At 48.9% G+C, this 69,950-nt stretch overlaps 3 protein-coding genes and 2 non-coding genes across 5 annotated transcripts in view; 1 reads left to right on the forward strand and 4 right to left on the reverse strand.

Moving 5' to 3' along the window:
- Positions 1 to 872: 872 nt before the first annotated feature.
- Positions 873 to 1,003, reverse strand: LOC129642611 (small nucleolar RNA SNORA18). Its single transcript, XR_008709863.1, has one exon. It is a non-coding gene; the product is annotated as a small nucleolar RNA SNORA18 (small nucleolar RNA).
- Positions 1,004 to 15,939: 14,936 nt separating this feature from the next.
- SLC5A5 (solute carrier family 5 member 5) lies at positions 15,940 to 35,992 on the reverse strand. The gene is made up of 15 exons (XM_055541550.1): positions 28,869 to 35,992; positions 27,934 to 27,999; positions 27,534 to 27,585; positions 27,286 to 27,353; positions 26,241 to 26,395; positions 25,708 to 25,848; positions 25,504 to 25,633; positions 24,646 to 24,734; positions 23,846 to 23,958; positions 23,701 to 23,771; positions 23,206 to 23,292; positions 22,931 to 23,124; positions 20,237 to 20,361; positions 19,360 to 19,475; positions 15,940 to 18,264 (listed from the first exon to the last, which is right to left on the reverse strand). The coding sequence occupies exons 1-15, from the start codon at positions 29,223 to 29,225 to the stop codon at positions 18,100 to 18,102; spliced, it is 1,929 nt and encodes a 642-aa protein (XP_055397525.1). The 5' UTR covers positions 29,226 to 35,992; the 3' UTR covers positions 15,940 to 18,099.
- A 137-nt stretch (positions 35,993 to 36,129) lies between these two features.
- On the reverse strand, positions 36,130 to 39,648 carry RPL18A (ribosomal protein L18a). Its single transcript, XM_055541538.1, has 5 exons — positions 39,491 to 39,648; positions 37,971 to 38,150; positions 37,287 to 37,416; positions 36,507 to 36,616; positions 36,130 to 36,285 (listed from the first exon to the last, which is right to left on the reverse strand). The coding sequence occupies exons 1-5, from the start codon at positions 39,506 to 39,508 to the stop codon at positions 36,193 to 36,195; spliced, it is 531 nt and encodes a 176-aa protein (XP_055397513.1). The 5' UTR covers positions 39,509 to 39,648; the 3' UTR covers positions 36,130 to 36,192.
- On the reverse strand, positions 36,736 to 36,869 carry LOC129642589 (small nucleolar RNA SNORA68). Its single transcript, XR_008709841.1, has one exon. It is a non-coding gene; the product is annotated as a small nucleolar RNA SNORA68 (small nucleolar RNA).
- A 26,662-nt stretch (positions 39,649 to 66,310) lies between the features above and the next one.
- JAK3 (Janus kinase 3) overlaps positions 66,311 to 69,950 on the forward strand; it is a 13,202-nt gene continuing 9,562 nt past the window's right edge. The window contains 7 exon segments of the mRNA XM_055591019.1: positions 66,311 to 66,581; positions 67,046 to 67,169; positions 67,494 to 67,605; positions 67,862 to 68,007; positions 68,408 to 68,702; positions 69,303 to 69,425; positions 69,531 to 69,688. Coding sequence (XP_055446994.1) covers positions 66,398 to 66,581; positions 67,046 to 67,169; positions 67,494 to 67,605; positions 67,862 to 68,007; positions 68,408 to 68,702; positions 69,303 to 69,425; positions 69,531 to 69,688 — 1,142 coding nt within the window. The 5' untranslated portion in view covers positions 66,311 to 66,397.

Here is a 69,950-nt window from a genome sequence, read left to right on the forward strand (position 1 = left end):
AAGCTCACAGTGAGAGCTGTGCCTTTGGGAAGTTTAAATCCTTTATAAAGGGGCTGTTTTCTCTATCTGTGTCTTCCCTCAGGCCATCACCTTGTTTGTCCCTGCTGGTTAATTTGTCTCAGGACCCTCCCCTGGAGTGCGCATGTGCACCCTCGCCAAGATGGATCTTGAAATGAAGGCTTCTGGGAAGAGCAAGACTCATTACGGCCTGGAATTACCCTCTGACTTGTGACTCCAAGGAGCCTTTCTGCACAGGTGCAGCGTCTCCCTTATCAGGCAGGGTTTTTTCCTTTGTCCATGCCATGATTATTCCCTTAAGCTAAGAGACGAAGACTGGCTATTACCCTGTTTTTGTTGGCTGTAAATTCTTCAACTGGAGCCCACCCATATCTCATCTCAGGGAATGCCAAGGGGAAGATTGTAGATGGCCAACCTGGAGCCCATCTATGTCCTACCTGAACACAAGATGAAGATGTCTTTTATGCCTCAAATCCCTTTGGGCATCCTGAAATCGCCTTTAGGTAACACAGGTATGTATTCCTTCACCTAAAGAAGCAAGGACAAAAGGAATATCAAACTTGTCTAGAATTCTCCAAATTTTAATTAATTTCAAACTGTTAGGAGAGCTTTTTCATTTACCAAATTTAGGATTAGTTTAAAAAGTGACAAATCAAAAAGAAAGCCATATTCCTCCATTCATTGTATTCAAGTAAAATATGCTAAGATAAAGATCTTTCAATGTATGGTCATTGTATACTTCTCAGGTTAAAAGAAGCACAGCCACTTGGAAGCACAAAGATTACTTTTATTTTTTTATTTTTTTTTCTAAGATTAAAAAAAAATTGTTAGGTTTTTCATAGTTTAATTGGCAGCTATGTCTTGTAGTTTTTTCCCACAGATCTAACAGGTAGTTCTATGAGTAAAGGAAACTACATAGTTACTCTATGAGGCGTTTCCAACGACGTAGGTTTATAGAAAAAGCTCCATCGGGATAGACCTCAATCAAAGATTACTTTTAAAAAAGCAGTTTCAAAAGTTTTTGTTTTGGAGCCTGGTGGGCTACAGACGGCAAAAGAATCGACCACGACTCAGCAACTAAACAACAAACACACATTCCTGACAGAAACTCTTAGGAAACTAGAAATAGGTGAGAAAATTCTCAGCCTAAACAAAGCAAAACAAAAAGCCTAGACCCTAGAGCTGAATTATAAAAGGTTTTAGGCAATAAAATGTCCCCAACAGTAGTGTGAACAGTGAACACACAAGAGGAGTAATTTTTAATACTCACTCAATAGAACAACTTTCTGGTTACGTTCATAAATGAAAGGAAATAATAATGTCCAGAAAATAAATATAGTATAAAATCTATTGATCATTGTGTATCTAATTATGACTGTAAAAGTATAAAGGAATTTTTAAGAAACAACATCTGCAAAAGATACAGTTTAAGCAGCCCCAATTAACCTAACTTTTCTTTGTTCCATAGTCTCAAAATAACTGATGATTAATGAATTTCACTTTAAAACATACTTTTCAAATTCAGCAAGATATTTTATGTTCAAATATAAGAAGATTTTGTACTTTTCAAGCTAAAAAAGTTTGTACCTTGCAGTGAATACTTTGTTTCACTGATTTAGACATAAATAAAAACACATTGTGTGTCTTTACCAGATTTTTAAAAAAGTATTTGTTTCTTGCAGTATAGATCCACAAATTCTTTTGTTTTGTTTTTTGTTGTTGTTCAATGAAAGGGCTGGAGAGAACAGTGGGGTTCTTGACTCGGTCACATGGGAGTCGTCCCTCACCGTTGTTTATTTTCAATCGTTCATTGGATTCTGTAGCCCTGTGCAAGAGCCAGAGCAGCAACAGCAGAATTTGTGGGAGCTTCAGCGACTGGGTTCTGGGGTCTCTGCTCAACTTATTGGACCCCATACCTGCCGACTGCACTTCACACAGAAAGCAGCATGTCTCAGCTCTTGAGACATATTGACATATTCCTGCTTTCTCCTTCACGTGTGGCTCTCCATCACCATGACACTATAAACCCGGACCTCCTTCTCTCCTCCCCAGAGGAGGATTCACAATTGCCTCCCTGTATTAAAGACTTATCCCTGGGGGTCCAGTGGTTAAGAATCCACCTGCAAATGCAGGAGCCTTGGTTTCGATCTCTGGTCCAGGAAGATCCCACATGCTATGGAGCAACTAAGCCCAAGTGTCATAACTACTGAGCCTTGCCCGGCTCCACAAGAGAAGCCAGCCACTGCTCTGAGAAACCCGAGCAACCGCAATGAAGAGTGGCCCTCGCTCGCTGCAAGTAGACAAAGCCCTCACATAGCAACGAAGACCCCGTACAGGCAAAAATAAATAAATCTTAAAAAAAAAATATCTCGACTGAGGGACAATCTTATAAAGCTGTGCTGTCCATTAGAAATAAATGGACTTTGATGGTGGTTCAGTAGCAAAGATTCTGCGCTCCCAATGAAGGGGAATCAGTTCAATCCCTGGTCGGGGAACTAGGTCCCACATGCAGCAACTAAGAGGCATGCCACAAGATGCCATGTGCCACAGCTAAGACCCGGCATAGCCAACTACATTTAAAAAGAAAGAAAGAAATGTAAGGTAGGCCACTAATATGGCTTAAAACTTCCTAGGGGCTTCCCAGGTGGCTCAGTGGTAAAGAATCTGCCTGTGAAGCAGGAGATGTGGATTCAGTCCCTGGGTTGGGAAGATCCCCTGGAGAAGGAAATGGCAACCCGATCCAGTATTCTTGCCTGAGAAATCCCATGGACAGAGGAGCCTGATGGGCTACAATCCATGGGGTCACAAAGAGTTGGACACCACCGAGTGACTAAGCAGCAGCAGCAGGCAGGCACCACAAAAAGTAAAAAGGAACAGGTGGAATTCATTTCCTGATAGATTTCACTTAGCCTAAAATAGCCAGGATATTATGACTTCAACAACTAATGGAATTCTAAAAGAAAACACAGCAAAGATCTCAGAAATCTTCCAAATTCCAAGGTTTAAACTTGCCAGTAGCCTTTGTCAGGCATGAAAAATCAAACCCCTCAAGGACCTGAAAGTTATCTCATTGTGAGTAAACAGTAGACTGCCATGCATTTGATGGTTCCACTCCCAGGCCTGAAGTCTACCCTGTCGCAGGCTAATGTGACTAAATACTGCAGGAAGCTCAGAGGACATTCACACAGTATCACAGACACACGCAAGCTGCTCTTCCATAGTGACCATGCAAGTGGTCCAAGCATCACCTGAGACCTCAAGAGATAGTGTTCTGAAAAAGTCATTAGAGGAAATCTGCCCTTGAGCCTCGATGGAAATAGTTTCATCAGACTCTGTAAATAACAAGCACAAAAGTAAGACTCTGGTGCAGACGGGAGGATCTGTGTTTTCCAGTTAAAAAGCCTATGCCATCTTATCCTGACCAGTGGGTGTCCATTCCATTGGGAAACCTTAAATTGAGGATTCTTGAAATTTTCTTGGACTCCAAAATCACTGCAGGTGATGACTGCAGCCATGAAATTAGAAGATGCTTGCTCCTTGGAAGAAAAGCTATGACAAACCTAGACAGCATATTAAAAAGCTGAGACATCACTTTGCCTACAAAGGTCCGTTTAATCGAAGCTATGGTTTTTCCAGTCGTCATGTATGATGTGAGAGTTGGACCATTAAGAAAGCTGAGCGCTAAAGAATTGGTGCTTTTGAACTGTGGTGTTGAAGAAAACTCTTGAGAGTCCCTTGGACTGCAAAGAGATCAAATCAGTCAATCCTAAAGGAAATGAGTCCTGAATATTTATTGGCAGGACTGGTGCTGAAGCTGAAACTCCAATACTTTGGCCACCTGATGCGAAGAACTGACTCATTGGAAAAGACTCTGATGCTGGGAAAGATTGAGGACAGGAGGAGAAGGGTCAACTGAGGATAAGATGGTTGGATGGCATCACCGACCTGATGGGCATGAGTCTGAGCAAGCTCCAGGAGTTGGTGATGGACAGGAAAGCCTAGCATGCTGCAGTCCATAGGGTCACAAAGAGTTGGAAACAACTGAGCGACTGAAGTCGTGTAACCAACTCTGTAACCATTGGATCAAGCTGATGACTGCGGCTTTGGACAGCTTCCACCCAAAAAGACAAGATTAATTTTCTGATTTCACGGCTTGTTTTTAGTCTTTACCCCATTCATCTTGCCTTTTATCATATTTTGACACCCTGTATTAAATGGCTGAAAGTTTTCTCAGTATGCTCTTCCTCATCATCCTGCACTACAGATCTCCACGGTTTTCTTCTGCCACGTAAGTAAGAAAACAACTCTCTCGTGTGTGTTTCACAGACCACAGCTACTCTTCTGGATAACAGCTGGGATTGTTGCACCTTCATTCCCCACCTGATTCTGCTGACAAAAATGTAATAACTATTCCTTTGAACAATTCAGAAGGTAGATGTTGAGGGTTGCATTGTTTCTCCCCAAAGAATCTGTTCAGATCCTCACCCCTGGCACCTGGAGATGTGACCTTATTTGGAAATAGGCTCTTTGCAGATAGAATCATATTGCATGGAGGTCATAGTTGATTTAGGATGGGCCCTAACGCAGTGATGGTGTCCTTATGAGAAGAGGAAAGTATGGTCACAGACGCACAGAAGGAGACGGCCTTGTGAGGATGGAGGCAGAGATTGGAGCGATGCTGTTGGAAGCCAAGGAACTGCAAGGACTGCAAGCAGCCAGCTCAAAAGCTAGGAGAGAGGCCCAGAACAGTTTTCTCTCTCAGTCCCCAGAAGGATCCAGCCTGCTGACACTTTGATTTCAAACTGAGAAAGTCAGAATGTTGGGTTGGCCAGAAGGTTTTCTGGGGCTTTCCCATAGCATCTTAAGGAAAAAACCCAAATGAACCTCTTGCCCAACCCAATAAATAGCTGTAGGTTTAAGCCACCCAACTTGTGGACCTCTGTTACAGCATTCTGAGGAAATGAATCAAGTAGATTTCTTCCTTTAGGCCCCTCCTACTAGGTACACTTTCCTCACCTACTTAATACCAAGTGTCATTTGGTTAAAAATTAGAACTTGATCTAAGATCAACAAAAGGCTTCTGCTGAGGTCATTTACCACTGTATCAGCAAACCCAGCCCATCAAGAACGGAGCCAAATATTTGGGTTATCTTCCCTACGATAATCAGTGCCTTCCTCTTGGAGACGCCTCGGCCAGCCAGTTCAGAAAAGCTTTCTGATTAAGAGACAGGTGTGTGACATGTCTGCTGTGGGAAACAGTACTTGTGTTCCCATTCAAGCCCCTCCTTTTCTGGATTACTGTTTCTTTCTTTTAAGAAATAATTCCTTATTCGTGGCTGTGCTAGGGTCTTCATGGCTGTGCAGGCTTTCCCTAGTTGCGGCGAGCACGGGCTGCTCTCCCGTTGGGTGCCTGGGCTTCTCATTGCGGTGGCTGCTCCTGCTGTGGAGCACGGGCTGCAGGGCACGCGGGCTTCAGTAGTTGTGGCCCCCGGGCTCCAGAGCGCAGACTCACTAGTTATGTAGTTGCACCGCGGCAAGTGGGATCTTCCCGGACCAGGGACCAGACCTATGTCTCTGGTATCGGCAGGCGGATTCTTTACCACTGAGCCAGCAGAGAAACCCTCTCTGTATTACTGCTTCTTCAGAGGTCCAGCTTCTGCTCTGGAGGCCCCACATATACCCGTTTCAATTTAATTCCCCTGTCTTGACTTCCTCGTTGTAGCCGCCCCCGGGGAGTCTATGCTTTTGGCAAACACGTCTGCTGCACAAGATAATACTGCAGGTCAAGCAGAACAGTCTGACCAGAGGAAAGAAAAAAGCGGCTTAGATCTCTAGCACAGACCCCTAGCTGAGGTGGGACATGTTTTCTTTGCCTGGATTTGGTCAGCTAGGCTCCTGGCTTTGGGGCCCATGAGGGCAAGTTCTCAAGATGGCTCCCATCGATCCCCCACCACTCAGTATTTTCCACCATGTGCATAAATCCCTCCGTTTGGAGCGGGCTGGACTTATTGCTTTTTGTGGCTGTTTGTTTAGTTTTTCCCTGCTGCACCGTGCAGCTTGCAGGGTCTTAGTTCCCTGACCAAGTGTCAAACCTGAGCCGCCTGCAGGGGAAGCCCAGAGTCCTAATCACTAGACCACCGGGAATTCCCTTGACTTGCTTTTTTTTCCTTTTAATATTTTCATTCATTTATTTATTTGCTGCATCGGGTCTTAGTCGTGTCGTGTGAGATCTTTGGTTGTGGCGCAAGGACCCTCTAGTTATGGTAAGCTGGTTCCAGAGTGTGCAGGCTCAAGGGCCCAACCGCTTCTCCACACTGGGATCTTAGTTCCCCAACCAGGGACTGAACCTGTGTTCCCTGCACTGCAAGGTGGACCCTCAACCACTGGACCACCAAGGAAGTCCCTTGACTTGCTTTTAATAGATATCACACAACAAAAGTGATGAGATACCACCTCTAAGATTGGGTTTCTAAGACTATGAATACCTACACCCCAAATTCCTAGCCTCCTTTGCAGTAAAGGAGGCCATCTATGCTGTGGGGGTCTCGAGGAAAGCTTTTCTTATCCTGATACAAGGGAGATGCAGCTGGCATCTTCCCCATTCTTTTCGTCTTGAATGTAGATGTGATACCTGGACATGCAGCAGTCATTCTGCAATCAGAAGGCAACAAGCCTGGAGATAAAGAGGACCCACAAAAGATGGCCGAGCCAAAAAAGAAAAAGTCTGTGGTATTGTGGGGCAGGCGAAAAGACACCTGTATCTGCCTAGTTCTGGATTCTGGTGTTTTTGTTATGTAAAAAAACACATCCATGTGTTTAAGCGGGAAAAAAAAAAGGACGATGACTTCCGTCTTGGGTGTCCTGTCTTGGAACACTTACCCTGGTGGAAGCCAACTGCTTCCACAGGCAGCCTTGTGGAGTGAGTGAGCATGGAAGTAGATCTCTGACCCCAGTGGAGCCTTGAGCTGACCCCAGCCCGGGTTGCAGCCTCACAAGAGATCTTAAGCCCCAAATACCCTGCGTGAAACTAAGTAAAGGAAATTTCATTTAAAATGGACTCAGGAAGCCAGAGCGGGGGCTCTCATGCACTACCGCTTGATGTCAATTACCGATCCCAACAGGAAGAGACCTACCTTGCATTCCCAGCAGGAAATTGTCTCTACTACCCCAACAGGAGGAAGAAAGTTTTCTTCTTGCGCAGTCACAGCCCAGACCATGAGAATGGTCACAACTCAGCCAACCAGAAACCATCACTCCCCTGAACTCTTGCTGTCTTCCAATGGACTTTCCTTCAAACCCACCCCTCCCAAAGTCCCCCGTTTCTCTAAAAATAACATTCCTGTCCTTTGCTGGACTTGCCTTTAGTTTTTGTTATGGTAAGCTTGTCCAGAATTGCAGTTCTCTGCTATTCCTGAATAAACCCATTTTGTTGCTAAAATAACTGGTTATTTTATGTTTAAGGTCAGTGCCAGATAAGCCACTCCCAGATTCCTGACTCACAGAAACTGTGAAATAAGTGTTATTTTCAGCTGCTAAGTTTTGGGGTCATTTGTTACACACCAGTAGATAGCTAATATAGGACTTGCATGCATGAATGCTCAGCTGCTTCAATTGTGTCCAGCTCTTTGAGACCTCATAAACTGCAGCCCACCAGGCTCCTCTGTCCATAGGATTCTCCAAACAAGAATACTGGAGTGGGTTGCCATTCACTTCTCCAGGGAATCTTCCCGACCCAGGGATCTAACCCACATCTCTTATGTCTCCCGCATTGGCAGGCAGGTTCTTTACCACTACCTCCACCTAGGAAGCCCTTTAGCTCCTTGAAGTCAAATATAAAAACAAGCCTGGTTTTGAACTCTGGCTGAGAAGCTCACAGGTCGCCATGGTGTGTGTCTTCCTGGTCATAAGGAGACAATAACCCAACTCACACGGCGTCATCCAACCAGAGCTCATGGCAGGACCATGAGAGGGTGTCACAGACAACTGGTACTGCCTGCTGTGGTTCAGAGCAAAAGGTTTTTACCTCTAAAACCCCCAAATTCTAGGAATCTGACACTTGAAAACTCTAGATTCTTTTCTTAACTTGGGGTAAAAATATATATAACATGGGCTTCCCAGGTGGCGCTGGTGGTAAAGAACCCCCCTGCCAATGCAGGAGACGTGGGTTCCATCCCTGGGTGGGGAAGATCCCCTGGGGGAGGGCATGGCAACCCACTCCAGTATTCTTGCCTGGAGAATCCCATGGACAGAGGAGCCTGGCGGGCTACAGACCATAGAATATTAAAGAGCTGGATGTGACTGAAGCAACTTAGCACGCATGCATGCATACATAACATGGAATTTATCACTTTAACCATTTTTCAGTGTATAGTTCAGTGACACATTAAGTACATTCATATCATTGTGCAAAACTATCACCACCATCCATCCATAGATATTTTTAATCATCCCAGACTAAAACTCTGTCCCCATTAAACATGGACTCCCTATTTCTTCCCTCATAGCCCCTGGCACCCTCATTCTACTTTCTGTCTCTATGAAATTACTTTATTTTTCTTTATTGAGGTGAAATTCACACGACATCAAGTTCACCAATTACAATGTAAAACTCAGTGGCACTTCATACATTCATGATGTTACGTGACCCCCACCCCTATCTGATTCCAGCATATTTTCATCAGCCTGAAGAGACCCAGGCTCTAATAGCAGTCTTTCCCCTCTTTTGCAGTCCCTGGCAACCCCCAACCTGCTCTCTGTCTCTATGGATTTGCCTGTTCTGGACATTCCGTATGAATGGGAGGCGAGAATTCTACCATTGAAACCCCAATGCCTTGCAAATGGATGAGCCACACACCCTGTGACTCTCTGTGGTTGGCTTCTTTCACAGAGCATGATGCGTAAAGGTTCATCCACTTCTTGTGTCTCTTACTACTTCATCCTTTTTTATGGTAAGCGCTGGAGTTGCTGAGTCCGTAGCTCCAAGCGATGCATGTTCACTCACCGCAGGAGTCCTGGCCCCAAGTCTCAGGCCTGGAGAGAAGCCTATGGGGCCAGTCACATGCAGTCTTGGGCAGCCCTGGCCGGGTGCTTCACTCCTCCTCCAGTCCAGCTGTGGGATCCAACCCTGGCTAAAGGGCATGCAAGGCCTCTCCAGGCATCTGGTCTTGAAAACAAATGTTTGAACAAGCGCTGAGTTCAGCAAATATGCTGCACCTCTGTGTGGATGTCAGTGACCGAACGGGCTGGGGTGGGGATCAGGCGTTAACCCGTGACCAGCCCCCTCGAGGACACAAAGCCACTGTTTGCTTTCTGGGGTTGACCCTTCTCCCCAGTAGATGCGATCTGTGGGCTCCCCGCTGTCCTTGCACAGCCCGGGTGTGTTTTCACTCGGCCCCGATAGCAGTCAACCTGGTGCCTCTTTCCCTACATCAAACATGGGCGTCTACCAGCAGCCATGGGCTGGGGTCCCCTCAGACCCTGTGGTCTCCCTGGCAATGCCTCCAGTAAAGGGCAGTGCTTTCACACAATCTTTGGAACTCGCACCCACATTTGTGGACTGGAAAGCTGTAGCTTCCAGGAAATGGGAGCTGCCCAGTCACTTTAGCTGGTAAACACCAAAGTCAAGATTTGAACATAGAGTCCTCCTTGTCTCTCTAGGAGCAGAGATGAAGAGGGGAAGAAGGAGGGAGAGCAGGGGGTCAGATGGATTTCGTCACCAGATGGATTTTGTTCCAAGGCAATAGGGAGCTATGGGGGGTGTGTGACCTGGGGAGAGAGGTGGGTGTTAGACTCTTCTGGGGTGGGGGACGCAGGGCAGATGACAGAGCCCTTGAAGGAGAGACAGAGGCACTGGCTGGTTCAGAGTCTGAATGACAGGAAGCAGGGTACCAGTGGATGCTGGGAGTAGGTGAGAGAGAGGTTCGTATTTCTCATTGTGTTCTGTTTTTTGATTTCATCAAGCATGGGAACTGTGTGTGTGTGTGTTGGGGGGGGGGGTGCTTCAGATTGTCATAACAAGACTTCCAGAACAACTTGGCTTTTTATCCTTAATATGATGTGATAAAAAGTAACCAAAAAATTCAAATTTTTTTAAAATCAAAAGATGAATAAGATTTATAATTACTTCCCAGGAAATATTTCTATGCTTTACTTGTGAAGGAAAATAGTAAATTTCATGGTAGTATGAATAACGTGGTCCAGTACTCGGGTTTATTTTAAAGGGAAAGAAAACCTTTCCCTCTTTAAATCTTTTCTCCATCATGTAGGGGTTCTGTGTGGCTGGGGCTACTGTCGGTCAGACTTGTTCTTTGAGTGATTCCGTGTCAGGTCAGGACTTGGAGAAAGTAACGTCTGCGACTCAGAGAGGGGCAGCAGACTGCACAGGCAGATGTCTTCACGACTGTGCCCTGGCGGGTAGTGGGGTGTGAGGTGAGCCGTCTCCTGAGGAGCTGCTGGCTGGGGGTGGCATCCCGGGTCCCACTCGCAGCCCGAGAGCTGGCCCAGGGGAGGACGGGTTTAAGGGTGGATCCCACATCCTTTCACTTTTATGCCCCAGGTGCACCTGGAACCAGCTGAACCTGAAGGTGCAGTGGGCCCGGGGAAAGGCAGGTGGGACCATGCCAGTGGAGACTTACCCACTTCCTGTCCCAGGTCCTGTCTTCTGCGAAGGCTGGCTTCTTGACAGCTCTCCCACTGAACCAAAACAAGAATTTGGGACCTCTGTCTTGGCCTCAGTGGCAGATGCCAAGATCAGCAGGGAAGACTGAGACACACCTTCAGCCCTCTGGGGTGTGTGTGTGTGTGTGTGTGTGTGTGTGTAGGGGACGCAGGGTGCTGTGTGACCTGCCCCTTCCCCCATTTAGGAGAATGAGTCAATAAGACTGGGGGATGGGGTATAGACAGTGAGGAAGAGCAGAAATCTAGGATGCTTCCTAGGGTTGCAGAGTGCATCAGGATCCCTGGGAGGAGGGGTAGTTCTCCAAGGGAGGCTAGGGAGCTGCTGGCTTGAAGTCACCCGGTTGAACTCATGCAGATGTTCTTAGCATGTACCCTGTACCTCCGCCCCTATACCCTGTGGGAATCAGCTCAACTGCAAGCAATGGAGATGCCAGGAAGGGGTCAGGAGCCTGGGTGCATGTAAAAATGCTAAATAAAATATTAGCAAATTGAGTTCAGCTGCTCTTTAAAGGACAACATACCAGGAGTGTGCAGGGTTTTGCTCCAAGGAAGTAAGGAAAGTTCAGCCTCAGGAAGCTTCGTGTGGAGAGATGAAAAGAGAAAAATACCAAATGATCATCTAACCGTGCTGGAAAAACACTGGATAACATTCAGCAACCCCTTCCCATCTTTTAAAAATTTTTTAGTAAATGGGGAATAGGAAGAAATTAGTCTGATCCAAGGTCATTACTAGAAAGAAAACACCTGCATTGTGTTGGGTGGTGAAACAGAAGAGGTAACATATTCTCAAATGAGGCATGGCTGTAGTCATGGCTAATACTTAACACTGATGCAGAGGTGCTGGTCAATGAAAAGAAAGATAAGAAAAAAAACTGAAACCAGATGACACAATCATCTATAGAAAATCAAAAAGAATAAGCAAACGAAAATGGATAGAACCTAATGAAGGTGCTGACAGCAAGTCCAACGTATTAATGGACGGAACGCAGAGGGTTTTTTAGGGCAGTAAAGCTATTCTGTGGGATACTGTGATGAGCGAGACATGACATGATGCATTTATCAAATGCATGAAATAAATGCACAGCATAGAGCGAACCTTAATGTAAACTGTGGACTTCAGAGTTAGTAATAATACATCAATATTCACTCAGCGATTGTAATGTTGGCACAATCATTGTTTTAATGAAAGTTCAATATGGGGGAAACTGTTGGTGGGGGAAGAGGGACATATGGAAGCTCTCTGAACTTTCTGCTCAAATTTTCCCTAAACCTAAAACTTCTCTAAAATATAGTTTATTGATTTATAAAATTTATAAAATGAATCAGTAAAACAATTACAAAAAATGTGCTTACTACTGAGTCACTGTCAAATAAACATAAAATACTTTAAAATTTTATTTATTTATTTGGCTGCATCAGGTCTCAGCTGCTTCTCTCTAGTTGTGGAGCACAGACTTAGTTGCCCTGTGGCATGTGGGAGCTTGATTCCCCTACCAGGGATCAAACCCATGTCTCTCACATTGGAAGGTGGATTCTTAATCACTGGACCACCAGAGAAGTCCCAAACATCAATATTTCTAACATAACTGCTTTGCCCATAGTGTATGCTCAAACATGAAGCGTTTCAAAATATTTTTCTGATTATAAAAATGAATCGCTTTTGGAACTTCCCTGGTGGTACAGTAGATAAGAATCCTCCTGTCAATGCAGGGGACTCAGGTTCGATCCCTGGTCAGGAAGGTTCCACATGTCATGGGCAACTAAAGTCCAGGAGCTGCAACCACTGAAGCATGTGTGCCTAGAGCCCATGCTCTGCAATAAAAGAAGCCACCACAGTGCGAAGTCTGTGCACTACAAGAAAGAGTAGCCCCTGCTCACTGATGAGAAAAAGAAAAAGCCCTCAGGAAGCAAAGCAGAGTACATCATGAGAAATGCTGGGCTGGAAGAAGCACAAGCTGGATTCAAGATTGCTGGGAGAAATAGCAATAACCTCAGATGTGCAGATGACACCACCCTTATGGCAGAAAGTGAAGAGGAACTAAAGAGCCTCTTGATGAAAGTGAAAGAGGAGAGTGGAAAAGTTGGCTTAAAGCTCAACATTCAGAAAACTAAGATCATGGCATCTAGTCCCATCACTTCATAGCAAATAGATGGGGAAACAGAGGAAACAGTGATAGACTTTATTTTTTGGGGCTCCAAAATCACCGCACATGGTGACTGCAGCCATGAAATTAAAAGACGCTTACTCCTTGGAAGGAAAGTTATGACCAACATAGATAGCATATTAAAAAGCAGAGATATTACTTTGACAACAAAGGTCCATCTAGTCAAGGCTATGGTTTTTCCAGTGGTCATGTATGGATGTGAGAGTTGGACTGTGAAGAAAGCTGAGTGCCGAAGATGCTTTTGAACTGTGGTATTGGACTCTTGAGAGTCCCTTGGACTGCAAGGAGATCCAACCAGTCCATCCTAAAGGAGATCAGTCCTGGGTGTTCATTGGAAGGACTGATGTTGAAGCTGAAACTCCAATACTTTGGCCACCTCATGCAAAGAGTTGACTCATTGGAAAAGACCCTGATGCTGGGAGGGATTGGGGACAGGAGGAGAAGGGGACAACAGAGGATGAAATGGCTGGATAGCATCACTGACTCAATGCACATGAGTTTGAGTGAACTCCAGGAGTTGGTGATGGACAGAAAGGCCTGGCGTGCTGCGATTCATGGGGTAGCAAAGAGTCGGACATGACTGAGTAACTGAACTGAGCAAAGAAGACCAAGAGCAACCAAAAAAATAATAATCACTTTAAAAATCAAATATATGATATGGAAAAGGAAATCCTTACATTGCAGGACATAAATCAACACCCCCAAATCAGAAAAAGGAGGTTTTTTAAAAGTTGCATTACTTCCTTTTTTCTTATTGAGGTATGGTTGGTTTATAGTATTATATTGGTTTCAGCTGTACAACACGGTGATTCAAACTTTTTATTGATTATACTCCATTTAGAGTTGCTATAAAATATTGGTTATATGCCTGTGGTATATCCTTGTAGCTTATTTATTTTATACATATTAGTTTGTACCTCTTACTACTCCACTCCTATCTTATCCTTCCCGCCTTCCCTCTCCCCACTGGTAATCACTAGTGTGTTTTCTATATACATGAGTCTCTTTCTGTTTTTTATATTCATTCACTTGCTTTATTTTTTAGATTCCACATATCTAAAGGCCTATTTTTCTTATTAATTTTCTACATGGATGACATGTCAGGTGATGTAAGTGGGGTGTTAAAATTCCTTACTATTATTGTGTTACTGGCAATTTCTCCTTTTATGTCTGTTAATATTTGATAGGAATGTAAACAGTATTTAAAATAGGGATGAAAACTGTATTTAAAAAATTAAACAGAACTACAAAATGATCCAGTTTTCTGGTGGTGGTGGTGGTTTAGTTGCTAAGTCATGTGTGACTCTTCTGACCCCATGGACTGCAGCCCAACAGGCTCCTCCGTCCATGGGATTTCCCAGGCAAGAGTATCAGAATGGGCTGCCGTTTCCTTCTCCAGGGGATCTTCCCAACCCGAGGATTGAACTAGGGTTTCCTGCATTGCAAGCAGATTCTTTACCAATGAGCCACCAGGGAAGCCCTAGTTCTCTACTTCTGGGTAAAAAACCCAAAAGAAATGAAAGCAAATATTGACAAGATATTTTGCTATTAACGTCACAGCAGTATTATCCACAATAGCTAAAAGATGGAAACAAGCCAGATGTCTACTGATGGATGAATGGATGAATAAAATATGGTATATGGTGTGTATATATAAAGGAAATGTATATATCTATACCATTGAATATTAATCAGCCTTTAAATGGAAGGAAATTCTGATGCTTGCTACAGAATGAATGAACCTTGAAGACATTATTATAAATAAAATAAGCCAGACACAAAAGGCCAAATAACATATGATTCCACTTAAATGAACTCCTAGAATAGTCAAACTCATAGACAGAGAAAATATACTGGTGGCTACCAGGTGCTGGACAGAGAGGAGAATGGGGAATTGGTATCCATGGCCAGAGAGTTTCACTTTCAGATCAGTAAAGGGTTCTAGAGATGGATGGTGGTGATCGTACATGATGTGAAGGTACTTAATGCCACTGAACTATACCCTTAAAAGTGGTTAAAATCACGACTTTTATGTAAACTTTGCCACAAAGAGAAAAAGGGGGAGAAAAAGATAATTTTTGGTCAAGCAAAGCTACAATTCTTAGCTTTCAAAGGCAATCTTAAGCAACTGAAGAGGCAAGACACAAGTTGGAAGAAAATATAACCAGTGAAGAACTTGTATTCAGAATATAAAAATGATTTTTGCAGCAATAAGAAAATAAAAAATCGAACTGAAAGTTGGGCAAAAGAAAAAAAAAATTGGGCAAAAGTTTGAACAACACTTGGCCAAAACTACATGGATGAGTAACAAGCATGTGAAAAGATGTTCAACATCTCCGGTTATCAGGGAATATGAATCAACACCGCCGTGAGATACTACCTCACAGCCACTGGAAAGGGAAACATTAAAAGGGTGGACCAGAGTAAGTTCTGTCAAGTATTTTGAGCAGTTGAAACTCATACATTTGTTTGTGACGTAAATGAATCAGCAACTTTGGAAAACAGTTTGACAGTTTAAAAAATGGATTACTTTGTTGGCTGTGCTGGGTCTTTGTTGCTGCGCTTGGGCTTCCTCTAGTTGTGGCGAGCAGCGGCTACTCTTTGTTGCTTCCCATTGCAGTGGCTTCTCTTGTCGCAGAGCTCCGGCTCTAGGATGGCCGGCTTCACTAGCTGTGGGGCATGGGCTTAGTCACCCCATGGCATGTGGAATCTTCCCAGGCCAGGGATCGAACTCGTGTCTCCTGCATTGGCAGCTGATTCTTTACCACTGAGCCACCAAGGAAGTCCCAACAGTTTCTTAAATAAACATACACCTACCATTGGACCCCCAGAGAAGGCAATGGCACCCCACTCCAGTACTCTTGCCTGGAACATCCCATGGACGGAGGAGCCTGGTGGGCTGCAGTCCATGGGGTCGCTAAGAGTCGGACACGACTGAGCGACTTCACTTTCACTTTTTACTTTTATGCATTGGAGAAGGAAATGGCAACCCACTCCAGTGTTCTTGCCTGAAGAATCCCAGGGATGGGGGAGCCTGGTGGGCTGCCATCTCTGGGGTCACACAGAGTCAGATATGACTGAAGCGACTTAGCAGCAGCAGCAGCAACCACTGGACCCAGCCATTTCATTCTTAGGAATTGACCCAAGAGAAATTCAAGTGTATGTTAGAGAACTTGTACACTAATGTTCTTAGCAGCAACTTTATTTGCAATAGCTAAAAGCTGGAAATAATATGAATGTGAGTGAATGAATGAACAAACTGTGGTCCATCCATACAGTGGAGTATTATTCGGCAATATTAAGGGATGAACTACCCAGGAAAACATGGCTGGATGTCTAAAACAGCAGCCAGATCAGCTTGTTCTGCCTGCATTAGGCAGCCTTAGCCCCAACCACTGCCCCTCCCCAAATCTAGGCTCTGCTTTGAGGAAGGACCATCAGTGAGCCCAAAGTCTGTCCCACTTTATTCAGTCATGGATTCAAAATTTGTGATGGTCACTTTTAAGTCCAAATCTAAAGGTATCCATAAAACAGCCTGCAGAGAGTTTCAGGCTGCTGAGAGATCAGGAGGGATGTATTCATTTCCTGAGGCTGCCACAACTTAAAACAATAGAAACTATTCTTTTTTTAAGCAGTACTGGAAGCCTGAAGTGTGAAATCACGATGTTGGCAGGGCCATGCTTCTTCTGAAGGCTCTAAGAGAGAATCCCTCCTGTACCCCTCTCCCAGCTTCCGGTGGCTCCAGGAATCCTTGGCATCCTTTGGCTTATAGGTACATTAATCTCTGCCTCTGTGTCCTCATGATTTTCTCCCTGTGTGTCTGTGTCTTTTCTCCTCTTCTAATAAGGACACAGTCATTGGATTTAGGGCCCATCCCAATCCAGTATGACCTTATCTTAATTCGATTAAGGATACCTGCCAAGACCCTATTTTTAATGGAGTTCACATTCTGAGTTTCCAGGTAGACATGAATTTTGAGGGTACCATACTGAACCTGGTACAGGGGCCCCAACTTCTAAGTGAGTAGAGCATAGTTCCCTGGAGGCCATGGGAACCATGTCAGCTGCATGGATAGAGGTGTGTACAGACAGCTCTCAGAAACCCTAGCAGCTGATGCGTGGATGGAGTGAAAAGGGCTGATGCATGGATGGGGTGAGGAGGGGAGGCTTCAGGAGTGAGTGAGGAGGGGAGAGGGAGCTATGTGTCTGGAAGGACAGTATAAGGCACCCTGGTACAGGAGTGATCACCTCGCTCTGATGCTTTTAAATACTCAGGATTATTCTTCGCAGGCTCGAGGCAAGAGATACAGAGATTTGCACTCAGATCTGACTGTGGAGATTTAAGGTAACAGCCAGAATGATTTTTCAGAGAGGACAGAACATCAAGAGTCCATTTACTTGATGTGTGTGGATGAAGACTCCAACCAAGGGCCAGACAGTCAGACGCGTCTCTGGTATGTGAGCTCACCTGGCCCATCTTACTCTGTACACCAGTGACATGTCATTGATGGAGCCTCAGTATCATGCAGCACCCAGGCCTGTCCCTTCCCTGACTGGACTTGCTGAGCCTCGGTTTCTTCCTCTGTAAAGTTGGTCCATGGTCCTTAATGGATGAGATGGGTAAAAGTGTCCAGGCACAGCAGGAAGGCTGACAACCTTATTTCTCCTTTCTCCTGTCTTTCTGCTCCCAAGATCAGAGGCCAAAGGGAGGAAAACAAGGAGGAGATGAAGGAGGGAGAGTTGACCTCCAGCTCTCAATGAGTCTGTTTTGTTCTGTGACCTTGGCCAAGTCAGTGGCCCTTTGCGGGCCTCAATTGCCCTATCTGTGAAGTGAGTTACAGGAATTTGGGCCTGAGGACCTCCAAAATCATTGTTAAGGTTCAGATATCTCCCAGGAAGACCTGGGGTCTTTCTCAGACTCCAATGTTGGGCCTGGGGGTTTCCTATGTTGTCCAGAGGGGACTCCAACCTCTTTCTCTTATAGGTAGAGAAAACTCTGGCTGTTTGGGGAGAATGGGCAGGGGTATAGCATCTAAGACTTGGGGCTGGTTGGAAGCAGGAGGCAGGATCAGATGATCTTCTGGAAGCAGGGCTTCACCTCTTCCCATAGGGCGGGGTTGTGCAGCCCCAAGTTTATTTGCATATGATGTGACCTAACCAATCAGAGCCCAAGGCCATTGGCCCATGGTCTGGGATGGGCCCCCTGAGGTCCCATCCCAGGTGGTCAGTCCCCAACTAGTTCAGAGGTCTGTCTCCTTCAAGTCAAGACCTTTGTCGTGTTCACTGCCTGGTGGCCTGGAACCAGCTCCATTCACCTCCTTCTGACCCAGGTAAAGCAGATGGTCCTCATCGGTGGGCAGAAAGTCAGAAGGCCTCTTGGTTCCAGCGGGCAACTCCTCAGCACCCTGGGGGAAGGAGAGAAGAAAGTCCCTGTCAGAGCCTCCACTTCTGCCGTGTCAGCTCAGATATTCTCCAGATGGGGACAGAAGCTCTGGGAGGACAGAGCCTGGGAAGAGTGGCACAATATCACCTTGGCAAGTCCTGTCCCTTCTGCCTCCAAAACCTCCACCCACTTCTCTCCCCCATGGCTGTGTCACCTATGGTCCAGCCCGTCCATGCGTCCATGGATGCCTGTACCTCTCCTTTCTCTGACTCCACCTATTCTTCAAGAAAACAAATTATTTCCCCACAGCAGCTGGAGGAAGCTTTAAAACACTTCAAATCCCAAATCCCTGCCCTCACCATTGAGTCTGCTCTGACCTCAGGACCTTTGCACCTGCTGTGCCCTCCTCCTTCACTCAGATTTCCCAGTAGTTGTCTCCTTCTCATTCTGGACATTAATAATGTCACCTCATCCAAGAGGCCACCCCCATCACCATATCCTGTTTTATTTTCTTCCTAATACTCACCACCTGCTTAGACCCTATTCCTTTCTTGCTTTAGCTTCCTTCTGCCCCTGCCAGAGCATGTCTGGGTACACAGCTAGTGCTTAATGAATAAAGGAATGAAATGGGGAATCCAAAGCAGGAGCAGACCTGGGTCAGACCCCCCAGGGACAGTGTTTCCTAAACTCAGGGCATTCCCATAGCAACCACACAGCTCTGGTCAATGTTGGTCTACCCCCTATCATGTTTCTTATGTAAGATTTTTTCTAAGTTGACTCACTTTTGAATTAAGCAATTTTATTTTCAGGAGAGACTTTATGTCAATAACTGAAAGGCAAGCCAGCTTCACTTGTCATAGACTGGAGGCATTTGTAAAAACAGATACAATGAAAATGAAGAGTATGAAAGTCTGCTCAGTCCTTGTTAAAGTGAGTAATAGAAAGCGTTGAAGACGTACTAGCTCCCAGCTGCACCTTTCCACTGGCGGTAAGAAGTTGAGAAAGACGAAGACGGTGACTCACCATGTCACTTCCCTGAGTTAACGTCACAAACAGAGCACCTGAAGCCACTTCACTGCCCCTCCCCCTGCTCTGGGATCCCAGCCCTGAGACTGACCTTCATCAAACCATCATCCAGGGTGGCCACCTCTTCCTTGGGGGCCACTGATGCTGTCTGCCGCATGAGGTCCCACCAGAGCAGACCGGGACCCAGGGCACTGCGCTTGGTGGGGCCTGAGGGGGCAGAGAGAAAATGGAGTTATTTAGGGAGGGTGGCAGGGAAACTGGAGACCAAGCCCTGGGGAGGAAAAGGGGGATCTCTGATGGCTTCCAAACCCAGATCCGACAGTGACCCACTGGGAACACTGGCAAGTCTCTGCCCCTCTCTGGGCCTCACTTTCTCATCTACACAGTGAGAGGTTGTAATAGACAAGAGTGGGTGGCCAGGAGGGTCCGGCACATGGCTCCATTTGCTGCTGTGTCCCCAGTGTCTAGAATATTGCCGAACTTGGAGAAGGACCCAGTAGAGCCCTGGTGAATGGAAAGTCTGAGACTCAGGAAGAGAGAATAGGTATTCTTATCACTATTGATTTCTTTTAATCTCTTTCCACTTCTTGACAGGATTCAGAGTTTCCAGAAGGGCACGGAGTTGCCAAGACTTCGGGGAAAAGATATTTCAGCACCAAGGACAGCGTCTTGTGGACCCACCCACCCCCCTCCCCCACCATCCCACATCCTCCAGCAAAGACATTATCTTTGGAGCTGAAGAGAGAATAGAGAGGTGGAAAGGGGATGCCTCAGTTTCTGCCTTTGCAAAATAGGACAAATCCCACAAGGTGGAGGGTGTCATGAAGGCGATGCAGCAAAAGGGTGCAGATGCGGCTAGTATACAGTGGCCGCTTGACTGACAGAACGGTCCTCCTCCCCCTCCCTGCGGGTCCTAGAGGCAGAAGGTGGACAGGGTGACCTCTAAGGATGCCATATGCCCTCCTTACCCGTCAGGCAGCTGACAAGGGCTCCACATAGCACAGTGCACAGTGTGCCCAAGGCACCGTAATAGAGATAGGAAATGGCATAGAAGTTGTCAGCTAAGGTTTGCTGATCAGGGTCCATTTCCAAGCTAAGAGAGAGAGAGAGATGAGCATGAATCTAAAATCCATTTCATTTGCTTCCTCCTGTCTACACTCTCACAACCCAGCCCAGTCCTTCATGATTGCTTGTCTGGATGTATGCCAATTCTCCTTCCTTCTTGCTATCCCACCAACACCTTCAGGCAATGTCTACACACAAGCAGAGGAACATTACTAAAACATAACTCAGGGCTTCCTAGGTGGCTCAGTAAAGAATCTGCCTGCCAGTGCAGGAGGTGCAAGAGACGTGGGTTTCATCCCTAGGTCAGGATCCCCTGGAGGAGAAAATGGCAACCCATTCCAGTATTCCTGCCTGGAAAATTCCATGGCACACTACAGTCCACTACAGTTGCAAAGAGTTGGACATGACTGAGCACATACAAATAAAATGTAACTCAGGTTGCCTCCTGCTTCTGCTTATCACCCTCAGAATCAAACCAAATTAAGCTCTAAGAAGAAAACAGGTATGAATCTTTATGACCATGGGTTTGGCAATACTTTCTTAGATATGAAACCAAAAGCTCAAGCAACCAAAGAAAACGGAGGTAATTCCCTGATGGTCTAGTGGTTAGGATTCCATGCTTTAACTACTGAGGGCTTGTGTCTAACCCCTAGTCAGGGAACTAAGATCTCACAAGCAGCACAACACGGCCAAACAAAACAAACACAGAGGGACTTCTCAGGTGGCTCAGTGGTAAAGAACCCGCCTGCCAATGCAGGAGGCGCAGGTTTGATCCCTGGGTCAGGAAGATCCCCTGGAGCAGGAAATGGAAACCGACTCCAGTAAAAAAAAAAAAAAAAAAAGGATAAATTGGACTTTATCCAAATGGAAAACTTTTGTGTATCAAAGGATACTGTCAACAGAATGAAAAGATAACCCAGAGAATGGGAGAAGACATTTGCAAATCATACATCTGATAAAGATCTAATATCAAGAATAAAGATATAAAGAACATATAAATTAGAACTCAATATGAAAAGACAAATAACCCAATTTAAAAATGAGCAAGGGATTTGAGAAGACATTTGTCCGAAGAAGATATAAGTATGGCCAATAAGCACATGAAAAGACTGTCAACATCATTAGTCATTGCTGCGGCTGCTAAGTCACTTCAGTCGTGTCCGACTCTGTGCGACCCCATAGACAGCAGCCCACTAGGTTCCTCTGTCCCTGGGATTCTCCAGGCAAGAACACTGTAGTGGGTTGCCATTTCCTTCTCCAATGCATGAAAGTGAAATCGCTCAATCATGCCCGACTCTTAGCGACCCCCATGGACTGCAGCCCACCAGGCTCCTCCATCCATGGGATTTTCCAGGCAAGAGTACTGGAGTGGGTCACCGTTGGGAAATGCAAATCAAAACTACAATGAGTATTATTTCATACCCAGTAGGATGGTTAGAATTCAGAAAAAAAGAAGGGGATAATAATAAGTATTGGCAGGATGTGGAGAAGTTGGAATCTTTATATATTTCTGGTAGGGATGTAAAATGATGCAGTGGCTATGCAAAATAATCTGGTGGTTTCTTAAATGCTAAATATAGAATTACCATATGACCCAGCAATTCTACTCCTAGGTATATACCAAGAAAAAAGAAAATATATGTCCACACCAGCATCTGTACACAAACATTCATAACAGCACTAGTCACACTCACCAAAAAGTAGAAACTACCCAAATGTCCATCGACTGATGAAGGATAAACCAAACTGGTCCATCCCTACAGTGAAATACTCTGAGGTCATAAAAGAATGAAGCAGTGGGACACACTCCAGTGTGGACAACCCTTAAAAACATCATTCTGAGTGAAGGAAGCTGGGCACAACCGGCCATATGGTGCACAATTCCATTTATACCAAACGTGCTCAGCAGGCAAGGCCATAGCGACAAAAAGTAGATTAGTGGTTGCCTGGGACTAGAAGTGAAAGTCGCTCAGTCCTTTCCCACCATTTGTGACCCCATGGATTTTACAGTCCATAGAATTCTCCAGGCCAGAATACTGGACTAGGTATCCATTCGCTTCTCCAGGGGATCTTCCCGACCCAGGGACTGAACCCATGTCTTCCGCATTGCAGGTGGATTCTTTACCGTCTGAGCCTCCAGGGAAGTCAGGTGCTAGAGGGAGGTGGAAATGGGCAGTGACTGCTAAATTGTACAGGGTTTGGGGCTTTTGTCTTTTTTGTTTTTGAGGTAATGGAAATGTTCTTGAGATAGTGGTGATGATTGGATAACCTGGTGAATATACCAGAAACCGCTGTTAAATGGCTACTTTGGTCTGTAAATGATATCACAGTTTAAAAAGAATCCAATTTCTCTGGTTGAACCTCATCTCCTATCCTTTCTTCTGCCATTAAATCCACTCTAACCTCACCATAGTTGGAAAGCATACACTGAACCCTGACCTCAGAGACTTCGCACTTTCTCTTCCTTCTGCGGGGAATGCCCTACTCCCCGATTCCCAAGCCCCGCCCCGCACCTTCTCCTTCCCAATAGGGACTCCTCTTCAGGATCCCTCCGCAACCACACTCTCTCTGGCCACGCTTCCCCGCTCAGAGTTTACCTGGAGACCCTGCTGGAGGCGTTGGCAGTGAGAAGAGGGTCCAGGAGACCAGAGGCGTTGGCTGAGGGCACAGCACAGCCGGACGCTGACGATGGAAGGACCCCCATGGACTGCGCGCTAGGCGGGTAGAGAGTGGCGCCCACGGCCACCCACAGCGACAGCGCCAAGCCCACTGCCAGCCCGGACAGGACGCCCTGGTGAGGGACCCAGTGTCAGCGGGGGTCGACGTTGACCCACTGGCACTCCTTGTCCCTCACCCGCCTATTAATACTCACCGGTGTGTTGCAGGTGGGGACGAACATCCCCAGGATGAAGGCTCCGAGGAGAGGGCCGCTGATGACTCCCATGACGGTGAAGGAGCCCTGGGAGAGTGGGTGGGAGGGCGACTGAAGGCAGAGTCGCCCCACCTTTCCTAGCCTCAGTTTACCCGCTGGGAAAGGAAGACCTGGGGAACTCTACTGGCGGTCTTGAGACTCCTCTATGCCTCCGTTTCTCTAAAGGGGAAGGGATCCCCTATTCTTATCTCTCTCCCAAAGATGCAGATTCGCTCTCTTGACAAATCTGGTTCCATGACCATGCCAGGAGAAGGCCCTTCTTGCTCCCAGGTCACTACTCCCATCTCCCAGCATCCCTGTTTCAGGCCAGGCGGTGGCCATCCTGCTGGTGGCGTGTCAGAACTCAGTTCTGCCATCGACATGTATAATCTTCTCTGAGTCTCAAAGAGATGATGCCTCACCTCTTGGGAAGATTGGAGGGGGTGGGGTACTTACCTGGAGGACACCGCCCCCCAGCAGGGACGACAGAGCCGCCACGGTGAGACAAGCTGAGCCGTAGATGAGCGCTGTAGCGGATGCGGATGGCTCTGTCAGTGGGGAGAGGCTGCCCCGGCCCCCCACCCAGGTCCCCCCAACTCACAGAGCCCCTTGGAGATGATGACCAGTCTCCGAGGGGCCAGGCTCGGCAGCCGAGGTTTGATGAGATCTTCCACAGTGACGGCAGCCATGGCATTGATGCTGGTGGACGCAGTGCTGGAAGAGGGGAGTACAAAGGAGGGGGTGTCCTCAGGGACTGGCCGCCTCTTGCCCCCAGGGCTTACCTGCTGGAGGAGGCCCCCAGCTACCCACACCAACTGGCCTGCCAGGACCCAGCCCAGCCCAAGGGCAGAGGCCTGGGCAACAGAATCCTTCAAGAGCAGAGGAGAGGTCCGCCTCCCCACTCTCCCTGCAGACCTGAGATACCCTCACGGGAGCAAGGACACCCATGACCGAGGACATGAATGACACGTCTCATTACAAAGCAGTGATGGGGTGCAGAGAAGAGCCACATAGACTGTGGTCACAGCAGGAGCAGCGATGTGACCAGAAGTCAGGGGAGATCTGAAACTGCCAGAGCGTGAGGCCTAAGGGCAGGAGTGGGGGACCTCTCCGTCACAGCTGTGCCCCAGTATTCAGAACAGCAGTACCTGCCCCGTAGGTGCTCAACAAACATTTGTTTGAGGGAGGGAGGACAGAAAGAAGGAAAGGAAAGGAATTGAGTGTAACCCTGCTGCGCAATAGGGGTAAAGATCCCGGATCTGGGCTCCTTGTGCCCAGGGTATGCCTTCTACTGGACCCCACTTACTGGGGACTGAGCAGTAAACTCTGGACGTGCTCAGAACATTACAACGAGGCCCCAGGGGCTCAGATGTGGCCAAGTGAGAGGGCAGGGTCACTCACCTGAGGGTGCCGCTGTAGGCACAGGCCAGAAAGAGCCCAGGGACTCCAGGCAGGTCCTCAAAGATGTCCAGCACCAGCAGGGGCATGTACTGAAGGGAGTCAGGGGTCAACCTCCAGGACAGCAATGCCCCAAGGGTGAGGGCATCTATCTGTCCTCACACTGCACATTCCCAACACCCAGTGCAGACCAGACTCACAGTGGGCACTCAGCGCATGTTTGTTGACTGACTCTGCGATCCTGAGTCATTCCCACTTTACTGATGAAGCCAGTGAGGCCAAAGGGGGTCACTCCTTGCTTGAGGTTACACAGGCAGTCTGGGATCCAACCCCATGGACTCTGAACCCCATGGTCAGAGCTCCTCCCAGAGTGAGCACGTCTGGGTCCTGGCCTTGGTGCTACCCCGACTTGCCTGTGGACCTCAGGCAATTGCTTTACTTCTGATCTCCTGCCTCAGTTTCCTCATCTGTAAATCAAGGGCCATGGCAGTCTTGGCCTCATCACATGTTGAAAGATTTTGATGGGAAACTAACTGCTCATGACGGGGCGTGAGGCACAGTGTAGGTACTTGGGACGTGAGAGCTGGTCGTTATGGGTAGTGTCATCATTTCATGCTGAACTGTGGTCCCATGGCCTCCTTGATATCCCTCAGGGAGTCTGAAATGCCCCTCCCCTCCGCCATAACATTGCCTTACCTCCCAGATCCTCCTCTGTGTTGAGTTCTTTCCTGCCTCTGGACATTTGCACAGACTATCTCTCCACTAGGAATACTTTTCCAGCTTCACCCCCAGAGACTCACCCAGAGGCTCACAGTGAGGGTGGGTGGATAAGGGTGGCCTAGGAGCCTGGACCAGACTCACCTGGTCTGGGGCAGAGATGCGCCCCGCCAGCAGGGGGTCACAGTCAAGGTAGAACGTGAACATGACAACACCACAGGCGGCAGCGCTGGACACGATCAGGAACAGGCCCAGCTGGTTGATGAGCACGGCCCTGGAGGGGCAAGGTGGTCTCAGGGTTGCAGGCAGGGGCCGGCACAGCCCAGAGGCACCCTGCCAAATACTCACAGCTTGGCTTGCTTCTCCGTGCGACAGGCCACGTAGCGCTGCACCTGTGCTTGGTTCACCCCGTACATGGAGAGCCACACCAACGTGCCACCCACAACAAAAGTCCAGAATGTGTAGCGGCTCCTCGGGTCCAGGTCAAAGCTGGATGAGGACGGGGCAAGTCAGCCATGTGGGAATGCTACGCTGACTTCTCCCTCCCAAGTTGCCCCAGATGCCTATTCTGGACCTGATGGGTCTTAAAGGGACATTTGGGGCTAGGTTTTGAAGTGTGAACAGGAGTTTGCCAGACTAAAAGTTCATGGGTTTATTGAGTCATCCACATGTATCCAAAAAACATTTTTTTTCTGTGCTTAACTGGGATCTCAGAGAGCCTTCAATTCCCAGAGAGCAGGAGCCAGGGTGTTGTCTAGGTTTTCTGTTTGGGGAGGGGAGCAAGAAGGGCTTCCTGGGGGAGGCGCCATTGTCTGGCTTCTCCCAGGGCAGAGATGCCAGCTCCATCACTCTGCCATATCTTCCTCTACATTTTCACGTACTCCATCAGGTTGATCCGGGAGTGGTTCTTGGCAAGCTCGAGTACTTGCCCAGGTCCACCCACGAGCGCAGTTCCACGAGCCAGGACAACCCAGAAACCACTCAGCATCACTAAGACCTGAAATACGTCGGTCCAGATCACAGCCTTCATGCCGCCCTGCAAGGTGTGACAGAGAGGGAGATAGGGGGTCAGATGGGGATCTGTCTGCGGCCTGTAGGGCAGAGCAGAGGTGGGAGGGAGGAGGAGTCAGGCGGGGGACCTGGCGGGGATTTGGCCTGGCCTCCAGTAGTGGCTGGGACCAATGGTCTTCTCTGCCTCAGTTTTCTCATCTGTAAAATGGGGTTAATAATAGTACCTTCTTCAGGGTATCATTGCAAGGAATAAATTAATTAATACAAGAAAAATATTTGGAAGAGCATCTGGCACATACAAGTGTTCAGTGAGTGATGGCTGCCACTATTATTATAATTATTACTACTACTGTTATTATTAGCTGTTGTTTTTACCCATCCAGCCTTCACATCTTTGCCTTCCCTTGGCAGCTCCTTGGTTTCCTTTGGAGAAGCCCCTTCCGCACTTCCAGGTCATTCAGGTGAGGCTAATCTTGCTCCCAACTCCAGGAACAGCCAACAGAACATCCTAGCTCCCCAAACCTCTGCGAATGGCTCATCCTTAACTGAATACCAGTGCCAGACAGACAGAACCCTCCTGGGACTTCAGTCAGTCCATCCTGAAACAGGAACTCACTTTCTGCTAGAATAAAGCCCAAAGGGATGGAAGCCCAGAGCTAATGAGGTTCTTAACAGATGGGAGAGAACACAGAGGGCTCTGTTGTAGCCCCTGGATCCAGCCAAGCCTTATCCTTGGACTTTCAGCAATAAGCCTTTCAAATCACCTTTCATAATAAAGATGAGGAAGTAGGCCCAGTTGGGACACAGTCTTCCTCTGGAGAAAGGGAAGGGAGGGAAGTGAATGGGCCTGCCCAGGGGCTCTCCCACTCAGTGGGCATGCAGCCCCACGTGGGGTGGGGGTAGAGGGACATTCACCACAGTAGTGTAGAAGGTGCAGATGACTCCGGTAGACAGGAGCGATGCCCAGATGTCCAGCCCTGTCACTGCAAGGAAACCCTCCTGTTAGGTCAATTTGCAGGCCAAAAGCTTGGCTTTCACTGTCCTGGGGCCTTTTGGGGAGTCAAGTAGGATTCTTCTCTCCTAGAGCTGTCCCTCACCCCGGCAAGTCTCTAAGCCTTTGTTCCTTCCCGCCACCACCCCTCCCCACCCCCGCCCATTCAAACCTTGGTTCAGGATGAGCGCGGGGGCGTAGATCACTATGCCGGTGTACAGCATCTGCAGATAGAGGGCAAGGGCAGGGAGGTTGGGGGGCACCTGTGCGAAGAGGGTATTAGGAAGGAGCTAGGGGGAGGAGGCCGGTTGGGGTACTTGACTGAGGGCAGATGGGCCGGGCCACGCGGGATCGGGGTGGGGTCAGGTAGGAGGTCTGCGAGAGGCCGGTGGGCCAGACTTGCAAATAGAGCCTCCTGGGGCGGGGCCAGAAGGATTGTGGGCGGGGCCTGGACAAGGCTTTGCAGAGTGGGAGTGGGGTCGTGAGGGGTGGGAGCGGGGTTGTGGGCGGGACCATCAGATATTTGACCCGAGCTGGACCCTGGGGGCGAGCGCGGGGCCGAGGCCACTCACTGTAGCCACCAGGTACTGCAGGGTCCCGCAGAGCCGCACAGCCCGGCTGAAGCGCATCTCCAGGTACTACAAGGAGAAGCCGAGGGTTCGTGGTCACCTGGAGAGTCCCCATTCAGGGACCCGAGGCTTCTGGGTCGGTCCTTCACCCGCCCTCTTGGCTTCTGCCCGCCCACCGGAGGACAACTCCACACTCTTGCCCACGGGGGAGAGGGGGGCGGAGGGCTCCCGCCAAGCATCCTTTCCAATCTATCTGCACACACTTGTGCACACTCGCCATCCCCGCGCCTGTGCATAGGGCGTGTGCCCGTAGGACTGCACCATCAAGCGTGCACACATTGGTCCCACACGCTCCCACTCATGTCTGATCGTTCCCCTGGGGCTGCCGCCGCTCTGAGTCAACTTTCGCAAGATACAGACAGTGCCTGTGACTGGCTGTCTACTGTACGACCGGTCAAGATTGTAATCTTCGTGCTCACTGCCCCGGAGCGAAGTCTTGGGCAAGCCGAGCGGAGAGGCAACCCCTCGAGGAAGGTAGCAAGCAAGCTGCGGGGAAGCGGGATTGCGAATCCGGAGCCTGCCTCCAGGCAGTCACTCGGGTGGACGCAAGCCCAGGCTTGCGGGGCGAGGGGGCAGGGGTGTGCCTGTTCACGTGTGAGCGCGCCCCTGGCCGAGCCTGGCTCCGCCCTGAGCGAGTTTCCACCAAAGAGAACCCGGACGCCGGTTCCTCTTCCTCCTTCCTGCCCCGGCCTCACTGCCTGAGGCTTCTTCCCAGAACCCTCCCCACCTGTCCATCTTGGAGGCGCCCCAGTTACAGCACCCGGGGCGGGCAGGTGCGGCCCCCTGCACCACGGTTCAGAGCCTTAGGGCCTCCCCTGCCGCGTCCCCGCGTTCACAGTCAGGCAGGTCCTCAGGCCCTCCGGGTCCCTGCCCAGTACCTCGTAGGTGCTGGTGAGGCCCAGGCGGTAGAAGACCGGCAGGAAGAGCAGGGCAGTGAGCAGAGAGTTGAGCAGCTGTCCCAGGCACATCCAGAGGAACTTAAGGCCATAGCGGTAGGCCTCGGCTGGCACCCCCAGCACCTGGACCGCCGACATGAAGCTGGCGGCCAGAGAGAGGCCCACCGGCAGGGCGGACAGGCGCCGACCCCCGGTGAAGAAGTCCTCGGCGCTGCGCTGCCCGCCTCGCGCTACCCCGACCCACAGCCCGATGCCGGTAGACACCAGTAGCATAAGGGCGAAGACCCCGTAGTCCCAGGCTCCGAACGTGGCCCTCTCCTTTGCCTCGACGGTGGCCATGAGGTGCGCGGGAGGGGACAGGCGCGTCCTCGGCCTCTTCCAGCCACCCCGCGTGTCTCGGCTGAGGGAAGTTGGCAGCGGCCGAGGAGGCAAGACAGCGCGCAGGTAGCAGGATGCTCAGCGGCGGCAGCGACACCACGCGCCTGTCCCCTTTGGGCCCCCGCGGCCCGGGGCTCCCTGGGCGAGAAAACTGGCTCCTCGCCGCAGCTCCTCTGCCTCCCTGTCACCCCTCTTCGTCTTCGCGTCTGTCTGTCCGTCCACCTGGTCTCTCGCTCCGTCCAGGCGCCCGGTGCAAGCGGTACGTCCCCCCGCCCGGACGTCTGTCCCCGTCCTTGGGAGCTGTGCTCAGGGCTGACAGCAGGAGGTCTCGGTGGGGCTTAAAGGGGCAGCTCCCGCCGGCGGCGGGCGGCGGATTTATTGGGCTCCGGGTCGGCGAGACTCCGCCCCCAGACCTGGGGAGGGCAGGACCCGCACCCTTTCCGCCCTGTGGACAGGACACTTAGGTGGCTGCTGGGGGCTGGGGGGAGGCTCCCAAATGCCCCCTTTCCCCCTGCTTTGTGGGGCACTTTCCGCTGACCATGAACTGTTAATGTCTCCCTTGGACAGGTGGGGAAACTGAGGCCATACAGCTGGGAGCAGTGGCCCAGCTTTCAGATCCCTGTTGTGCTTTTGTACCCTGAGCTAAGGGGAGCTCACTCACCCACAGAACTGGGGTTACTTTCAAGGTTGCAGGGTCCCATAGGGAAAATTTGCTCTGCTTGAACCCCTCCCTCAATTGGTACTTAGACCCTCTCCATTTCTCTAGAGCCTAGCAGGAGGGCATCACCGAACCCGGCCCTCAGGCTAAGTTGAGTGGAAGGCAACAGGTTCCTTCAAGTCCTGAATGCCATCCATATTTGAGAGAGACTTTGCGTCTCTCTGGGCCTCAGTTTCCCCATCTGTAAATGGGCATAAAATAGCCCTTGCCTCAGAGGAACAAACTGAACCTGTGTAACACAAGCCTGGCACAGAACAAGTACCTCATTCATTCATTTCTTCATGTATTCATTGGTTCCTTCACCAAACATGTATTGAGAGTCTACTCTGTGCCAGACATTAAGTGTAAAATGGCGGTCATGGCAGAGGGGCTGTCTATGACCATGTTCCCAAAAAATGGAAGGACATGACTACCTGGGGAAGTAGTGTCTGGCATGTCTCACAAATGAGACCAGAGGTACAGAGGAAGGGGGAGTCCCTTGTCTTGGGTCATGCCCTCAAGAAACCCACACTTTGTCATCTGGAGGTTCTGGCCCCTGGGTTTGAGTCCTAGCTGGACCTCCAAAAGCTGGATTCTCTCCTCCATAAGCGGGAGGGATCTGAGAATCTGTCCTCCTAGGGCACTGGGACCCTCCTCGGCCTCTGCCGCCCCCTGGTGGCCTCCTCTGGCCTACACACATCACCCAAGCTGGGTCCAGTGACCGCCAGGCAGCCTCTCGTTTGACCCAGGACTGTCTTATTCTGTCTCCGTGCAGGGCTGCAGAGCCGACCTACTCCTCCCTGGAGATGTGATGCCACGGCTCCACACGGGCATCTATTGTCTGCTGGGATGCACCCTTCGCTTTATGGCAGAAAGCGAAGAAGAACTAAAGAGCCTCTTGATGAAAGTGAAAGAGAAGAGTGAAAAAGTTGGCTTAAAGCTCAACATTCAGAAAACTAAGATCATGGTATCTGGTCCCATCACTTCATAGCAAATAGATGGGGACACAGTGGAAACAGTGATAGACTTTATTTTGGGGGCTCCAAAATCACTGCAGATGGTGACTGCAGCCATGAAATTAAAAGACGTTTACTCCTTGGAAGGAAAGTTATGACCAACATAGATAGCATATTCAAAAGCAGAGACATTACTTTGCCAACAAAGGTCCGTCTAGTCAAGGCTATGGTTTTTCCAGTAGTCATGTATGGATGTGAGAGTTGGACTATAAAGAAAGCTGAGCGCCAAATTGATGCTTTTGAACTGTGGTGTTGGAGAAGACTCTTGAGAGTCCCTTGGACTGCAAGGAGATCCAACCAGTCCATCCTAAAGGAAATCAGTCCTGAATATTCATTGGAAGGACTGATGTTGAAGCTGAAACTCCAATACTTTGGCCACCTGATGCAGAGCTGACTCATTGGAAAAGACCCTGATGCTGGGAAAGATTGAAGGCGGGAGAAGAAGGGGATGACAGATGATGAGATGGTTGGATGGCATCACCAACTTAATGGACATGGGTTTGAGTAAACTCCAGCAGTTGATGATGGACAGGGAGGCCTGGCGTGCTGTGGTTCATGGGGTCACAAAGAGTCGGACAGGACTAAGCAACTGAACTGAACTGAACACCATTTGCCTTTGCCAGAAGGGTGCGGAGGATACCGCGTTCCTCCTCCCTTCCCTTCTCTGCTGCATCCTCCTCAAAAACCTGTTGGGAAAGGGAAATGCTGGAAGATTCCCCACAAAGCCAAGCAATAACATGCAAATATATGCAGATTGATGCAAGTTCGGGCAAAAGCTGTCCTGTCTTCCCAAGGGGTTTGGGGTAGGGAATTGTCCCTTGCCAGCTCCTCTCTTCTCCTACCCTGGTGGAAGGAGGGTCCAGGCTGCAGACAACACTTGGGCTGAGTCCCTTTCATTAAGCACCTACTGTGTGCAGGGCCCTGCACCAGCCACTGGGCACACAACAGGATCCAGGTGGACATGCCCTGCTCATGGCCGCAGGGCTCTGATCAAGCCAGCAGACGAATACCCATTTCAGAAGCTAACAGATGACAAGAGTGAAGCAAGGTCAGAGATGGAGACAGCCTGGGGGAGGGAGGTGGGGGACACTTAATATGAGGTCTCAGAGAGGGGACCCTGCAGGCAGAGAATGAGCCAGGTTTGAAGAGAGCTGGGGATAGGGCTCTGAGGTTGGAAAGAGCAGGACAGGGAGGATCACTGTAGACCTTGAGCCTTGGAAAGAGTCTGGATTTTATTCTGAGGGAACTGGGTGGGAGCAATTGGAGAGTCTGGAGCAAATGAGGGACCTAGTTTCCCTGATGGGTCAGTTGATGAAGAGTCCACCTGCAAAGGAGACCCGGGTTCGATCCCTGGGTCGGGAAGACCCCTGGAGAAGGAACTGGCAACCCACCCCGGCATGCTTGCTTGCTTGGGAAATCCCATGGACAGAAGAGCCTGGCAGGCCATTGGGTCATAAGATTTGGGCACGACTTAGCGACTAAATCACCACAGGTTCTGAAAAACCCACCAGGTCCATGGCAGGGGTTGAGGGTGGGGAAAAATGGGTAGATTCAGAACATGTTGTGGATTTCCTGGATGATAGGCTCAGAATTAGAAGCCCTGCTGGGTGGTTGGTGGGGGGTGGGGAGAAGTGTGGAGGAGGGCAGGGAGGGAGGGGAAGCAGTTATGCCTTCCCTGACTGTGATTCCAATTATGGGATGGGAGGAGGGCAGGTAGGACCCGAGGACTCCCCTTGGATAGGGGAGAGGAGCAGGGCAGTCCCCAAGAGCCCAGCAGCAGTGGTCTAAGCAAAAGGGGCAAGGATGTCGGGGTGCTGAGGAGATTTCTGCTGCCACCACTCCTGGCTGCTGACTGGGCATCCCCAGTGTTCTCATGTCTCCTTGGAGACAGGGCAGGGGTCAGAGATGAGAGGTTGTGAGCTGTTCCAGCATGGCCTGCTGGGTATGTCCTTGAACATCCCATCCTGCATTCAGTAAAAGCAAACAATTATTACCACCAGTGGCTGTCATTTCCTGTACGATTCCCTGATTCCAAGCCCTGAGGATTCTGATCCTGTGGTTCCCAGAGTCTCTCTGGGTTTCAGGATCTACCACGGGTCACCCGGGGCCCCCAGTTGCCTTGCCTGACTCAGAAGTGAGGTGCGGGGTGGGTCAGGGAGGTGTGGCTCTCCTCCAGGGCTCCCAGCCCTGTCCAGTCTGGGACACCCGGCACCTGGAGAAGCCCAGGGGCGGGACCTGGAAGTGCCTCAGCACCTAAGGGCCTGTGGGGTGCAGATTCCTGCCCACCTTTGGGTTGGCCGCGTGAGCCCGAGAAAAGTCTTGTCCCTAGGCCCAAGCTGACCGTTGAGGGGAGCCAGCAATCCAAGTGGCCTGTCTTGCTCCACAGGCCCACACAGAAGGGCCCATTTCTCCCTGGCTCCGGGCCTTTGTGCTTGGTTGGTCCTGGCACAACTACTACTGGAGATGTGAGGGTTCACCTCAGTGGTCCTCACCTCTAGCCAGCTTCTGGACGACTGCTCTATGCACGCTTTGTGGGGTAGTTGCCAGGGGTGGTTACGTGGTAGGGGTGTGAATGGACAAGGTTATGTGACGATGAGTAGACTGCAGGATGGGGGTATGAATAGGTGTGTTAGCAAGCTGAGGGCCTCCTATGAGATTGACCCCATTCCCCAGCTGTAATGTGGATCAAATTTTGGCAGAGCTTTAAGGCGGGGATGGGTGTGCATGAGGGGCCTTTGTGGGGCCCTCCCTGGCCTTCCACTTTCCTGGTGGTATATTCTCCCACCTGACATTTCTGGCCTCTCAACCTCTAGCTCATCTGAAGCCCCCCACCTGAGACCTAAGGGATCACCATTTCCAGTTTATACAAGAAAAAACTAAGGCTCAGAGTGGGCTGTGACCTGCCCCAGGAACAGAGATCAGGAGTTTCATGGCCAAACAACTGCTGGAGAACCAGCCAGATTATTTCCTGGAAATGCATGCATCGCTAACTGCCAGTTCACATGCCCATCCTTTAATGGAAAGGAAGCTGCCAAACTTTTCCTGGGTGGCATCTAGATATGGAGACACCTATTAATGAGAAAGGAGAGAAGAAATCTTTAGGGTAACCAGGAATTTCTGCCAGAAATCACAGGGTTAATGAAATCATCTAGACAAATATTCAAGAAAAATTTGGCCGGACAAATATATCTTAAACATCAGGAGGAACTGCCCTGAGGAAAAAGCATTTATAATGGATATGGGGAAATTTCTTCAGCCTTTTGCTCCACATACCTGAGCTTTTTTTTTTTGGCCACATCACAAGGCTTGCAGGATCTTTAGTTCTCGACTGGGGACCGAACCCAGGCCCCAGCAGTTAGTCATGGAGTCCCAACCACTGCGCCACTAAGGAATGCCCGTATCATACCAACCCAGCAGCCCCTGAGAGGAACGATTCAAGTTCCTGAGATTTTTTTCTATGAGCGATTTGTCTCAGGGCAGAATGCTTTCCAGGTAAGGGAAAGCAAATCCTAAGGTTTCTTTTCAGCCACCAGCTTGTTCACCCGTGGTGTTGGCAAGGTTGAAGGAAAATAGTCCTCTTATTCAGAGTTAATTAGTATGTTAGTGGTAGGCATTTTGGCATTAATACACAAAATCTGGCCCAGCACTGCCAGATCAGGGCTTACCACGTGGTGCAGATGGGGGTAGAAGAGTGTTCATTGGCCACCACGACCCTTAGATTATTTTTAACTCCTCCTGGGGTCACAGTGACACATGTGGTCTGTGCCCTCAGTCTGGTGTGGGACAGTCCTGTGCCTCAATCACGGTATGGTCTACAATCTCCAGTGAGGCAGTGATCTGTGGAGTCTAAGCAGAGGGCTCAGCAATGGAGGGAGGTAGGAAGAGCCGCTGGTGCGGCCTGTGTGAGCTCAGTCACCTCAGTTGTGACTCTTAGTGACCATGGACTGTAGCCCACCAGGCTCCTCTGTCCATGGATCCTCCAGGCAAGAATACTCAAGTGGGCTGCCACGCCCTCCTCCAGGGGGCCGACCGACCCAGGGATGGAACACGTGTCTCTTACGTTCCCGCGTGTGCAGGCAGGTTCTTCACCACTGGCAAGCCCCAGGGGCTGGAACGGGCAAAGCAGTCACCAAGGACCCAGGGCCTGTCTTTCCCATGAGAATGGCTAGCCATGCCTGAGACCTGCCCTGGGAACATCTCCAAGAACAGGTGGGATTTGAAGTGAGCTGATTTTCTGGAAACCACCCAAGATCATCATGCCAACTAAACCCCTCCGTGGACAGGTGGGGGAGGGGAGGCTGTGCCCTTGTCCAGGACCATGCTTCTCCCCGCCCCCACTCCACACTACCTCTTTGTGCCACAGCTTCTTCCCCATCCACGGTTCTCTGGAAGACAAGGCAGGCCCTCACTGACCTGTGTATCCACTGCCTGCACAACAGTGACTCCTCAAGGCAGCTGAGCAAATCTAGTCAGTGCCCTGATCTTCTGAAGATGACACCAAGGACAAAGTGCCTGGACTGTCCAAGGTGACACCACCAAGAACTGAATTCTTAGCTGTGCCTCAGCCTCCTGGTTGAGGAGCTCAGGGTGGGATTAGCTTCATGCCTGGAATTCCCCAGGCCTCAAGTAGACAGATGCCCACTGAGAGACCGTGGCCTCCTAGGTGGGATTAGGACAGCTTCATTCAAGGGGCCCCCAGCTGGCGGAGGAGACAAGCTAGCACAGCAGGCGCACAACGCTCTTGGGCGCCCCCTTGTGCCTGCTCTGAGGCTCTACAACAGGACTGGAGGCCAGGTAGGGAAGATCACACCTGGAACAGAACCAAACCCACAGGCGCAGCTGTCCTTTTACCACCAAGAAATGATGGCGGGTGGCACAGAGCTGAGAAATATGTATAACATGGCAGGCAAACCAGATCTGCGGCCAAAGCTGGGGCCTGCAGCACACCCCGAAGCTCACAGCAGAGCTGCCTGACGGCACTGAATGAAGAGAGCTGAGTGGGGAGGAGCTCGCTCTTCCTAGACCACCTCCCCTTCGGGAGAATCCAGTGCCGGTGCCCTACTCAAAGAGAGGAGGACTCCTCCCAGAGCACTCACAGCTTGGCTGCACCCTTTTGAGTTCTGCAGGGTGTGTAAAGAAAACAAGACGTGTATCTGGGCACTCAGTTTTCCCACTAAGTTTTATTTGTGCAGCCCCAGGGACAGAGGGCCTGAACCTAAAAGAAGGTGTTGGGCCTCTTGGTGGTGAAGCGTGGCTTGTGCTGGCGACGGAGGACCCTGTGGGGCAGTGGGAACTTGATCTTGGAGTCCTGAGACAAGAAGAGGCAGGTAAGGAAGGGTGGCGGTGGTGGAAGGCTCTTAACCTTGTCTCCCAGGGACCACTGAGGTGTGGCCACCCCCCACTGGGCTCCTGCGTCAAACCCGCTGCCTTATTGCATCTCCCAAGGCTGGGGGAGCTGCCAGACCACTCTGGTGTTCCAAGAGAGCCCCCTCAGCCCAGCCCGCCCTGCAGGACCTGGAGGGCACTCACGTGGAACTGCTTGACTGCAGGTCGGCGGCACTTGCTGGCTGCGATCTCCTCCACCTTCATGATCTGGATTGAGTGGGCCCGGGCTCGGTGCCGGGCGCCCATGTCTCGGTCTGCAGAAACCAGGAGGGGGCAGGGTGAATGTGCACACTTTCCCATCATGGGTGGGGAAGGAGGGCACTCGGGGACCAAATAGCCACAGCATCTGGCCCCAGCAGGCTCCGGCTACCAAGTGTGTAGAACCTCCAAATTCACTTTGAGGGGCACGGCTGCAGCCCCACAAAGGCGACGAGGTAACATTTGCTGTTAGCACCTCTGTTTAAACCACTGCTACAAGAAACAGCAGTTCTTGGGTTTAGGTGCTTGGATTCTGGTCCCAGCAGGTGACACATGCTGGGAGCACCCAGGGTTGCTAATGCCAGGTCCCATCCCCAGACAGGGGCTGGACTAGGTTTCTGGGAGGCAGCTGCATCTATACAGGGCTGACCTTAAACCTCAAGAGGAGGTTCCAGATGCAGTTGGTGCTGGTGAACCAGACCCCCTCCTCTCCACCCACCCCCGGCCCGAGTCCACTTACTGCCAGGTTCCAGAAAAAGGCACACTTGGGGCATCCTCTCCACTGCTAACCCCAAAGCGAATACGTCCCCTGCCTCCATCCCTGAGGACTGCCCCCTAGCCCAGGAAGCCTCTTGCATTTCCTGTGCATCTGTCTGACAGGGAAGTGTCAGACTGAGCTGCAGGTGCCTGCCCTGTTGAGTCTAAAGCAGAGGCCTGGCAGCTTACAGCACTGGGTGACGGCGCCGGCAGTGGTCAGATCCCGGTACTCCCGGTACATGTTGTGGGTGCCGCTGCGGGAGTCATAGCGCAGCCAGATGCCAAAGTTCTTCACTCGCAGGGGGGATTTCTCGAACACCTATCAAGGAGAGGAGACCGGCTGAGGCTAGAGCAAGTGGGCCTCGACCAGGGCCCCCCACCATTCCTGAACCTCTGCCTCCAAAGCTACGAAGGATGGTCCAGCCCCTGGACCTCTCTTGCCCGTCTCCCAGTCCCTGCACCTTCAGGCACCTAAGGGGAAATCTGCTGTCGGAGGGAAATCTCCATGGTAACCGCAGGGATGCAGGGCAGTCCAGGCTGGGATGCTCCCCCTACAGGGACCAACACAGCTTCCGAATCCCCCTAACCAACCAACAGTTCTCTTGGGACCATCTGGGCCATAAAACCATCAGTTACCCAATGCAGCCTCACTGTGCAGAGTCCAGCACCCACCCCCCTACTTTACAGATGAGGCCCAGGTTTTCTCATTAGGAAAAGGGCACCAAGCCACCTATCCCATCCTAATGTAGGGCATGAAGACCACAAAGGAACAGGATCAGAGGCTGTAAAGTCTGCTAACTCTGAAGGGTGACAGATGCCCCATGGCAAAGTGTAAATTCACCCCGATCCCACCCAGCTTCAGACACCCCATACCTGTCCACAGTAGACAATTTCCCCCGAGGATTTCTTCATCTTCTTCAACTGAGACACAAAGTACCAGAAGCGGGACTTGGCAACAACATGATTAGGCGCAAAAATTCTCATGCGATAGAGGGGTGGCGTGCGGCATTTGGGGGTTGGCAGGCAGCGCCCCACCACCTTATACTCTCGAAGCTAAAAAAGAAACAGTGGTTGAGGTGGGGACCAGCACCCAAAGTCTAGAGGCGACTGCAGAGACTCACTCTGCTCCCTTTCCCAAGCCTGTTGACAACCGGATCAGGGGATGGAGAAGGTCAAGTCCCACCACAGCACCTTCCTGGGATATCTGGGTGACTGTGGGTCATTCCACTGTCCGAGCCTTCCACATAAAAAGGAGTGAGAGTGGGGAGGATTAACCCAGGTGCCTGAATGCCCTTTGTCCTGGCTCAGGAAAGCTGGGTGAGGCTCTCGGCCCCTCTCTCCCTTCACGTTAGCTAGGCACAGACCAGGGGGGCTGCCTCCTTCCTCCAGCACCTCATCTATCCAGCTCACAACAACTTGTCAAAATGAAAATTCGGGACTCCAGAGACAGTGACCAGCCGGGAATCTCATAGCCAACTCCAGGCAGAATCAGGACAAGAATCCAGTTCCCTGCCCAGCTCTGCGTTTCCCGGACTTAGGTCATGACTTGCAGCTGCCTCAGTTTCCCAGCTGCAGTCCAAGAGGTTTGGACTCCCAAGCAGAAGCTCCCTGTTTGTACAGATGCAACAGGGATGATATCTGTCACGTTCAAACCCTGGGATACAGTAGAAAGGAGCCACCTCCACAAAATGGCTCATCACCATTTTACTAATTAATGCCAGTAGAAAATAACCCCAAACATCACAAACTCCATTCTTACTTTAACCTCTCAATCTGACTCATCGGCCTCCCAGACCACCCATTCAGGAAGGGACCGATGCGGTCGGACCCCTTTCCAGTGTGCAAACTGGAGCTGGAAAGCTGAGAATGACCCACCCAAAATGCTTCTCCGCAGGGTCTACTCTTCCATCTCTGAGCCCTAACGTTGATTTTGCCCAGCACCTGCCGCAGCGATTAAAACTCCCACTCCCCATGTCAGCCCCGAGTTATAATAATTTTCTTCTACTTCTCTTACAGCCATACCAAGAAAACCCAACACTACTGCCCGCCAACTCCCACCCTTGGCACCATATTCGCTTCGCAAACGGAGAAACTGAGGCTCGGAAGGTCGATGAGGTCCCGTGGCACGTGTTTCCACGCCGCTCAATTTGTTTCTTCCTGTGTAAAGGAGACTCGGACTCCCCGGCCCCCGCGGTTCCCGAGCCGGCCCGGGCCACGCTCTGGCCTCCCCACGCGGCTCCGCAGTGGCCGCCATGTTGGCCGCAACTGGGGACCTCGGCGCACTGGCCCTAACCGGAACGCGCACTCCCCACGTGTCCCATGCCTCCTCCCGCAGCCCCCGATTCAGTCCGCGTCGCGTTCTCTGACTCCTTGCCCCACCGCGCCAGGCTTACCGTCCCTGAGGCCTTCATAGCGCTCTACCCACGACCGCCGCCACCCTCGGAAAGGAAGTGGCCGCCCTCGCGCAGCCGCTCTCCTTGATTTCGCGGCCGGAAGTCCCTCCCTTTCGATGCCGCAAGCCCATTGGCTCCTCAGCCCCGAGCTCAATAAGATTTGCTTGTTCGTTAACTCCAGATCCACCAACCTCTCACAGCCCGGCCTCTCTTTGCGGCGAGACTACAACTCCCGAGACGCAGCGCGACTAGACCTCCTGTTCTAGCGAGGCGTAAGGGAGCGTCGGTGCGCGCGGCATGCCGGGAGTTGTAGGTACAATGGGCGGTCTCGGAGGCCGGTTCCAGGTTCCTGCCTTTACGTCTATACTGTGTGCATCATCGTCCCGGTGATGAGGCTCCAGGACCTGAGCCTTCTCTTCTGTAAAATGGTAATGTGTGCTTAGTCGCTCAGTCGTGTTGACTCTTTGCGACCCCATGGAAGAATACTTGCCTGGAGAATCCCATGGACGGAGGAGCCTGGTACCCATGGTAGGACCCCATGGGTAGCCTGAAGCCCATGGGGTCTCCAAGAGTCGGACACAACTGAGCGACTTCCCTTTCACTTTTCACTTTCATGCATTGGAGAAGGAAATGGCAACCCACTCCAGTGTTCTTGCCTGGAGAATCCCAGGGACGGGGAAGCCTGGTGGGCTGCCGTCTATGGGGTCACACAGAGTCGGACACGACTGAAGCGACTTAGCAGCAGCAGGAAGAATACTGGAGTGGATTTGCCATGCCCTCCTCCGGGGGGGTCTTCCCAGTTCAGGGATCGAACCCAGGTGTCCCGCATTGCAGGCGGATTCTTTACCGTTTGAGCCACCAGGGAAGCCCAAAATGGAAATAGTACTGGTGTGTGTTTTTTTTTTTTCCTAGTAATGTTACCATACTGGCTTCCCAGGTGGCGCAGTGGTCGAGTATCCACCCGCCAAGAGACACAGGTTATATCCCTGGGTCGGAAAGATCCCTTGGAGCAGGAAATGGCAACCCACTGCAGTGTCCTTGCCTGGAAAATTCCGTAAACAGTGGAGCCTGACTGGCTACGGTCCATGAAGTCGCAAAGAGTTGGATGGGACTGAGCACGTAACACTCATTCACACTCAACTTGTGTGAAAGGCCAGGTACAGAGCAGTTAACAAGTGCTAATGTTCATTAAAGATTTTCCTGGTGGCTCAGTGGTAAAGAATCTGTGCCTGCCAAGAGATGCAGATTCCATCCCTGGGCCAGGAAGATCCCCTGGAGAAGGAAATGGCAACCCACTCTAGTATTCTTGCCTGGTAAGTCCCATGGACAGAGGAGCCTGATGGGCTACAGTCCATGGAATCGCAGAGTCAAACACACTTAGCAAACACACTAAACATTCATTAAGCAATGGAATAGTAATTGTTATTATGGGAGGTTCTGATCTGTGTTTCATAGTAGCAAATATTCAAACCCCATCTGCTTGTTTCCAGTACAGATCCTGAGGCGGAGTAGGGCTTGAGGCTTGGGGGGTGGGGGTTTATGGGGCTGCTAAAAATGATCAAGGGGCAGCCCCACCTTTGGAAGCTCTGGGCTTAGCAATTTGTTTAGGCAAAAAAGTGGCTCCTCTGGAGGGGAGACCCAGGATGGAAAAGGAAAGAACTCACGAAGTCAGGCTGTAAAGATATAGATATCCAGAAAGAGGATAAACTGGAGGGTTTATATTAGGAGAGAGAGCTCTTGGAGGAGGTGACAGTTGAGCGCAATTAGAATTTTTATTTTGCTAATTAAAATTAATAAGTTTAATTAAAATATGGTTCACTTCCCTGGTGGTCCAGTGGTTGAGAATCTGCCTTCCAATGCAAGGGAGGTGGGTTTGATCTCTGGTCAAAGAACTGAGATCCCACATGGGGTGGGACACATAAACCCACATCCCCACTTGCTCTGGAGCCCTGTGCTCTGCAACAGGAAGAAACCCTGAGGGCCACAACAAAGACCAAGCACAGCCACAGTTTTTTTTATAAAGGGGAATGTCAGTTAAAAAAACAAAACAAAACGATATAGCTCACATGCCATACAATTCACACATGTAAGTTGTACAGTTCAATGTTTATTTTAAACTACATTTACATACATACATATATATATACAATAGAGAAGGAAATGGCAACCCACTCCAGTATTCTTGCCTAGAGAATCCTGTGGATGGAGGAGCCTGGTGGGCTGCTGTCCATAGGGTCACACAGAGTTGGACACGACTGAAGCGACTTAGCATGCATGCATGCATTGGAGAAGGAAATGGCAACCCACTCCAGTGTTCTTGCCTGGAGAATCCCAGGGACAGAGAAGCCTGGTGGGCTGCCATCTATGGGGTCACACAGAGTCGGACACAACTGAAGTGACTTAGCAGCAGGAGCAGCATATATACACAGTTGTGCAACATCACCATAAAATTGAGAACTTTCCCATCTTCCCCGCTGAAAGAAGCCCCTTACTCTTAGGAGTCACTTGCCATTCCCTCCCCATCCCCCAGCCCTAGGCTACAGGAATCTACTTTATACCACTATGGATTTCCCTATTCTAGACATTTTACATAATTGCATGCGTGTTCAGTCTCTCAGTCATGTCCAACTCTTTAGGGCCCCATGGACTGTAGTCCACCAGGCTCCTCTGTCCCTAAAATTTCCCAGTCCAGAATATTGTGGTGGGTTGCCATTTCCTCCTCCAGGGGATCTTCCTGACCCAGGGACTGAACCTGTGTATCTCCGTCTCCAGTATGTCCTGCATTGGCAGGCGAATTCTTTTCCACTGCACCACCTGGGGAATTGGACTCACACGAAATAAGATCTTTTGCGTTTGGCTTTTTTCAGTTAGCATAATGTTTTCAAGGTTCATTGACATTATATCATGGATCAATACTTCGTTTCTTTTTACAGCCAAGTAATATTCTATCACGTAGATACATTTTGTTCATCCATTCTTCAGCTGATGAACACTTGTGTGGTTTCTACTTTTTGGCTATTGTAGATAAGGAAGTAATGACATTTCCATGCAAATCTTTGTGTCAATGTATGTTTTCATTTCTCTTGGATATTTCCAGGGGGTGGAATTGCCAAGTCCCTTGGTAATTCTCTGTTTAACTGCCAGAGTGGTTTATAAAATGCCTGTATCATTTTACATTCCCATCAGCAATGTGTGAGAGTTTCAAATTCTCCACCTCCTCACTGACGCTTTTTATTATTTTTCTGTTATTATAACCATCCTAGTGGTGTGAAGTGGTATTTCATTGTAGTTTTGATTTGCTTTTCACTGAAAAGCAATTTTCATTGCTTTCGGGCGTCTTTTCCTGTGCTTATTGACCCTACCTGTATCTTCTTTGGAGAAATGTCTATTCAGTTTCATTGCCCATTTTTAAAGCATTTATTTTATTTATATATTTTTGACTGTGCTGGGTCTTCCTTGCTGTGTGTGGGCTTTCTCTGGTTGCAGTGAGTGGGGGGCTAGTCTCTAGGTGTGGTGCACAGGCTTCTCAGTGTGGTGGCTTCTCTTTTTTTCGAAGCCTGGGCTCTGGGGCACTCGGGCTTCACTAGTTACAGCGTGTGGGCTTAGTATTGCGTGGGTTTACCTGCTCTACAGCATATGGAATCTTCCAGGAGCAGGTATCGAACCTGTGTTCCCTGCACTGGCAGGTGGACTGTTAATCACTGGACTACCAGGGAACTCCTGCCCATTTTTTCCCCCAGAAAAGGCCTCACATATTTATTACTAAGGCAAAGCATTAGCTTACAACAGAGAACCAACCATTCCATCCGTCCTATAGAACACATGTGGGCTGTTCCAATGGTAGTTTAGCGGTTAAGTGATATGGCAGGATGCCAGCGACCTTGATACAGCATGCTGCTGCTGCTGCTGCTGCTGCTAAGTCGCTTCAGTCGTGTCCGACTCTGTGCGATCCCATAGATGGAAGCCAACCAGGCTCCCCCATCCCTGGGATTCTCCAGGCAATAGTACTGGAGTGGGCTGCCATTTCCTTCTCCAATGCGTGAAAGTGAAGTCTCTCAGCCGTGTCCGACTCTCAGCAACCCCATAGACGGCAGCCCACCAGGCTCCCCCGTCCCCAGGATTCTCAAGGCAAGAACACTGGAGTGGGTTGCCATTTCCCTCTCTAATGCATGAAAGTGAAAAGTGAAAGTGAAGTCGCTCAGTCCTGTCAGACTCTTAGCGACCCCATGGACTGCAGCCCACCAGGCTCCTCCATCCATGGGATTTTCCAGGCAAGAGTACTGGAGTGGGGTGCCATTGCCTTCTCCCTTGATACAGCATAGATGTCTGCTACTTCGTATGTAGTGAATATGAGAGTGAGTGTTATTGTTTCCTTCAGATAAATATACAGAGGTGGAATTGCTGGATCATGTGGGGCTTCCCAGGCGGTGCTAGTGGTCAAGCACCCGCCTGCCAATGCAGAAGCTGTTAAGAGACATGGGTTGGATTCCTGGGTCGGGAAGATCCCTGGAGGAGGGCATGGCAGCCCATTCCAGTTTTCTTGCCTGAAGAATCCCATGGACAGAGGAGCCTGGTGGGCTATGGTCCACAGGGTTGCAGACTCGAACATGACTGAAGCGACTTAGCACACATAGTAGTTCTAATTTTAATTTTTTAAGGGAACCTCCAAACTGTTCTTCATAGGTGGCTTCATCAATTTACATTTCTGCCAACAGTGTGACAGGGTTCTTTTTTCCTCCATTTTCGGAACAGCAACTGTTCTCTCTTTTTCTTTCTTTACTCAATGCAGGGCATGAGGGAGGCTTCCCTCATAGCTCAGTCAGGGAAGAATCTGCCTGCAATGCAGGAGACCTGGGTTCAATTCCTGGGTCAGGAAGATCCCCTGGAGAAGGAAACGGCAATCCACTCCAATCTTCTTGCCTGGAGAATCCCAGGGACAGAGGAGCCTGGCCGGCTCCATAGACTGCAGTCTATGGGGTTGCAAGAGTCGGACAAGACTGAGTGACTAAGCACACACACAGGGCGTAAGGGATCTTAGTTCCTGTACCAGGGATGAAAGCTTCAGCCCCTGCAGTAGAAGCTCAGAATCAACTGCTGGACCACTAGGGAAGTCCCACTCTTGTCTTTTTGATGGCATTTTAACAGGTGTGAAGTGATATTTCATTGTGGTTTTGATTTGCATTTGTCTGATGACTAGTGACTTTAAACATCTTTTCATGCTCTGTACTTGATGTCCATTTGGATGTCGTCTTTGAAAAACATTTCTATTTGGTTCTTCTGCCCATTTAAAAAAATCGCATTGTTTGGGTTTTGAGTTCTTTATGTATTTTGGATATTAACCCCTTATCAGATATAGAGTTTGCAAATATTTTCTCCCATTCTGGACTTTGTCTTTTCATTTTGTTGATGGTTTCTTTTGCTATGCAGAAGCTTTTCAGTTTGATGTAGTCCCACTTGTTTATTTCTTTACTCCTTACTGTTGCATGAAGCGACTATTTTCTAACATAACATTTTACTTCCTTTAATGATTTTTTTCAGTATATATTTTGAGTTATTTCCTCAGTGACTGTTCTAGGGCTTACCATATGCATTTCAATTTAGAATCTCCTTGGATTTTTGTTGTCTTAAATTAAAAATATATATATTGATTTATTTTGGCTGCACTGGGTCTTAGTTGCATTATGCTAACTCCTAGTTGCATCATGCATGTAGGATATAGTTCCTCATCTGGGGATCAAAGCTGGGCCCCTGCATTTGGAGCACGAAGCCTTACCCACTAGACCATCTGGGAAGTCTCTATGCTGCCTAAATTTTAAGGACATATATGGAAATGTTGATCTTACATATCTCATTTCTTCTTCCCCATTTTGTCCTATTATTATGTGTGAAAGTCGCTCAGGTCTGACACTTTGCGACCCCCTAGACTGTGTAGCCCACCAGGCCCTTCTGTCCATAAAATTCTCTAGGCAAGAATACTGGAGTTTGTATTCCCTTCTCCAGGGGATCTTCCTGACCCAGGGATGGAACCTGGCCGGGTCTCCTGCATTGCAGGCAGATTCTTTACCATCTGAGCCACCAGGGAAGCCCATGCTATTATTCTTATTATTATGCTATAATTGTTCTACATATTGCATCCACCTGTGTTGCAGAACAAATAATACGTTGTTATAATGATTACTCCATGCAGTTATGTGTTTGATAAAGAATCCAAGAAAATAAAGGAGGGCAAATATCTAGAGTTGTTACATTGGTTTTCTCTTTTTGAATTTCTGGTTCGATTCCTCTGTTTTTGTCACTTAGAATTACCAGAATGGAGCAGGACCCTATGCTCTTCTGCCTGCCTTTTGTCTGTGACAAAAAAACTTTAGCCAAAGAATAAGTTTAATCAGAGAAGTGAGAAAATGCAGAAACAAAGGGAAACAGTTCAACAAGACTAAACAGTAACAGTTTAGTCATTAAACACAGTCAAGGACTTTTAGTTCCTCTTCATAGGTTGTAAATAATATTCTGAGCAGTATGCTGTGTGCTGTCTTTAAGATACTGAAATCCCTACCAGGTGGAAGACGTGAACTACGTGATAACCAGACCGTAGCCATGACATAAGCTAAGCTGTTACGATTTCGAGAACTGGCCTCAAGGCCTTGGGAACAAACTGACCCTGGAACTGAAGATTAACTGTACAGAAACAGTCAGGGTGACGCTGCAGACCACTGAGCGACCAATTTGAAGATGACTGTCGGAGCTGGCTGTGCTCCTTCTGCATGCAGCCCCCTCCCTCTGTCTATAAAGCCTCTCGCCCACTGATTGTCATTGGGTGGGGGGTGTCAGCCTTTGGAAGGAATCCACCTCTCCTTCACCCCAGTTGCCAGCATCCAAAATAAAGCAAACTTGCTTTTCCACCAACTTGCCTTTTTATTGGCTTTTGAGCAGCCAACAGCCAGACCCCACTTTGGGTCTACCTGGTGTTATTTCCTGATTTCAATACAGCTTTGTTCCTCTCATCTCCTTTGTGCTAGTATTGACAAATATATTACTTTTCTACATGTTATAAGCCCCCAAATAAAACTAATAATTTTTATACAACTGCTTTTTAAAATCAGTTGAGACAAAAGGAGAACTATGCATGCATGCTGTTTTTTTATAATTGCAGAATTACCTTTATTTGTGGTCTTTAATTTTTTGTATGCATCGAATTAATGTCATCCCCCTCCCCTGCCCACCTTTTGGGGTCTTTCTCTGCTGAAGGGCCCAGGAGGGAGACTAGTCAGTTGATGCCTTTCAGGCGGACACTTAGGGTGTGAAAATTTGAACGCTTGGAGGGAGAAGAACATGACAGAGAAAGGGTGGTCAGGGCCTTAGGCTTGCACCTTCCTGACTCTGGCCCCTCGCCAACACCCCCCCCTCCCCGCCCCGCCCCCGCCCATGGCCCACTGGCCCACTGGCCCGTGAGAGGTGACTGCATTCGAACGGTGCTGCCGTGAGTGTCCACTAGATGGCAGAAGAACCTTTGCCTGTCTTTGCCAGGCTGAGGCCAAGTAGCCTAGGGCATTGATGTGGTGGGGTAAGCAAGTTTCCTGGGCATTACTACTCTGGCCTCAGTTTCCCCATCTGCAAGATGAGGCTAATTATAGTCCCCAGCTTGTAGGGTTGTTGGGAAGTCTGGTGCGTGCGTCCTCAGTCGTATCCAACTCTTTTGTGACCCCATGGACTGTAGCCCGCCAGGCTCTTCTGCCCATGGGATTTTCCAGGCAAGAACTCTGGAGTGGGTTGCCATTTTCTCCTCCAGGGGGTCTTTCTGACTCAGGGATCAAACCCACATCTCCTGCATCTCCGGCATTGGCAGGTGTATTCTTTGTAACTGGGCCATCAGGGAAACCATTGGGCAGTTTAAAAGGTGTATAATTGTCTGTACTGGGGTGGTAGGGGCTGTCTGTCTTTGCTGGTTGTACCCCTCCTGTTGTGTGTGAACTCAATGCTCTGGGTCTCAGTTTCTCCAGGCTTCGGGGAGGGAACAGGCAGTGGAAAGAAGTCTTAGAGCCTGGTGCACAAAATGAATCCTTCGAGGGCAGGAGAGGATCCAGAGGAGGGGCAGTAGGAAGGACGGGGAACAGAAGGGAGAGGAGAGGAGGGCGAAGTGGAGAGGGAGAGTGATAGGAAGCGCCCTGGCCTTGGGGCCTGGTGCTACTGTCGCCAAAGCCTGGGTCAGAATGACCCTTGCAGCTAAGAAGAGGGACGGACACTTGGGGGGGGGGGGGGGTGTGTGTGTGTGTGTTCTGTCTAAAAATGTTTTTTTGTTTGTGTTTTTGTGTTTTGGTCCTACCTGGCTTCTCTGCTAGCTCAGCTGGCAAAGAATCCGCCTGCAAAGCAGGAGACTCTGGTTCGACTACTGGGTCTGAAAGATCCCCTGGAGAAGGGATAGGCTACCCACTCCAGTATTCTTGGGCTTCCCTGGTGACTCAGATGGTAAAGAATCTACCTGCAATGCAGGAAACCTAGGTTTGATCCCTGGGATGGGAAGAGGCCCTGCAGGAGGGCATGGCAACCCACTCCACTATTCTTGCCTGGAGAAACCCCATGGACAGAGGAGCCTGGCGGGCTGCAGTCCATGGGGTTGCAAAGAGTTGGACACAACTGAGCGACTAAGCACAGCACAGCACAGCACGTGCCTGGCAAGTGCTGTCATGGTTCCCGCTGCGCCCTTGACCCACCCTCTTGCCCCTGCTCACCCCTCCTGGCTGCCCACCCCCCCGGGGCCAAGCAGGAATCTGACCCGATAAGCTGGTTCTGGACCAGAGATCTCAAGCCAGGTGGCGCTCCTTTTCTGTTACATCATTCAATTAGGTGCAGCCAAGTTCCTGATTCAAGAGGCCGCCCCTGAGTGCCCTGGACCAGTTTGTTAATCCAGGCTTCTCATGCAATCCTCTGCTTGCATATCAGGTTGCCCCTCCTGGGCTGTCCTGGCTGTCACATTTGGAGCTCCGCCATCCTGACCACTCCCTTCTCCATCTTGGCACCTCCATGCCTCCAGGGCTCTGCTGGCAAGAGTTCTGCCCCTGTCCTTTTGTCCCCCAGATGTCTACAAGCCACCTGCTCCCCTGTACCCCAGGTGCCACCCCATCCTTGCGCTAGCCTCGTTCCCCCCTCCTCTCCTGTCCCCAATTGTCCCTGCTCTCAACCTTCCTAAGGTTCCTCCTCTGAATTCATTCATTCATCAGTACCTACTGTGTGTCGGGAACCGGGGACACAGCTGTGACCACGACAACCAAAAGCTCCAGCTAGGAGGGAGCTGACATAGCAATGGCAGAAATGGCCAAAAACAAGATAAAGAAGAAAAATATGTGCCACAGCCAAGTGTGGCGTGCAGATTAGGGAGAAAAATTAAGAAAGGAAGGTTGGTCTCTGTGGGCTCTGTGCCGCTATCTGCCCTCCCCCCGACACACACCCAGGGGCCAGACCCCTATTTTCATTTCTCAGTCTATCTGGGGGGCATCCTAGGGCATTGTGAGAAGGAGAAGCAAAGCAAGCTAGAGGCTCTTTCTTCCTGTCACTCAACCGCCCCCAGCCTCAATTTTCCCCTCTGTAGATGGGTATCGCAGTTCACACCTCTGAGTTTGTTTCAAGGATTAACTGAATTACCCCCAGTGGGCACCTGATGTACTGGTGATCGCTTGATTAGTGTTGTTCTTATCACCAATGATTGGTTTGGTTCACGGTCAAGTTCTGAACAGCAGCTACAGGAATTCCCGTTCCCCTCCCCCCACAATCTATGTAATTAAATATACTTCCTTTTTTGATCAACACTTGAATTTTTAATCATTTTATTTACTTTTGGCTGTGCTGGGTCTTCATTGCTCTGCGGGCTTTTCTTTAGCAGTGGCGAGCGGGAGCCACTCTAGCTGCCGTGCTCCCGCTTCTCATTGTGGTGGCTTCTCTTGTGCGGCACAGGCTCTAGGGCGAGTGCGGCCCATGGGCTCAGTAGTTATGGCTCCCGGGCTCTAGAGCACAGGCTTAACAGTTGTGGCGCATGGGCTTAGTCGCTCTGTGGCACGTGGGATCTTCGCAAATCAGGGATTGAACCCCTGTCTCCTTACCATTGAGCCATCGGAGAAGCCCTTAACTTTTAAACACTGTTAACAAATACGAGCTTCCCAGGTGGCACTAGTGGTAAAGAATCTGCCTGCCAATGCAAGTAACACAAGAGATGAGGGTTGATCCCTGGGTCAGGAAGACACCCTGGAGGAGGAAATGGCAACCCACTCTGGTAATTTTGCTGGGAGAATTTCATGGACAGAGGAGCCTAGGGGACTACAGTCTATGGGATTGCAAAGAGTTGAACACGACTGAGCGTCTGAGCACAACAGATACAAAATCCAACAGGTACAAAAAGATAAACAGCATAAACTGTCTCCCTCTTTCACTTATCATGGCTCTCCAGTTCCCCTCCTCAGCAGACACCACGTGAAAAAGTTTTTTTTGTCTCTCTGCAGAGAGTCTTTGCCAGTATGAGGAAATCCTCAGTCTCTTCTCTTTCTATACAAACAGAAGCCTCCTGCCCAGACCTTCTGCACCTTGCTTTTTCCTCCACAGAGTACCGGAGTGCAGGGGTTAATAATCAGCCTTCTGTTGCTCTGGCTAAGCCATGAGAAAATCACCATAATTTTTACGGAAATTGGAATAGAATTCCAAGCAAAGTATAGCAATACAGTAGAATCTAAACAAAAGTACATCGGGTTGATTAGTTGGGGTCATCATGCCCTGCTAAGCCAAGGATAAGCATAGTGTGGACCTTGGAACACCGGGTCAGCGCAAATTCAGAACGCTGCTTGTGCACACACCAAGATGTTTTCCCAAAGCATATGTGGGTCTATGACCTCCAGCTGGGTGATACCCCTTGTACAAGAAATTAGCAAAGATAGTTCAAAGTAATCAATAAAATGGGAGACGTGACTGGGAACACAGGAGGCTGATTTTATTGTAACACAACAGATACTTTCTGCTTGCCAAGACACTAAATAAATAAAAGTGATTTCGCTCCAAGGAGCAGGGCTCTTGATCCTAGAGGTCTTGAGTCTCCCGGTCCCATCTTTAAGACTTTAATTCTGTCTCTAGTTTCTTTTTCCAAACTGTGCGTGGATTACTTTCGATCCCTACCTGTTGCGCCGACTGCAGCAAGTGACACCCAAGGTGGGGCTCAAAAGCGAAGGATCGCTGAGAGCGAAGCTAAAGTTGAAATATCGGCACAGGGTCCTGAGGAAGAATGGGGTGAGGCCTCTGAAAATCTCCTTTTGGGTAAGTAACACTCTCTCAGGCATTGAAACCAGTGTTAAGCATGGGAAATTCAGGAAGTCAGAACAATACCAGCCATATATATGCCTCTTAAGGCAGCTTTTCAAAGCAGAGGGAACAAAATTAAGTGAGGGCAGGCTATTGGAGCTTTTACAAACCATTGAGAAACACTGCTCAAGGTTCCCTTCTTTTGGTACTTTAGATTTAGGAACAGGGGAGAAGATAGGTAGTGAACTAGAGAAACTTCTTTGCAGGGGAGTGAGTGCCCTTGCCTGTATCCATCTGGTCAACCTGGGCACTGACAAAACCCATTTTAGAACCTTTTCAGACCCTAGAGAACTCAGAAGGGAGTGAGGATGAATGTGAAACCCCATCAAAGAGACGATCTGAATATGCTAGAGCCCGAGAGGGTAGAGCAAAAAACTCAGGAGGCTCTTAAAGCTGCAGTTCCTTCTTCGCCTTTGTTTAGAGAAGTTCTCTGCCTCCTCTTCCTTCCTCTCCTGTCTTAACTGCTGAAGTGTCTCAAGCTTTTCCTTTCTTACCACAGACGGCAGTTCTGTCACCCTCCAGAAAGGTATTTGGTGGGCTTGACAGGAGAGTGACTTGAAGGCTATGGTGACTTGAAGCTGACTATGGCATTTCCAGTGACCATACATGAACGGATAGCTCCTGGGGCAGATCTTAATAATCCTAATGGGGTGTATGAGGCTGTACATAGATTCCCTTCAAAAGACTAAAGGAACTTAAGCAAGCTGTTCAGAACTATGAAGTTCTCCTTTTACCTTGTGAATAGTGCAGGGACTAGCTGAGGGTTCCTGTTTGATTATGGCGGCTCATAACCAAGCCAGGCAGATCCCCGTCTCTTTAGACAATGGAAATTGGGGGAGAAGTCAAGATCAAGAGTTTATGGAAGATCAGGTTATAGAACAGGTGAGGTGATACTGCTTAAGAGCCTGGGAGAAAATAGAAGTTAAAGGACAGGCTTTCTTTACTTTAAGAGAAGACCTCACTTCCCCAGAGAGACAGTCCCTGCTGGAACATCTTATCAGTCAGGCTATCCCGTCATCAGAGCCAATTTGAACATTCTCTGATTTAATTTTTAGCTATGAAACTATGATTAACAAAAAAGAGATGACATTTTTGACACTGAATAGCCGTGATATTCTTTAGACTCCGGAGAAAACTGGTTAAAATAAAATCTTTTTTGAAATTACAAAACCAGTTCTTTTTGCACATGCAATTAGGAAAGAGTTGACTTATTAAAATACTTTTTTGGAGCTCCAATTCTGCCTGAGAAACAAAAATAGGCCTGGGTAAAAACCTGACGTTAACTCTTATCATGTCCTTGGGATACACAGCCCACTCTATCTGGGACTCCAGCCATAAACAAATTGGTAGAACTAAAACCAAGAAAAAAAGAAGAGGCAAAGAGACATTTTAAATTTCCAGTGGAAAACTATGAGATCTCTGTCTGTCTGTCTGTCTCTCTAAATTTATCTGTGTCTCAGTGTGTGTCTTCATTTTTGGATAATATGAGGTTAATTTATAAATGAACTCTATTTAAATTCAGGTTCATGTGAACTGAAAAATATTCAATATTAAATATCTAACATTAATGTTTTGTCTGCTAATCTAATTAAGACATGTCTCGAGTCATCAACATTATGTAATACTTTTAGTGTCCCTAGGTTTAACATAAGCTAAATTTGTCAGCAGTTCATGGTTGCTTGAAGAAAATGATTTATGTTTTTAATAAAAAAGGTATTAAAAATGAAATTACAGTCTATTAAAAAAAAAGTAAGTCTTAAAAAAAAAAGTAAGTCTAAATTTACAGGTGGCTAAGAAGGTAATGGCACCCCACTCCAGTACTCTTGCCTGGAAAATCCCGTGGACGGAGGAGCCTGGTGGGCTGCAGTCCATGGGGTAGCTAAGAGTCGGACACGACTGAGCAACTTCACTTTCACTTTTCACTTTCATGCATTGGAGAAGGAAATGGCAACCCACTCCAGTGTTCTTGCCTGGAGAATCCCAGGGACGGGGGAGCCTGGTGGGCTGCCGTCTATGGGGTCGCATAGAGTCGGACACGACTGAAGCGACTTAGCAGCAGCAGCATTCGCTAAAGAAATAAATGAAGCAATGAATACAAAAAGTGTAAAAAAAGGTTTGTGGCAAATGAAAGAAGAGTTTTGTGCATGGTACAAGTTTCTTAAGACATTAAACTGCTTTTGAAGTCTTATCGTTGCTTTGACTAAGTAAATAATTATTTTTTCACAGTGAATATAAGCTGGGACCAATGTGGAATTTGGTTTTCTCTTCCTGTTAAAAGAACAAAGTTTTTTTGGAATACGGCTTTTGATAACAGACTATATAAAATTCTTTGTCTTTAAGTGATTCATACTTGCGTTTAAAATCTTTTGTTACTTTGATAAAATGAATGAGTGTTATTTCACAATGATCTATGGAGACTATGGCACACATAGACAAAGCTCGTTCTGCTTCTACAAAATTAACCCCTCGTCAGGAGATTTAAAGTGGATAAACAACGGCTGTAAACCAGTCAGGGCTATGGGAGGCCCAAGACTGCTGGGCTTTCCCCGGCTCCCTGACAAACCTCGATTTTATTTGATAGGATAAAGCCTTTCCTGACTTCAGGGTTAATATCTCACAATAGAGGCAAAATGGTTAAAATGTGTTTTCTACAATCTCCAGTTGATTGGGGCACCCACTTTGCTGGACAGGTCTTACAGACATTGACAAAAAGCTTCACAAACTTCTCAGAGCCTATCGTTTTTACCGACTTCCTCCATTGTCGGGCAAGGACCACAAAACAAAGGGACTGGTTACGTGAGATTGAACAGACTGCTAAATATGACTACAATTTTCATGACTTTTTGTCTGACATATTACTGGCTTCTAATCTTTGTTTTCAAATATAAAAAAGCTCTTCTTCTCAAGTCACTGATGTTTAAAACAATTTAGTGATTTATACCTGTGGGTAAAAGTAAAACATTTTTCTTTTCTCTCTGCCTCATCCCTCCAGAAATTGGAGACATTTGGGTTCTGACCAGCCTCATCCGGGTAAAAAAGACTATTTCCAGACGTATACAAAAATCTCAAGAGTATACTGGGGAGCTCTAAAAGAAAAATCCACCCAACTGTTGTCAGGCCTGTGGTATCTATTATGTTTCACTGAATATTAAGTTCTAACTTTGTTAATTAAGGTCTGTATTTATAGACTCACTTCTAATATAGTTCCTTGTGGTTATGTAACATTGCTAGGAGGTTTAATTAAGTTATTAAAAAGGACACTCTTAAGTTTGTTTCTAAAGCTTATCTCAGTAAGCAGTCTTTAAATAAAGATCAGATGCTCCAGGATCTACAACCAGGAAATTAACAACAAGCTATAGTCCTTTAACAAACTAAGTCAGATGACGTAAAGATGTCACTGGACTATATCTAATGAAAGTTCTTGACTTAAGTTCTTATGATTTTACTATTACTGCTAACTATATTGTATTCTATATTGCCTGTTTCAAAAGGTGTTGTCCCCTACATTATGTGTGTGTAGTCACAAATGTGTGACTGAGACACTGATATAATGATGGTATCAGTTCAGTTCAGTTCAGTTCAGTCTCTCAGTCATGTCCGACTCTTTGCGACCCCATGAACTGCAGCATGCCAGGCTTCCCTGTCCATCACCAACTCCAGGAGTTCACCCAGACTCACGTCCATCGAGTCAGTGATGCCATCCAGCCATCTCATCCTCTGTCGTCCCCTTCTCATCCTGCCCCCAATCCCTCCCAGCGTCAGAATCTTTTCCAATGAGTCAACTCTTCGCATGAGGTGGCCAAAGTACTGGAGTTGCAGCTTTAGCATCATTCCTTCCAAAGAAATCCCAGGGCTGATCTCCTTCAGAATGGACTGGTTGGATCATACCGTTCCATATAAAATCCATAGTTATAATGGATAAAGCTCATATATCTTCCTTTGGTAAGCTCTCTTCTGTACATGTGGCTATTAATATACGGACTACTACTCAATCCGGTGAGACTACGAAACATGTACAAAGACATTAATATGCTTGTTTTGCTGTTATAAAACTACCAAAAACTATAAAAACTGATAATGGCCCTGCTTATACCAGGAGAGAACTCCAACAATTTCTTAAAATTTGGTCTATAAAACAGTCTACAGGCATTCCCTATAATCCACAAGGGCAGGCTATAGTGGAGAGGGCTAATCAATCACTTAAACATATGATACAAAAATGGGGGAGATGCCAAAGGACAACAAACAATATTGAATAAAGCTTTATTTACCCTCGATTTTTTTGAATATTTCGGCACAAACTATGGAAACTGCAGCTGAGTGACATTTTCAGGCTACATCCACACATACAACTAAGCCTGTGATTTGGTAGCAAGATCCACTAGCAAATGCTTGGTCACCGGGGAAGTTAATTAATTCCATGGGGAAGAAGGCTTGCCTGTATTTCCCCAGGAGAAGGTCTAGAACCTGTGTGGATTCCAGCTCATGGAGTAAAACTGAGCAGAAACAGCCAGTGACTCCAGGCAACCTGACCATGGCTACGCTTGCCCTGATATCACAGTGAGTATAGCCCTGGCTTTGGCAGGAGCAAAGAATTACACCTATTGGGCCTATCTATGTACCAAACCCCCCATTGCTAACGCCTGTTAATTGGGGTGAAGGATCTATCCCTGTTTATGTTAATGACTCTTCCTGGATCCCTGGTCCAGAAGACAAGCATTTGCCCATTCATAAAAGGGAAGAGGAGACCCCCTTTAATAGTACTTTGGGTTTTGACACTTGGCCTGTTTGCTTGGGTGTTGGCCAGGGCTGTTTTAATCTACCAACACAGGCTTGGCTTTCTGTAAATTCTTTAAACAGAAATCACACTAAGGTTCAACTGCATTTACTTTCTGGGTTGAGCTTCGGCTATCAAGAGACTAATAAGATAATCTAACCAAGCCAGATAGACCCCTGTGTGAGAACAGCGCATATGGGCCAACAGACAAGGTCAAATACGCAGGGATAATTGTCGCGGGACTGAGGGGGTGATCTTACTTAATGGCTCCTATGGAATTGTCTGGGATTGGTCCCCTAAGGGGTGTGCAGTCTTTAACTGCTCACACCAAAACTCACCCTGCAATCCTTACAAGAAGTTGCGTTGGCCTGTATCTGAATACAATCACACTAATATTACTGCACATTCAGAATATCCCATTATCTGGCATGTCTCCTCCATAGCCACAGCTCAAATTAGGTAGGGCTCAAACAGAAATATGGAAGTTGGCCATACGCCTGAAAAATATCGAATTTGGGATGGAAATTATTCTCATTCCATGAATTATACTCTGTCATTCAATACATCAACAAATTGGACATTTTATACTCAAGCTGGTGTTAGGAACCCATATGTAATTATGATTGGCACTATAACTATTAATCAGAAAGGAATCTGACCTGCCAGGATCGTAAGCCATATACCTGCTTGAACAGTTCATTATTTAACTCTAATCATTCTATGTGATTTTACACAGACGTTTAGGAGTTTGGCTGCCAGTAACTCAAAGTAGGCCTTGGGAACTCTCCCCTGCCATGCAGTACTAAATACCATCCTGAAAAGATCTAAGCATTTCATTGGGTTCCTTGTTGCTGCCATAATGGGCATTATTGCTATATCACCACCACAGCGGCAGTGGGAGGAGTAGCTCTCCATCAGACGGTACAAACTACCACTTTTGCACAGGAGCGGCATAAAAATGCCAGTTCCACTTGGGGAGCCCAAATTCGTGTAGACGAGGAGATTAACAACAAGTTGGTGGATTTAGAAAACGCAGTACTACTCTTAGGAAAAGTACAAAATCTTAAATTGAAAATACATTTAAAGGGTCACTGGAACATTACTACTTTCTGCGTAACCCCTCAGGAATATAAACGATCTGAACACACCTGGGAAAATGTTAGACGGCACTTGCAGGGCCATACAGCCGACAACCTTACTCTAGATGTTAAAAAGCTACAAGCAAGAATTACTGGCATACAGCATGCTTCTCTTAGACTATTACCAGGTACAGATACACTTGAAGGGGTAGCAGAAGGCCTTAACTCATTAAATCCTCTTGGGTGGATCAAAGGTATTGGAGGTGTTCTCATTGGAACACTAGCTATGTTTTGCTGTTTCACTATAATCTTCTGTTTAGTCCTCAGATGCACACAAAAAGCCCTCCAAAAACTAATGAAGAAAGAAGTTGCGAGATCGACGTATTTTCTGCCACAAAAACAAAAAGAGGGAAATGCAGGGGTTAACAGTCAGCCTGTTGCTCTGGCTAAGCCATGAGAAAATCACCATGGGAAAAGAATAAAAGCAAAATATAGCAATACAGTACAATCTAAACAAAGTACATCAGGTTGATTAGTTGGGGTTGTCATGCCCTGCTGCTGCTGCTGCTAAGTCGCTTCAGTCGTGTCCGACTCTGTGACCCCATAGATGGCAGCCTACCAGGCTCCCCCGTCCCTGGGATTCTCCAGGCAAGAACACTGGAGTGGGTTGCCATTTTCTTCTCCAATGCATGAAAGTGAAAAGTGAAAGTGAAGTCGCTCAGTCGTGTCCAACTCTTAGCGACCCCATGGACTTCATCCCACCAGGCTCCTCCATCCATGGGATTTTCCAGGCAAGAGTACTGGAGTGGGGTGCCACTGCCTTCTCCGCATGCCCTGCTAAGTTAAGGATAAACATAGTGTGGACCTTGGAACACCGGGTCAGCGCAAATTCAGAACGCTGCTTGTGCACACACTAAGATGTTTTCCCAAGCCATATATGGGTCTATGACCTCCAGCTGGGTGATACCCCTTGTACAAGAAAATAACAAAGATTGTTCAAAGTAATCAATAAAATGGGAGACGTGACCGGGGACACAGGAGGCTGATTTTATCGTAGCACAACAGATACTTTCTGCTTGCCAAGACACTAAATAAAAGTGTTGTCACTCCAAGGAACAGGGCTCTTGATCCTAGAGGTCTTGAGTCTCCTGGTCCCATCTTTAAAACTTTAATTCTGTCTCTAGTTTCTTTTTTCCAAACTGTGTGTCGACCAGTTTAGATCCCTACCTGCTGCACTGGGTGCAGAATCTGGGAGGTCTTTCCACACAGTCAGCATTAAGCTACCTTATTCTTTTGCATAGCTGCATAATATTCAGTGCTGAGAATGGCAAATAGGTTATTCAATGAATGCCCTGTGGCTGGACATCTAGGCTGTTTCCAACGGATTGCTGTTACAAGAGTGCTTTCATGACTAAATAATACTGTAAAGGTATCATTCTCGGAAGTCTCATTTGCTAGAAGGAGACTTGCTGGGTTTCGGGGCAATTTCTTCACCTTTGTCTGCTCCCTTCTATAGGGCTGGGTCATTTCCACTTTTTCTTTTTTGGCCACACCACATGGCTTGTGGGATCTTAGTTCCCAACAAAGGAAATGAGGGGATTCCATGGTGGTTCAGTGGTTAGGATGCCACAATTTCATTGCCAAGCGCGTGAGTTTGATCCCTGAATATATAACCTAAAACTATAGAACATCTAGAAAAAAAAGAAGAAAAATTTTTGCAAAGTTGTCTTAGCTAGAAAACATCGATAAATTAGACTTCTTCATTTTGCTCTTCAGAAGACACCACTGAGAAAACAGAAAGGCAAGACATAGATTGAGAGAAAATACTTGCAACGCCAGGCTTTCATTCCCAGGTAACCCTGATCTGCTTTCCGTCATAAGATGAGTTTGCAAGGTTCAGAATTTTATATGGAAGCTTCGTGCTCGACTTCTTTCACTCAGCATGATAATTCAGTGACTGTTCCATGGTGTGGTGTTTATCAACAGTTTATTCCCTTTTATTGCTGAGTCGTATTGCCCTGGATGGCTGGACCAGCTTGTTCATTCATTCACCTGCTGATGAAGTTTTTGGTTGTTTTCAGTTTAGGACTATGACAAATAAAGTTGCAATGAATGCTGGTATACAAGGCCTTGCAGGGACATCCATTCTATTTTTGCTAAATACCTAGCCGTGGAGTGACTGGGTCAGATTGTAATTCTATGTTTAGCTTTAAGGAACTGCCAAACAGTTTTCCAGGGCGGCTGCATCACTTCTCGTTTTCACCAGAAGTGCACTGTCAACACTTGTTATTGTCTTTTTAATTTTTCCCATTTTGTGGGTGTGAGATGGTATCTTCATGTGGTTTGGATTTGCACTTCCCAGGCTAGCGACGTTGAGCATCTTTTCACGTGTTCGTTGGTCACTCATATATTCTCTTTGGTGAAGTGTCTACTCAAATCTGTTGCCCAATTTCTTATTGTTTATTACTGAGTTGTAAGAATTATTTCTATATTCTGTATGCAGGTATTTTGTTTACTTAATACATACATTGCAAATATTTTCTCCTGATCTATGCATTGCCCTTCTGTTTTCTTGATGGTGTCTTTTGAAGAGCAAAATGATGAACTCTAACTTATAAATTTTCTAGCTAAAACAACTTTGCTTACCAGTTTGCAAAATTTTTTTCTTCTGTTTTTTTTTTTGTGGATGTCTTAGAGTTTTAGGTTACGCATTCAAGTCTCTGCGATCCATACTGAGTTAATTTTGTGTATGATATAAGAGTTAATGTTATTTTTCATATGATGTCTAGTTGTCCTGATACTATTTGTTGAAAAGAATTTCCCTTTCTCCTTTAATTGCCTTAGTATCTGTTTCAACAGTCAACTGGCTATATTCATATGGGTCTGTTGCTCTGGTATGTTCTGTTTTATTGACCTACCTGTCTATCTTTTCACCAATACCAAACTGTCTTATTATTCTAGCTCTATAATAAGCCTAGAAATTATATAGAATAATTACTCTGATTTTATCTTCTTTTAAAAAATCAGCTTGGCCCTTTGTAATTCTATATGAATTTTAAAGTCAGTGCCAGTTTCTTAAAAAAAAAAAAAAATTCTAGTGAATTTAGATTGGAATTACATTGACTCTATAGACCAGTTTCCCCGATAGCTCAGTTGGTAAAGAATCTGCCTGCAATGCAGGAGTCCCTGGTTTGATTCCTGGGTCGGGAAGACCCCCTGAAGAAGGCATAGGCTACCCACTCCAGTATTCTTGGGCTTGCCTTGTGGCTCAGCTGGTAAAGAATCCACCTGCAATGAGGGAGACCTGGGTTCAATCCCTGGGTTGGGAAGATACCCTGGAGAAGGGAAAGGATACCCATTCCAGTATTCTGGCCTGAAGAATTCCATGGACTGTATACCCATGGGGTTGCAAAGAGTCGGACATGACTAAGTGACTTTCACATAGACCAGTTTGGGGAGAACTGATGTCTTAATAACACTGAGTCTTCCAATCCATGAATATGGTATTTCTTTGCATTTGTTATGTATTCATGAGTTTCTCTCAGCAATATCTGTAACTTTTAGTATAACAGTCTTAGACTTCTTTTGTTAGATTTATTCCTAGGTATTTTATCTTTTTTGGTGCTGTTGCAAACGGCATTAAAAAAATTTGTTTTATTTTCAATTGTTTCTTATTAGTATATAAAAATTCAACTGAATTTTTTACATTAATTTTTTAAACTGTGAACTTTGAACTAATATATTCATTTATTAGTTCCAGTAGTTGTCATAGATTTCCTTGGATTTTCAGTATCTGCACACAGGGACAAATTTACCTCCTTCTTTTCGATCTTTAAGGCTTTTATTTATTTTTCTCGCCTCATTGCAATGGTTATGAACTCTAGAACAATGCTGAATAGAAAAGGTGAGAATGGACATTCTTGTTCCCCATCTCAGGACACAATTTAGTCCTTTATATTCAGTATAATATTACTTGTAGACTTTTTTGGTAGGTACTCCTTATCAGATCGAGGAAATTTCCATTTGCACATAGTTTGCTGACACTTTTTCTTTTTTAAATCATGAGTAGGTGTTGAATTTCATCATTTCCTGAGTCCATTAAAATAAGCATGGTTTCACTATACTGTTGATCCTTGAACAATTCTTAGGGGTTAGGAGTGCTGACCTCTGTGCAGCCAAAAATCCATGGATAACATTATATACAGCCCTCCATATCCGAGGTCCCACTGATTCAACCATCTGCAGAATGTGCAATACTGTGGTACATAGTTATTGAAAAAAATCTGTGTATAAGTGGACCATCACAGTTCAACCCCTTGTTATTCGAGGGTCAACTCTACTTTTAATTTGCATTTCTCCTATTATGAGTGAGGCCGAGCATCTTTTTCTGGGTTTAAGGGCCATTTGTACTTCATGTTCTGTGATCTTTGGATTCATATTCTGCTAAGTCACTGGCGTTTTTTTTTTTTTTTTAATTGTCTTCTAATTGTTGCTTGTGCTTCCCAGGTAATGCAAGTGGTAAAGAACCCTCCTGCCAATGGAGGAGACAAAGTGACGCGGATTTGACTCCTGGATTGGGAAGATACCCTGGAGGAGGGCATGGCAACCGACTCCAGTATTCTTGCCTAGAGAATCCCATGGACCAATGAGCCTGGCGGGTTACAAGGTTGCAAAGAATTGGCCATGCCTAATGCAACTTAGCACTCTTGTACGCAGGAATTGTTCATACTATGAAGGTATTTTATCCATGACATGAGTTTACCTTTGTCTCCAGTTCCATCTGTTTATTCTTTGCATTTTCAGGATTTATGCCAGGAGAAGATTTAGGATGTTTGCATCAACAAAATTTCCAGCTTATTCATGGGCAAATTCTGGGCTGTGCCCATTGGAATTGCCTCATGGCGGCCTCCCACGCCCCTGTCTGGGGCTGAGGGTGCCTTTGCGCTCACCGCTCCCCTTCTGCTCACTCTCAGTATACCGCAGTGGCCACCACTAAAGTTGTCAGTGGCCCAGAAACTCGCTCTTTGCGTTCTTCTCTGCTGAAGCCATCCCGGAAGTGAAAGAAAAATACTCTGACCAAGCCCCCATGCAGCACTTCCTGCCACAAGCCTGGTCTGGCTCCTGCTGCACTGAGGATGCAACTCATGTCTCTTCCGTCTCCACCCGCAAAGCCCACAAAGGCCCCACTGATGCCTCCAAACAAGGCTCAGCGTACTTTTCCCCTGCCACCCTGTCCTCAGGAGCACGGTGACCTTACCCAGCTTCTCAGCCTTTGCCTGGGTTGTTCTTCTGCCAGAACTACCCACGCCTCCGGATCACTGGTTAATCCTACTTGTCCTCGGGTTTCAGTATATCAAAGTCACTTCCTCCAGGAAACCCTCCCAGACTTAGTGTCTCTCCTAGAAGCCTGGCACCGAGGGCCACTGAAACCCTGACTGGATACTAATTTATTTTCATCTTCCCTGTTGGCTCCACCAGGCAGAGACGAGACTGGATCTGTGCTGTACCCTGCTGTGTGGCCCCAATGCCCTGTACACCGGAAGTGCCCAGTAAGTGTCTGTGGGTGACTCAACTGAAGTCAACAAAATATGTACCAAAGTCACTTTTGTGCCACAGCTTGTGATGGGATTACAGAGATGAAAGTGAAGTGTTGGTTACTCAGTCATGTCTGACTCTTTGGGACAGTAGCCCACCAGGCTCCTCTTTCCATGGAATTCTCCAGACAAGAATACTGGAGTGGGTCACCATTCCCTTCTCCAGAAGATCTTCCAGATCCAGGGATCGAACCCTGGTCTCCTGTATTGCAGGCAGATTCTTTACCATCTGAGCCACCAGGGAAGCACAGAGATGAAAAGGTGCTCTAAAATTTATCCCATAGCCTTCAATAAAAAATAAATTAATTTTAAAAAATGTATCCCAAAGCTCTACTTTCTGGGGTTTGTATCCTACTAAGGGCATTGCCCTGGCCTCCTGCCTCCTCCACACATGATAGCCTCAGGTGTGTTAAAAAACCTCAAGCAGACCTGGCTCTGTGAGCTGGCTCCTGCTGACTGCCAAACCATCCCCCTCCCTCCCCACTGCATCCAGTCAAGCCCTCTGAGCCTTAAATAGCTGTACTCACTCTCACCTCTGGGTCTTTGCCCCTATGGTGTTCATCAGGAGTCGTCTTTGTCTTGCTTCAAATCCCTGCTTGATCCATCATGTCCTTTACACAGAACGCACCTCCTCCATCCCCCAAGCTCCCTGCCCCTCATCCCCTCCCTTCAGCCTCAGCCTGTACCTGTCCCATCATCTTGGTTTTCTTGGTTATCCATAATGAGTAATTGCCTCCCTGCCAGACCAGACAGTGAGGTGACCCAGTCTGTCTGGTTTTCACAGATTCTAGGTCTGGGCTTGGGGCATGGAGCACAAAAAGGGACCGCCATACCTTCCAGGGCCTCATTGGAAAAATACTGTAAAGGAGAACTTCACTTTTGTTTGGGGCAACTTCCCTGCCTCCTTCCTGGGCAGATCCAGCCCAGTTCCCTTCCTTAGGTGTGAAATCAGTTCCTCTAGGTGCCCGACACACGCACACATGCCACAAATGGGTAAACTGAGGCCGGAGGAAGCCAGACTGTTGCCAGGGCCCCATGGAGACTGAGTCCTGGAGCCTGCTGAGACCCCTCGGGGTAACCTGGGCCCTTCTCTCTGCTGTCACTCCTTCCCTGAGTTCCAGGGTCTTCAGCAGCCTGAGCAGGACTGCTGCTGCAGAGGCTTCCGGAACTTTCTGCCCCTCCCCGTCCTCGGCCCCCACATGGCCATGACTTTCGGTAAGTGACAGCAGCTCAGGAAGCCGAGGGGCCCACACAGGAAGGAGCAAGTGGGACTTTCCTCCCGCTGCTGCCGGGCTCTGCCCTCCCGTCGCCAGCCCAGAGCCCTCACCTCCAGGTAAGAGCTGGTGGAGCCACTTGGCTCGGGTCGGAGGTGGGGGTGGGGGAAGACTGTGTGGACGGCCGCCGCTGGGGACAAGACGGCCGCCGCTGGGGACAAAGGCAGGTTTGCCTTCTAGGTCTCAGAGAAAAGCCGTCTGACATAAGCTGGGACAGCTGGAGGTGCGGCCTCTGGCAAAGCGCTTCCCCTCTGGGCCTCAACTTTGTCCCGCACACGAGGCCGTGAATTCCCAGCATCCCTGACCTGAAGGAATCCTTGCGCATGCGCCCAGGGCTCCACCCGCTGGGGACACACTTCGTGTCTCCTCCACTCCCAGTTCCCAGGCCGGAGCACTGGGTGACCAACCAACCTTCCCTTCTGGGCATGTGGAACTTTTGATGTTAAAACAGGGACGTTTCTCTGGGCGCCAAACAGACTTTCTATTTTTACTTTCGATATTTTAAAAATCATGGTGTTTTTTTTTTTTTTTAAGATTTATTTTAAACAAAAGACACTGCTTTGTAACATTTACGTAAAGATGCGAAGATCAGGGCGACTGAAATAAGGTTTTGGGCATCTCTGTGAGAAGTGACACAGCGGGGTGGGGTGGGGAAAGTTCCAATTCCTGGTCTGGGAGCTGGTAACACTGGAGTGTCCCTAGGGGAAAGTTCTCTCTCCCCTAGGTCCTACCTCCCTGACGGTAAGCCTCAAACCACTGTCCTAAGGGACCTTCCCATTTGGTTTGCCTGACATTTGTCAAGTGCTTGCTGAGCATGTCACCAAGGGTTTGTATCATTTAGTGGGGATTAAATGTGTTGATGGGCTTTCCTGATGGCTCAGAAGGTAAAGAATCTTCCTGCAATGCAGGGGAACTGGGTTCAATCCTTGGGTTCGGAAGATTCCCCTGGAGAAGGGAATGGCTACCCACTCCAGTATTTTTGCTGGAGAATTCCATGGACTGAGGAGCCTGGTGGGTTACAGTCCATGGGGTTGTGAGAGTCAGACAACTGAATGGCCAACACTCTCACTTTTAAACGTGTTGACAGGTCGGACTGCACTCCTCGGTAAACTACCTCACTGAAGCAGGTGGGAGTCAGTGCACTTCATAGTCGAGAAAACTGTGTCCCAACTGTGGGAGCCCTGCTGGAGTCACAAATATGGTGGGGCTGGGATTTGAACCCACAGCCTGAAGTTTTCACTGATCCTCAGTCCCAGGCTTATATTCTGAGTGTGTTAAAATCTCATTTACACTCTCTGCCCCCTCCCACTATTATTTTGGAACATAGTTTTTGTTGTTGTTTGTTTTTTGTTTTACATTTTTTGGCCATATCCAGTGGCATGTGGAATCTTAGTTCTCCCACCAGGGATCAAACCCACATCCCCTGCATTGGAAGCACACTCTTCACCACTGGACTGCCAGGGAAGACCCTGGAACAGTTTTTATCCAATATTCTCTTTGTATCATCTTCATTTGGGTCAATTTAAGTAAATCTTCTTCATCTTCCTCCTTTTCCTCTGGCATGTGAAACCCAATTCCTTCCTCTACCCAACCCAGGGTCCTGAGCTCTGGGTCCCCCAGGGCGAGAGAGATCTGGAAGGTGGCTGGTGTAGAACTCCTGGAAATAATGTTGGTGGTTTCCTCCTGGACCTAACCCGGGGAGGACTTCCTACTCTGGGGAACTAATGGAACAGAGATGCAGGGATCAGGGGAGACAGAGGCAGAGATCTCTGTTGATTGAATCTGATGATGACTAAGTCTGATGTCTGGATCAGCCCCCGAGGGATGCATTACTGCTGCTGCTAAGTCACGTCAGTCATGTCCGACTCTGTGTGACCCCAGAGACGGCAGCCCACCAGGCTCCCCCGTCCCTGGGATTCTCCAGGCAAGAACACTGGCGTGGGTTGCCATTTTCTTCTCCAATGCATGAAAGTGAAAAGTGAAAGTGAAGTCACTCAGTCGTGTCCGACTCTTAGCGACCCCATGGACTGCAGCCCACCAGGCTCCTCCATCCATTGGAATTCCCAGGCAAGACTACTGGAGTGGGGTGCCAAACCAGCTGCTAAAGCTTCTTTCCCCAGCCTCAAAAGTGCTAGAATCCTCCAGCTTCACAAGGAGGGGTGGCCTCTTCTATCTCCTCAAACACCCATGTGCACAGGCCAATGGGCTTCATAGGTGGCGCTGAGCAGTGCAGGAGCCGCAGGAGTCCTGAGTTGGATCCACAGGCCAGGAATATCCCCAGGAGGAGGCAATGGCAACCCACTCCAGTATTCTTGCCTGAAGAATCCCATGGACAGAAGAGCCTGGAGGGCTACAGTTCATGGGGTCGCAAAGAATCAGTCACAACTGAGTACGCACACTTGCACAGGCCAATAACTATCTGCTTGCTGGTTAGCAAATCCCTATATCTGTGATTGATTGATCATGCCTGTCTGGAGAAGGGATTGGAGAGTGGGTGCGTATGGAGGCTGGAGGTTGACTAGAGGTGTTTGCCCTGGGCACCATGAGTCTGAAGTGTGTGAATTCACACACAAATTTGTGTGAATGTCTTCCAGCTTCCCAGCACAGCCCTCACTGGGAGTGATATGGCTCCTCACCCACCTTGCACACTCGGCTCCCTCTCCCTGCCTTTGTCCGTGTCTGCCCTTCTCTTTCTGTCCCTCTCTCCTCCTTATTTCTCTGGCTTCATCCCTACCTCACTCAGTCATATTTCTTTCACCCCCCCAACTCCTACCTCAGGAGATCTGCAACCTTGTGCTGTGATCACAACTGAGGGGCTACCTTTTTCTGTGTTCAGGCAGGCTGCACTCATGGCACCTCCAAGTGAGGAGACACCCCTGATTTCTCAGCGCTCCTGCAGCCTCTCCTCTTCAGAGGCTGGTGCCCTGCACGTGCTGCTGCCCCCTCGGGGCCCTGGACCCCCACAGTGCCTGTCCTTCTCCTTTGGGGACCACTCAGCTGAAGACCTGTGTGTTTGCGCTGCTAAGGCCAGTGGTAAGTGAGTCCCTAGAAGGCTTGGTCAGAAGAAGGGTTAGGGTTGTGTGGAACAGAGATTGGGAGCTGGAATAGCTGTCAAGCAGAGTCAGCACTGGATCTGGGGCTTTGAGGGATGAGTAGGAGTTTGGTAAGGGAGGAGGGTTCGTAGGGAACAGCATGTGCATAGACTCAGAGGCATGATAGTCTATGAGAAGAAACAGATGGTCATCCCTCGAGGTAAGCTGTTAGGTAGAAAGAGATGCTCTGGAGAGAGAGGCAGGGAGCCCTGAGAAGCAGGCTGAGTCCATGGCTTTTCTCCTCAGGGCACTGAGGAGCCCTGGAATGGGTGCCAGCAGGGGTGGGACATGATGTCAGAGCTGAAGGTGAGAAAGAGCCTGTGGGGCTGCACGAGGATAACATGGCAGCCCTGCAGGGGGCAGGTGGGGAGATTTGAGAGGGAACTGATATGACCGTCCCCTCAGGCATCCTGCCCGTGTACCACTCCCTCTTTGCTCTGGCTTTGGAAGACCTGTCCTGCTGGTTCCCCCCGAGCCACATCTTCTCCGTGGAGGACACGGGTACCCAGGTCCTCGTCTACAGGCTCCGGTAGGAAGTGTCTCCCCGCCGCCCCCCCCCCCAAATGTGGGTTAAATGATCCCGGGAGGGCATGCCTTTTGCTGAGGGCTTGGGAAATGGGAGTTTAAAACCACAGTAACCCTTGGATCATCATCTCCCTGCACCTTCTGGTCGGTGCCCCAAGGGAGGGCATGAGCACTGCTCATTTCACAGATGAGAAATGTCAGAAAGGGTGGTTCACTTGTCCAACATCACACAGCAAGTCGAGGGTATAACCTGGGCTGTGTGAGGTCTTGGCACAGTCCCCTCCTCATCATATCCCCTACTCCAGGGTTCTCCCCCCTCCCCCCACAGCTTTTACTTCCCTAACTGGTTTGGACTAGAGAAGTGCCACCGATTTGGGCTACGAAAGGACTTGACCAGCGCCATCTTGGATCTGCCAGTCCTGGAGCACCTCTTTGCTCAGGTAGGTGTCTGCATGGAGATCAGCTCAGGGGTGGGGGTAGCCAGGGCAATGTCAGGGCTCATGTTTGGGCAGCCTTGGCTGACTCTCCTTTAAGTAGGGCTGAGGGAGGAGGTGGGAATGAATTGGGCGGCATGAAGAGGGAGGGGCTAGTTGGGTGGGCGGGGCTCAGAGTGGCAGCCCCAGGGTGAAGGTCGGTCAGGGATGGGGGTCTATTGAAGACATCAGGGCTTATGGTTGGGCTGTGACCGGCTCCTAGCACCGCCATGACCTGGTGAGCGGCCGCCTCCGGGTAGGCCTCAGCCTCAAGGAACAGGGTGAGTGTCTCAGCTTGGCTGTTCTGGACCTGGCCCGGATGGCCCTCGAGCAGGCTCAGCGGCCCGAGGAGTTGCTGAAGACGGTCAGGTGAGGGCTTCCAGGCTGTGGCGCCCAGCCTCTACCTGGGAGCGAGCCAACATGGCTCCACCAGGGCATCATGAGTCCGGATCCCCACCTACAAGCCTACAGTGTGTTCATGGGACCCAACCCCTCTCCTTGAACCCAGCCCCCTTGAGACTCCATAGCCAGACCTCAGGCAGCTAAAAGGACTATGTCCCTGTCTGTCTCATGGACCCCAATGGCCCTTCCCATGGAGGCCCTCCCTACTCCCATGCCTGTCCCCGAGTGTGTTTCTGTGTGTGTTGTGTGGCCCCCTACTGAGGCCACACTCCAACCTTTCACCTAGAGGCTGGGTTGATGTGCCGCCTCGGTCCTCCCTGGCGGAGACCCCGCCCCATACTGAGGGCCCCACTCCGCCCACTTGCAGCTACAAGGTCTGCCTGCCCCCTGGCCTACGCGACCTGATCCAGGGTTTGAGCTTCGTGACTCGGAGGCGCATCCGAAGGACAGTGCGCCGGGCCTTGCGCGGCGTGGCGGCCTGCCAGGCTGACAGGCACTCACTCATGGTCAAGTACATCATGGACCTCGAGAGGCTGGATCCAGACAGGGCCGCCGAGACCTTCCGCGTGGGTCTCCCCGGCGCTGCTGGTGGTCAGGATACGCCGGGGCTGCTCCGTGTGGCTGGTGGCAGTGGCATCGCCTGGAGCCCAGGAGAACACGAGGTGTGTGGCGGGGCCAAGGGCGGGGCCAAGGGGAGGGGCAGGGTTGTGGGCGGGGATTGGGGGCGGGGCCGAGGGAGAGGTGAGGCAGTGAGGGTGCTTGGGACGGAGGGGCTAGCGCCCAGCTGAGTGAGGTGTGGGTAGGGCTGAGCGAGGAAGCGGAGATGAAAAGGGCGGGACGTAGAGGGAGGGTCTAGTAGGGTGTGCGGGGCTCAGAATGGGGCTAACAGCAGGTGGAGCGAAGAGGCAGGACTCGGGGTGGGTGAGGCTCCGAACTGGACTAAGAGACACCAGGAGATAAAGTGGAGTTAAGTGAGGGAGGGACTCGGGGCGGGGTAGGGGACCGGCCGAGAGAAGGACTCGGGGTTTGGCAGAGGTGAGGGGGCGGATATTTGGGATGCGCAGGGGAGGGAGTTGAGAGGGGTGGTGTGGACAGAAGGAGGCGGGGCTTGGTGGGGGCTTGACGGGAGAGGGATGGGACTCGGTGAGGCTGGGAGGAGAGGGTCTCGTGAGTGTGGACTGATGGGGTCCCGGCTTCCAAAAAAGGACTTGGGGCGCGGAGGGGGCGGGATCCCTAGCGTCAGCCCTCCCCCTTCTTCACAGGTCCTCCAGCCCTTCTGCGACTTTCCAGAAATCGTGGATATCAGCATCAAGCAGGCGCCGTGCATTGGCCCGGCTGCCGAGCACCGCTTGGTCACCATCACCAGGACAGACAATCAGATCCTGGTGGGTGCTGGAACCCCCTCCCCTCCTGCCTTCCCCGTCCCTGACGGCGGGGACGCGGGATTGTCACCCTCGGACCGCGGCGTGCCCTGACACCGGTCCTCACAGGAGGCCGAGTTCCCGGGGCTTCCCGCAGCGTTGTCCTTCGTGGCGCTCGTGGATGGCTACTTCCGGCTGACCACGGACTCGAGGCACTACTTCTGCAAGGAGGTGGCGCCGCCGCGGCTGCTGGACGAGGTGGCTGAGCAGTGCCATGGCCCCATCACGTAAGGACTCACTGGGGACCAAATCTTTGGCACTCCCTTTCTCGGTGCCTCGGTGTCCTTGCCTCTCAGGAGCCCTTCAACAGCACCAGGTGCATAGCTGGCGCTCAGTGAGTCTGCAGTCTGATTTCTGCAGCCGCTTCCCTCCCGTTGGCTCCTTGAGGTCCCAGAGCCGTTTCCTGGGGATGCTCGAGGTGCCCAGGTGTGGAGTTTCACCTGCGGTTTCCTCTTTAATCCCCTAGGCAGAAGCCCAGCTTTCGGTTCA

This window comes from Bubalus kerabau, chromosome 1, assembly GCF_029407905.1.
Source record: "Bubalus kerabau isolate K-KA32 ecotype Philippines breed swamp buffalo chromosome 1, PCC_UOA_SB_1v2, whole genome shotgun sequence".
In the NCBI taxonomy this organism is placed as follows: domain Eukaryota; kingdom Metazoa; phylum Chordata; class Mammalia; order Artiodactyla; family Bovidae; genus Bubalus; species Bubalus kerabau.

Bases quoted from the DNA above. Each gene is read 5' to 3' on its own strand.
- SLC5A5 (XM_055541550.1), bottom strand. From the start codon at position 29,225: ATGGCCACCGTCGAGGCAAAGGAGAGGGCCACGTTCGGAGCCTGGGAC. The intron at 28,000-28,868 runs GTACTGGGCAGG...TTCTCCTTGTAG, and splicing joins GCCTCACCAGCACCTACGAG to TACCTGGAGATGCGCTTCAG. The intron at 23,125-23,205 runs GTGAGTATTAAT...GTCCCTCACCAG, and splicing joins TCCCCACCTGCAACACACCG to GGCGTCCTGTCCGGGCTGGC.
- RPL18A (XM_055541538.1), bottom strand. The intron at 36,617-37,286 runs GTAAGCTGCCAG...TGGTTTCTGCAG, and splicing joins CGGCGCCGTCACCCAGTGCT to ACCGAGACATGGGCGCCCGG. The intron at 36,286-36,506 runs GTGAGTGCCCTC...TTCTTGTCTCAG, and splicing joins CTGCAGTCAAGCAGTTCCAC to GACTCCAAGATCAAGTTCCC.